The 52,648-nt window shown below is 40.7% G+C and overlaps 2 long non-coding RNA genes across 2 annotated transcripts; one reads left to right on the top strand and one right to left on the bottom strand.

Moving 5' to 3' along the window:
- The first annotated feature begins 17,753 nt into the window (after positions 1-17,753).
- LOC119775842 lies at positions 17,754-18,126 on the top strand. Its single transcript, XR_005279707.1, has 2 exons — positions 17,754-17,930; positions 18,005-18,126. It is a non-coding gene; the product is annotated as an uncharacterized LOC119775842 (long non-coding RNA).
- A 12,202-nt stretch (positions 18,127-30,328) lies between these two features.
- LOC119775844 lies at positions 30,329-31,446 on the bottom strand. The gene is made up of 3 exons (XR_005279709.1): positions 31,356-31,446; positions 30,604-30,731; positions 30,329-30,528 (listed from the first exon to the last, which is right to left on the bottom strand). It is a non-coding gene; the product is annotated as an uncharacterized LOC119775844 (long non-coding RNA).
- Positions 31,447-52,648: the final 21,202 nt, after the last annotated feature.

Below are 52,648 nucleotides of genomic sequence, written 5' to 3'. Positions count from 1 at the left end.
ATATACAGTGGGTACGGAAAGTATTCAGACCCCTTTAAATTTTTCACTCTTTGTTTCATTGCAGCCATTTGCTAAAATCATTTTATTTCTCATTAAAGTTCAAACGGAAAAAAAAACTTAGTTTCTAATTTGATAGTATGTACAAAATTAAATACATCAAAAATGAAAAAAACTTCCAGCATTTTCTTGTTTGTAGTATTAAATAATTCACTAAGATAGCAGACAATGCTAAATTTCTCATTCGGTCACGTGACCCACTGATGGATGCCGTGACGTCAGTTTAGTCAGGAAGAACTAATTTTATATAGCTAGTCAATATTTATTCCCCTTTGTGATGGAGTTTGTATCCTTTAACGAGCACAGAAATGATCAGAGTCTTAGTGGTTCTAATAATGCTCACTGGTTTAATCATAAATGTTCTTTGATCTTATGCAGAGCTGGTGGAAGTTCATTATCTTTCAGAACATTTTCCAGATGGTTCTGTGTTAAACCAGATTCTAACCTTTTGTTTGAAGAGGAGATAAGGTTGGTTTCGGTTAGCAGCATGCTGCTGCAGCCGGGTTTGAAGGCAGGCGGTTAGTGTTGGAGCCCTGTGCGGCATAGCAGGCTGTTCTCTGCTGTGCCTGGATGGAGAAAGAGGTCCGTCATTAATCCGATCGCTGTCCGGGTAGGAAACATTGACCTTCGGATGTTGTTTTTACCCGGTTTGGTTCATGGCTCCGGGCGGGTGGGGTTCGAGCTGTGGGTCTCCTCCTGCGGTAACTCACTGTTATCCATCACGGTTCTTGTTGTTCTGGAGCTCAGACCATAATGGTATTGAAATCCATCTGTAGCTGCCGCTATACCAAACTGTGCTACTAGCTAAGGTTTGCTGTTTTATGAAATAAAATAAAATAAAATATTTCATAAAAAATAAACTTTGAATCAGCTTTATTGTATTGATTTATTAAAGCTATACAACAGAGAAAACAAGCCATTGCATCTTTGGTATATTGAATCCAACTGATGCTGTAAGAGCAGGGTCGATGATAAAAGAATCTGCCGTGAAGTGATCCGAACATAGTTTGCTGTATCGGCTTGGACGCCACAGATTGTCCAGTTGCTTTTTTTCCTAATCTATTTACTTTCCGGATCGAAATTTGACTCAAAAAAGTTTTTTTTTGGATCAGTAAACATTCCTTTTCCATTGTAATGATGTTTTAATGTTCCTTTAAGAGTGCTTATCAATGCGTTAGATAGTGTTTCCTTACACCAGCCCAAGGACGTTTGAGTACACTGACGTCACAGCATACTGTAAAATTCTCTCGATTTTATTACTTGGAGCATTTTTAGTGTGATTTGGATCAGCCACATAGAGAAAAGAAAGGATAATCTACCATCACACATGATAAAACTGCTCTAGACGCACTCCTTTCTATTTGACCTTTAATGTACACTCAGTACCCCATCTTGACATACAAAAACCAAAAATGTTATTAAAAAAGAGAATCTGAAATATCAAATGGTCATAAGTATTCAGAGCCTTTGCTGTGACACTCATATTGAATTCACATGCTGTCTATTTCTTCTGATCCTCCTTGTGATGGTGCTGCTCCTTTATTGGAATCCAGTTGTGTTTAATTAAACTGATTGGACTTGATTAGGGGTCATCAAGTGGTTTTCCTTAGATAGAAAACTTTGAATCAATTTGACTGTATGAGCTGGTTAAACTATAAAGTGCCTTGGGATGACTTGTGTTGTGTATTGGCGCTATATAAATAAACTGAATTGAATTGAAATTAGGAAACGCACACCTGTCTACATAAGACCTTACAGCTCACAGTGCATGTCAGAGCAAACAAGAATCATGAGGTCGAAATAACTGCCCAAGGAGCTCAGAGACAGAATTGTGGCAAGTCACATATCTTGCCAAGGTTACAAAAGAAATGCTGCAGCACTCAAGGTTCGTAAGAGCTAGTGATGGTGAGATGAAGCCTCATGAGGTATTGAACCGTTTGGCCAAATTGCTTCAATGATCCCCACAGTTCCTGAGGCCTCATGTGAACATGTCACCACCTACAGGTGGAGTGCAGGATTACAGTAAGTAATAAAATCTGAGATTTTTTTGCAATTATTTTTCTTGTTTTTTTTTTTTTCCCATTTAAGTTCCTTTGAAATAGTTAATGATTTTGTAAGTTTTTTTGTGTAAAATGTCTTAGAAGAGAACAATTATTTAATGTAAACAGTTTTTCTACAATTTTGATGAAATAAGCTCAAGCAGACAGTAAATGCGCTTGTGCAAATTGGGCAATGACGACCAAAATGAAAGGGGTTAGTCATTTCTTTTCAAACGCAATAGTTTTTCCACTGTTTTTGGTTTTAATCAGGTTGGAAGTTATACACTATATTGCCAAAAGTATTTGCTCACCTGCCTTGACTCACATATGAGCTTAAGTGACATCCCGTTCCTAATCCATAGGGTTCAATATGACGTCGGTCCACCCTTTGCAGCTAGAACAGCTTCAACTCTTCTGGGAAGGCTGTCCACAAGGTTTAGGAGTGTGTTTATGGGAATTTTTGACCATTCTTCCAGAAGCGCATTTGTGAGGTCGCACTATGATGTTGGACGAGAAGGCCTGGCTCTCAGTCTCCGCTCTAATTCATCCCAAAGGTGTTCTATCGGGTTGAGGTCAGGACTCTGTGCAGGCCAGTCAAGTTCATCCACACCAGACTCTGTCATCCATGTCTTTATGGACCTTGCTTTGTGCACTGGTGCACAGTCATGTTGGAAGAGGAAGGGGCCAGCTCCAAACTGTTCCCACAAAGTTGGGAGCATGGAATTGTCCAAAATGTCTTGGTATGCTGAAGCATTCAGAGTTCCTTTCACTGGAACTAAGGGGCCAAGCCCAGCTCCTGAAAAACAACCCCACACCATAATCCCCCCTCCACCAAACTTTACACTTGGCACAATGCAGTCAGACAAGTACCGTTCTCCTGGCAACCGCCAAACCCAGACCCGTCCATCAGATTGCCAGATGGAGAAGCGCGATTCGTCACTCCAGAGAACGCGTCTCCACTGCTCTAGAGTCCAGTGGCGGCGTGCTTTACACCACCGCATCCGACGCTTTGCATTGCACTTGGTGATGTATGGCTTGGATGCAGCTGCTCGACCATGGAAACCCATTCCATGAAGCTCTCTGCGCACTGTTCTTGAGCTAATCTGAAGGCCACATGAAGTTTGGAGGTCTGTAGTGATTGACTCTGCAGAAAGTTGGCGACCTCTTCGCACTATGCGCGTCAGCATCCGCTGACCCCGCTCCGTCAGTTTACGTGGCCTACCACTTCGTGGCTGAGTTGCTGTCGTTCCCAAACACTTCCATTTTCTTATAATACAGCTGACAGTTGACTGTGGAATATTTAGGAGCGAGGAAATTTCACGACTGGATTTGTTGCACAGGTGGCATCCTATCACAGTTCCACGCTGGAATTCACTGAGCTCCTGAGAGCGACCCATTCTTTCACAAATGTTTGTAAAAACAGTCTGCATGCCTAGGTGCTTGAATTTATACACCTGTGGCCATGGAAGTGATTGGAACACCTGATTCCAATAATTTGGATGGGTGAGCAAATACTTTTGGCAATATAGTGTATGTTTAACCAATCTTTTGGCTAAACCAGCAGTGTTTTTACCCAATCTATATTTTTACTAGGGCAAACCAATACAAATCAGTCACATTAGGCGAAATACTTAAGTATAATTGCAATTTTCAAAAGTCTAGGGTAGGTCTTGAACCATCAAACTCAGGAGTGAAACACAATGTCTTACAGCTGATGCCACCAACAGTGGTAACTGTTGGCAACAGACAGCAATAGTACTTAACATTAAAGTTACACCTGTGTCCAGTGGCTTGCTCAGATCATTACATTGTTTGATCTAACTACAATAGTTTGAACCAACTAGATTGCTTGTTTCTCCAACCAACCTATTCTTAGAATATATCCAAACTCTATCCAACTGACAGCAACTCCTACAAACTCCTACATCTTAACTGAGTAGTGAGGCTGTTTAACCCCAGGCTCACACCGACTCCGGTCTTACCGTTGCGGTGCGGTGGGTGCGGCGCCGCAGTGATTCCAAGTCATTAAAAAGACATAAACCTCTCTCACCGGCTGCTGAGCTGTCCGGCTGCGGTTACCGAGACACTCCGACGCTGCAGAAAATTCCGCAAGAAAGCTATCCTTGCGGCGTGCCGGAGCCCTCCGCAACAAGCTCTCGCAAAAATTCTTTATTTGGGCTGTGTTATCGCGTGAAGTTACGTGAACTCAAGTGAACTTCTGTTAATCTCCGGACCTGTTGCCGGAGCCGCAGAGCCGCACCGCACCGTAGGCAAAAGGGCGGTGTGAGAGGGGGTGTGCGGGAGTTGCGGTCTCCGTCGGCTCGGTAACTGCACCGGAGCCAGTGTGAGCAAGGGGTAAATGCCTGTCAAAGTTCTTGCGCTTTCTGAACCACTTCCCGAAGGGGTCATGTGGTATCAAGGTAGCGAGGCTTTGGCCGTCATCAATTTTGGCCCCTCCCCTAAATGAATCACACCTCGAAACGCTCTTCGGTGAAATGCCCCCTCCATTACTCGACACACGCGTCGAAGCCTTGGCTCACCTCATGACATCACTACTAAGAGCACAGTGGCCTCCATAATCCTTAAACTCTTAGGGAAGTTATATTTAAATGTCAAATCATTCTGGCTTAAACATGTATATAAATGTACTCTTTATCAGGCGATATTGTCACAAAATTTAGAAAATTTCTATTAAAAAAAAAATCCTGTCTTAAAATCTGTGTTGTTTTTTTTTCCTGTTATCTTATGCAGGCCAGTTAATTATACGTCAGCTTGTACACCTAAATTCAGCCAATCAAATATCAACGGTCATCTGTCAATCAAATTTTTTCGGTCATGGCATCTTGATTCATATGTCACAGCTAATATACGCAACAATGAAATAAGAAATAAGAATCATTTACTTTACCATTGAGGTACGTCCCAGTGTTCACGGGGATGGACGTCTGTGTCTTCGGCAGGCGTAGAGCTAACAGAACTGGCAGCGTTGTGAGGCAAGGGGTCAAACATGTACGGCTGTAAGCCTTCTACACCACACAAGGCTTCTGCCATCCTGGCGTCTTCTTCCACAACATCTTCGTCCCCACTTTCCTCCTCTAAATAAAAAAATGTATGACAGAGGAAACTCATCCAGGCCCTCCGATACAAAACTCTCCTCCTCTGGCATGCTTCTGCTGTCTATAGCGTATAAATATAATTTTCCATTGGGAAACTACTAGCACTAAGTTGCTAACTGGTTAGCAAGATGCTTCCGTAAAACCGGCCACAACCAAACTTGCTTGCAAACCTTTTGCCACAACAATCCTGCCCCCTTGATAAACGACCAAATTCAATCAAATTTACTTTATGGACTTGTGTAAAGTCAGACACCACTCGGTAGAATATGGAAATGCAACGGTTGGAACAGCTGTTTCCCTACGACTTTAAATGGAAGAAGTTTGAGATAACCAGAATTCCTAGACCTGGCCATCCAGCCAAACTAAGCAATCCTGGGAGAAGAGCCTCGTTGAGAGAGGTAAAGAAGAACCCAAAGATCACTATGACTGAGCTCCAGAGATGCAGTAGGGAGATGGGAGAAAGTTCCACAAATTAACAATCACTGCAGATGTCAGGGCTTTAGGGCAGAGTGGCCCAACAGAAGCCCCTCCTCAGTGCAAGACATGAAAGCCTGCATAGGGTTTGCCAAAACAAAACACATGAAGGACTCCCAGACCATGGCAAGGAAGAATCTCTGGTCTGATGAAACCAAGATGTAACATTTTGGCATCAATTCTAAACAGTATGTGTGGAGAAAACCAGTCACTGCTCATCACCTGCCAATATAATACCGTAGTTAAACATGGTGATGGCAATATCATGCAATTTGGGTGCTTTTCAGCTGCAGGGACAGGGTGACTGGTTGTAATTGAAGGAAAGATGAAAGTACAGAGATATCCTGGAAGAAAAGCTCTTCCAGAGTGCTCAGGACTTCAGACTGGGCCAAAGGTTCACCTTCCAACAAGACAATGACCCTAAGCACACAGCTAAAATTACAAAGGAGTGGCTTGGGAACAACTATGTGACCATTCTTTACTGGCCCAGCCAGAGCCCTGGCCTAAACCCAGTTGAGCATTTCTGGAGAGACCTGAAAATGGCTATTCACCAACGCTCACCATCCAACCTGACAGAACTGAATAGGATTTGCAAGGAAGAATGCCAGAGGATCCCAAATTCCAGGAGTGAAAAACTTGGGTGCTTCCACTCATTATTGAGCAAAGGGTCTGAATACTTATGACATTGTTACATTTCACTATTTCTTTTTTAATAAATTTGCAAAAATTTCTACATTTTGTTTTTTCTGTCAAGATAGGGTGCTGAGTGTACATTAATTTATTGATTTTAGCTAATGGCTGCAATGAAACAAAGAGTGAAAAATTTAAAGGGGTCTTAATATTTTCCATATCCACTGTACACAATCAATAAATATTATAATTACGCAAATTTTGAAAGATAAGTATGGTAAACTAATAAATATGAGTAAACCTTTATTTTAAAGAAAAAAGTGCCATTTTGCATCTAAAACTGAACATTTTGAATGTTCTGTAGAGCAAAATAACACCAGAAAACACAATAAATACATTCATCTTGAACTTTTTTGATGCACTGATGTGAAGAATTTGATCTATTTTGGATTAAAGTGAATTTTCAGCAATGCGTTTGACTATTAAAAATGTATCAATACATATGGACAATATAGATGTAACTTGAGTGTATTATAACCCTGCATAATTATACAACAAAAAATGTAATATTTCTCACGCTAAAATGATAGAAAATAACTAAACAATAAAATCAGAAAGGGGATTTTTGTCTCTTTATGCTTGTTAATGAAGCCCCAGCATGTCACTGATTACAGTCTCTGTAGGTAAGTGGGCCTAGATTGCAGTCTCTGTGAGGAGCCTTAGGCAATATCTCCGCTGATGAGCAAAATATGTCCAAGTATGAATCCAATCTGATTTACATACTGAATAATGAAATAATATGCATTTGAAGGTACTAAAACAAAGAAATATCTGATGTAAGTATAGTGTTATGAATATAAACTGGCTATATAAGCTATGACTTTTAGGATCTACCTGGATGTAACCAACTAGAATGAAATATAGTTAGTATACGTATAACATCCTTTGATGTTATATGACCCTTATGCCAACTGTATTCCTATATTAAAGTTTAATCTAATCTAATCTAATCTAATCTAATATTCGTTATCAAATCAAGATGCTATACTACACTACACCATATTATATTATACTGTCTTAACATACATGTAACTAAATTGACTGCTTAAAACAAGCATCAGCCATGTTCAAATGCCTGTACTACCATTAATACCTTTATGTATTTAGAACATCTCTTGAGGACAGTTCTGATAGCTGATATAATTGCTCACTTCACTCACCTACCTCTCCACTCACTAATTATCATTCATCTTTTCCACCTGCTCCTTCTGCTTTATATACTGCTCAGCCCAGCTATTGGGGCCAGATCATTATGTAAGTTGGTTTCATTCGTTTGGGTTTTTAGCTTTAGTTGGAGATCATGGCTGATTTCCTGGATTCCTGTTCCTGTTCTCGGAGGCCAGTGGTTAAATAGGGTTATTTGTCGTATCTTGGTGTTTCCTGATGGTTTCCTTTGCTCTTCTCCCCTGAGCACACACTGTTCCTGTTTTGGCTCAGCAGGGGGGAGCTAGTTTAAAACTTTGTAGTCCTGTCTCTTATTCCCTGAGCACGCCCTGATCCTGTTTTGGATCAATGGAGGGAGGGAGTTTAAAGTTTTGTGGTTAATAATAATAATAATGAATTTTATTTGTAACGCACTTTACATTTGAATTCAAATCTCAAGTGCTACAGTTCAAAAAGGGAAAATTAAAACAAAGGTTAAAAGACCATACCATTAAAAACAGAGTAAAAGACAATCATTAAAATCAATACATTTGAAAGCATACGTAGCCTATTAAAAAAAAAATCTCTGGTTTTCCTCATGTTTTGTCTTGTTTTGTCCCTCAACTGCTGAGCCTGCCTGTCTCCATCTGAGCGTGTCTGTCTGAGCCTGCTGCTGGCCTCATGGAACTCTGATTCTGCCTGAATGCTCTGTGGATTACTGGAACCCTAGATCTGCCTGTTTCTGTTCTGATCGGAACCGCTAACCGGGTTTCGGACTCCTGGATCTCAGAACCATCCTTGTTCTGTCTGTATCACAGAGGCTGCTGCATTGGGGACACTCTGGGAGGCTCCATGCCACATCTCTTTGGAGTCCATTGGCTAGATCCTGCCTCATCCGTGAGGATTGACTGAACTGTAGGACCAGGCAATTGACTTACATTGATTATCATCTTCCATCTAATTGTCGGGGTCACTTACCTGAGTTTCTTCCAAATCAGAGTGCTGGTGATGGTTTGTGCCCCGCCTTCCCCCGCAGTTGCTGCAGATCCGCATTTCCCCAGCTCTGCGTTCTGTACTGTGCTGTTTTGTTTTCAAACAACCCTTTGAACTTCCCATTGTTGTTCTCGCCTTAATACTGGGTCATACATTCTGGGTTTGTTGACAGTAAAATAAAAAATACAAAGCAAAATAGAGCTGTTGAGCTGATCTTTTTACGGATCAGTATTTTTGTACTAAAGGGTAGAACTGTTCGATAAAAGTGTGTATTTGTCGATTTATTAACTGTTTTTCATGACATTTAATTATTTCAGGAAGGACTTTTTTTGACCACTTCTCTTTTTCAGATGGCAGATTTTTCAGAAATAAATGGCTCAAAAAACAATATCTCATTCAGAATACTGTCACACTCTACAGGCACAGATGGACAAACAGAGCAGTTGGCACAGTTAGGAGGTTTATTTTACTCTTGGTCAGACAGGCAAGGGTCAGATCCGTGAAACCAGTCAGAGTTTGGGGGCAATCCTTGAATCTGTGGTCGGGCAGGCAGGAGGTCGTCACCAGGGAGTCCAAGATAACAAGCGAGGATGAGGGTCCAGATTATCAGACGAGACACTGGGGGAAGAAAACAGGCAGGTTTAGGAGAGGGAACAAACTTGGCTTAGTCAAAACTTAGACTTGAGCAGACAGATGGCCTGAGAGTGTTTACCACTAGGGGTTAGACAACAATCTGACGGCGAGCAGGTGGAGGCTCCGTCCTTATATTGGGTCCACTGCTGATCAGGGAATGACCTGCAGGTGTGAGGGTCACAGCAGCTGATGTGACAGGTCCTCTCCTCCAAGGCGCCCGGTGGCGTCTTGTCCTCTTGTGGAAGTCCCGGATGAGCTGAGGATCTAAGATGGCAGAACGTGGTTCCCAGCTGCCTTCCTCCGGGCCGTAACCCTCCCAGTCTACCAAGTATTGGAAACCACGTCCTCGGCGGCGAACATCCAGCAGCCGTCGCACTGTGTATGCAGGGGCATCATCAACGATCCTGGGGGGTGGGGGTTGCGGAACAGGAGGAGACAAGGGACTGGACAGGACAGGTTTCACTTGGGAAACATGAAAGGATGGGTGGATCCTCATTGTCCTGGGGAGGTTAAGGCGAACAGTAACAGGGTTTATGATTCGGTCAATAGTGAAGGGTCCAACAAACCTGGGTGAGAGTTTCTTGGAAGTGTCTTTCAGTGGCAAGTTCCTGGTGGACAACCAGACCTCCTGTCCAGGTTGATAGTTGGGGGCTGGGTGTCTGTGACGGTCGGCGAGATGGCGGTTTCTTTCTGCAGTTCTGGAGAGTGCTGCTCGAGTTCTTCGCCAAACCCTGTGACACCTTCGAAGGTGATGCTGAACTGAAGGGACAGCGAGTTCCCGCTCCTGAGAGGGAAAAAGAGGGGGCTGATAACCCAGTGAAGCTTCAAACGGGGACATACCTGTAGCTGAGCTGGTAAGTGAATTGTGGGCATATTCTACCCAAGGTAAGTATTGGGACCAGGAAGTTGGTTTGTCCAAGATGATACAACGGAGGGCAGCTTCAAGGTCTTGGTTCACCCTTTCCGTCTGACCATTGGTTTGAGGATGGAAACCAGAAGACAGGCTAACTGTGGCTCCTAGAGCCTGGCAGAAGGCTCGCCACACCCTGGAGGTGAACTGCGGTCCTCGGTCCGAAACTACGTCTAGAGGGATGCCATGGAGCCGGACCACATGGAGAACAAGGAGGTCGGCAGTCTCTGCAGCAGTGGGCAGCTTGGGAAGGGGGACAAAATGTGCAGCCTTAGAGAAGCGATCTACTATGGTTAGAATGACTGCATTACCTTGGGAGAGAGGGAGACCAGTAACAAAGTCCAATGAGATGTGGGACCAGGGTCTGCTTGGGGTTGGAAGCGGCTGAAGGTAACCGGAGGGTGGCTGGTTGCTGGACTTCCCACGATTACAGACTGTACAGGAAGAGACAAATTTACTGGTGTCCTGAACCATTGACGGCCACCAAAAGTGCCTCTTTAAGAGGGAGATGGTTCTTTGTACCCCAGGGGGGCAGGCAAACTTGGAGGAGTGGGACCATTACAAAACCTCAGACCTAACCCCTTCGGGAACAAACAGGCGGTCAGTGGGACAGTTGCTGGGAGTGGGCTGTTCTTGTTGGGCCTGCCTCACTAACTGTTCGATCTCCCAGGAGAGGTTAGCCACTACAATAGAGGTTGGCAGAATGGTCTCAGGTTCCTCTTTGGGTAAATTGGGGTCGAACTGACGAGACAATGCATCAGGTTTGGCGTTTTTGGAGCCTGGTCTGTAGGTTAGAATAAAGTTGAAGCGGGAGAAAAACAAGGACCAACGGGCATGACGGGGTGTTAACCTTTTAGCAGTCTGTATATAAGACAGATTCTTGTGGTCTGTCCAGACTAAAAAGGGTTGGGAGGAACCCTCCAGCCAATGGCGCCATTCCTCCAGGGCCAGTTTAACCGCTAACAGCTCACGGTCTCCCACACTGTAATTTTGTTCGGCCTCTGTTAATCGCCTTGAAAAGAAAGCACAGGGCAACAACTGTTTTGCAGGATTGCCATACTGGGACAGAACTGCTCCCACCCCAGTCTCAGAAGCATCCACCTCCACTACAAACTGTTTACAAGGATCTGGTTGGATAAGAACTGGTGGGGAGGCGAACAACTGTTTCAATGCATTGAAAGCAGCAGCTGCTTCTGGTGACCACACAAATGGTTGATTGGTGGATGTGAGTTTGGTCAGTGGTTGGACCACTAGACTGTAGTCCTTGATAAACTTGCGGTAAAAATTGGCAAAACCCAGGAAACGCTGGAGATGTTTACGGGTCTTGGGTTCTGGCCACTCCACCACTGCTTTTGTCTTAGCTGGGTCTGAGCTAATCTGTCCCTCTCCAATAATAAAACCCAGGAAATGCACGGTTGAACAATGAAAGTCACATTTCTCTGCCTTGACAAATAGTTTGTTCTCCAGCAGTCGTTGGAGAACTTGCCTAACATGACTGACATGCTCCTCCTTGGTCTTGGAGAAGATTAATATGTCGTCTAGGTAGACAAACACAAAATGGTTCAGGAAGTCCCTGAGGACATCATTCACTAGAGCCTGGAAAACTGCTGGGGCATTAGTTAGACCAAACGGCATCACCAAATACTCAAAATGGCCTACAGGAGTATTAAAGGCAGTTTTCCATTCATCCCCATCACGGATGCGCACCAAATAATATGCATTACGCAAATCTAGTTTAGAAAAGATAGTTGCACCGTGAAGCAGTTCAAATGCTGAAGACATGAGGGGTAACGGATACTTGTTTTTAATGGTAATGTTATTCAGGGCCCGATAATCAATACAAGGACGTAAGGTACCATCCTTTTTGCCAACAAAGAAGAACCCTGCCCCTAAAGGGGATGAAGAGCGGCGAATAAGACCAGCCGCCAGGGAATCATTTATGTAACTCTCCAGAGCCCCTAGTTCCTGTTTAGAAAGATGGTACAGGCGACTGGAAGGGAGTGGGGCATCTGGGAGAAGGTCAATGGAGCAATCATATGGTCTATGTGGGGGCAGTGTCTGGGCTTGGGTCTTGCTAAAAACATCTGCTAGATTGTGATATTCAGAAGGAACCTGTGACAAATCCGGGGTTTCTACAAACTCGTCTTTGGTGTCAGATTTGGGTAGGGCAGAGCGAAGGCAATTGCCTGAACAAAACGAACTCCAACTAACTATCCTCCCCATAGACCAATCTATGTGAGGGTTATGGAGAACCAGCCAGGGGTGTCCCAACACAATACTAAAACTGGAGTTGGGAATAATCTTAAATTGGATTAACTCCCTGTGATTACCCGAGGTTACTGTCAAAACTGGGACTGTTTGGTGGGAAACACAAAACAATAGTTTGCCATTTAAACCTTTTGCTGACAATGGCGGACTAACAGGTTCAATGGGAATATTCAGCCGCTTTGCCAATTCAGCATCAATAAAACTGTCTTCTGCCCCAGAGTCTATCAAGGCAGCTAGAGAATGGGAAGAGGAGTCAAGACACAGTTTAACTTTTACCTGAAGACGATTAGAAGATTGGGGGAACTCATTATTGCTCATTAGACTCCCCACTTCTAATGAGCGCTGTCTTTTGGCCGCTGAGGACAGCTGGTTACTCTGTGGCCAGGCTTGCCACAATAGAAACAGTCTCCAGATTGGAGTCGCCTCAGTCTTTCTGCAGCTGACAGACGTGTGCCTCCAATCTGCATCGGTTCTCCACCAGAAGGCTCAGGGGTAGGCGGCAGTTCTGGGGAAGTGACAGAGGGGGCGCTGTGGGCCCCAATGACTGGTTGGACAGACCGAGAAACAGGAAGTCGCCCGCTCCGCTCTCTGCGTCGCTCACGCTGCCTGTTGTCTAGTCGGATTGACAGGGTGATTAGAGAGTTAAGATCGGCTGCTTCTTCCTTGAGGGAGAGTTCATCCTTTAAGGCTTCATTTGGGGCGTTATAATATACTCCTCTGAGAGATCTGTCGTTCCATCCGGACTCGGCTGCCACGGTGCGGAAATCCACAGAAAACTCTGCAGCACTTCGGGGACCTTGGCGGAGCTTTAATAGGCGCCTTGACGCATCTCCAGCATGGTCAGGATGATCAAACACTCGGCTTAATTCGGAGGAGAACTGAGCAAAGGTGAGAGATGTTAGAGGGTTGGTGGAAGAGAAAGCAAGCGCCCATGCTAGAGCCTGTTCCCGCAGCAAACCCATAACATAATATATTCTTGAAAGGTCAGAAGCAAAAGCCGAGGGTTGCTGGCTGAAGACCATTTGGCACTGTAGCAGGAAGCCTCGGCATTTGGAGAGCTCACCAGAAAATGGAGGTGGATCAGGAACATACGCTCCTCTGTGGTTCACAGATGGGGCTGCGGCTTGGGAAAAAACCGAAGGAGAAGCCGGTTGTGGCTGAGGAACCTCGGGTGCTGGAGCCTGGGGGACTAGAGGCGGTTGTGGAGCTGCAACAGAGGTAAGCAAAGATGTGAGGTGTGCTACCTGTGCCGTCAACTGTGCGAGCTCCATGTGAATGGTCTGGCTTGCTGTCTCCAGTCCAGTAAGCCTGTGCTCGCTCTGTCCCAAAGCTCTCCCTTGCCGTGTTATGAGATCCCTCAGGGATTGGACTTCTGAGGCGGGGGCAGGCAGCTGCTCAGCCGGGTCCATGTTGTCTGGTCAGATTGTACTGTCACACTCTACAGGCACAGATGGACAAACAGAGCAGTTGGCACAGTTAGGAGGTTTATTTTACTCTTGGTCAGACAGGCAAGGGTCAGATCCGTGAAACCAGTCAGAGTTTGGGGGCAATCCTTGAATCTGTGGTCGGGCAGGCAGGAGGTCGTCACCAGGGAGTCCAAGATAACAAGCGAAGATGAGGGTCCAGATTATCAGACGAGACACTGGGGGAAGAAAACAGGCAGGTTTAGGAGAGGGAACAAACTTGGCTTAGTCAAAACTTAGACTTGAGCAGACAGATGGCCTGAGAGTGTTTACCACTAGGGGTTAGACAACAATCTGACGGCGAGCAGGTGGAGGCTCCGTCCTTATATTGGGTCCACTGCTGATCAGGGAATGACCTGCAGGTGTGAGGGTCACAGCAGCTGATGTGACAAATACACTTGGATATTTTTTTGTCATCTTCGAAACCTTAAGGGTGCATTTTTTGAGCAGGTGGATTGGCTGGTTTATTTTGGATAATTTTCTCAGTGCATAACTAATAGACGGCCAGGTATTATCCATCAGGATTCTTATTTAACCAGTGAAGGTAATGGTTTCATTAATATCAAAAAGTTGTGTAAATCCTGAAGGAATAAAATTGCACAAGAACAGGATACTACCATTGATGTCAGAAAGATGTTCTGATTCTTTTCCTCCTGTGTCAGCTTAATGACAATATACTGAACAACCTCTAAATAGTTCCACTCTGGTCTCATAAATCAACAGCATGATTTCCTCAAGTCTTTAGATTGCCAAGAAGTTTGTTTCACAAAAATTAGACTCAAATGGATTTATATATATTTAAGGTTATTAGGGTTTTCATCTTGAAAGAGTCATGCTGTCTTTTTTTTCCATTGTTAAATCCCAAACTGTCCCATTAGCTGAGGCATGGGAAGTCAGTTTGGCTTTAGTGGAGTATCAGATAACATAATATTTCAGAGGAATATTTCAGATGATGATATATGCAACACATATTGCACATACATAAGGCGCTGATATTGCATTCACATTTCTCTTTTGAAAAAGCATCTGGAACAGTGGAATTTCACGATTGCTGCCTATGATAAAGATGGCCACCATATCCAATACAAATAAATTATTTTGGAATAAATCTCTACAAACTTGCCAAAAATCTAGTGATGCATTTCTGTCCATGCCAAATTGTTACTTCTGGCTTAGATAAAAAAACAATCTACTTCAGCAAGCATGCCCGTTTGCATGGACTGTAGTAATACGGTTTGGGATGAAGGCTGCAGAAGCAGGAAGAGGGTGGCCCCCTCCCTACCAAACCAGTGTTAATGATTATTAAATTAATAATTTGTGGTTAGTTGTTGACGTGATCCAAAGTCAACTCAAGTAGCTACATTTATGCTTGTTCCTGTCATGAAATGTCATCATTTCACTCACCTGCTAGTTTTGCCCAGCTCCTAATCATCACTCATCTCATCCACCTGCCGGACTGTACATTCGAATTTTCTGTTTTTTTAGACGCCGCCATTTGTCCCTTTCCTACTTGTGTCCATTTCTCCCCTCCTTCTCTGTTTCCATGATCTGCTGTCTCAGCCCTTTCCTTTGTTTTGTATGACTGTATTTCTCTCCCCCCCCCACCCATTTCTCTCTCATTTGTCTCTGCAATCAGTTTTCTGTTTTCTTCGCTGTCTGGAGGACAGACAGTGGTAATACGTGGTATAGACAACTTAGCATGAATTGGTCGGTTTCCTTAGATGTGTGACCACTACTGAAAGGGCTATAAAAGCAGTGCCGGTAAACCAGACAGATACTGTTTTGGTATCAGTTTCGGGTCCACGTGAGGCATCACTTTGGTCCGGATCCAGACTGCGATCCTCCTATTAGTGACCCTTACTTTAAAGGGCTCCTGAAAAAAACTCTTAGGCTTTTGAAACCATGCTTAAAAATATCTAAGTGGCACCTTCCATTTCAATTTGATTTATTATTTAATTTATTAACAAGGACTAAACAAGCCCTTGGGTTAAAACTTACATGAGATGAATCATGATTTGCTCTCTGGAATGAGTACATGCAAACAAGAGCAAACTAATGTTGTCATAAAATTACCGGAACCAGAACACTGACTAAGACTGAATTCATACATGAAGCTTTTCCCCCTTTTCATTTGATGAGGTGAGCAAAAATAGGCTTCGACATAAGTGTACAAAGTAAAGAAATAAAGAAATTTCAGCTCAACATAAGCAACATTTAGTCACCAGTTTTGCGCCTGAATTGCACCTGATTCTGAAAACACCTTCCTGCAGCTGGCAAATGAAGGACGGGTACAAAATCCAATGCAGTTAAATAGGGGTTAATTAGACTGATAATGCTGCTCGGCAACCATTCTGTGGAGTCTGAATAGATGCACATACAAAAGACACATTTAAGCTAAGGAGCTGAATTGAGTCATTGAGCTGCCTTAAAGCTAAGACCATGCAGCAAACAGAAAAAGATTATTGTAAATAAGCTTAAAACAACAACACTATAAATTACTTGATGTGCAAGAAAACCAATCTACACTTCTATGTGAATATGATGCACTTATGATGTGGAAAGATGGAAAGGTTTAGCTTGGGACCTGCTTTATCTCACTTAAATTGAGATACTAGAGTGAATGTTAATATGAGCAAGCAGGATAAAATAGGTGCTTTGAATTTTTTTCTTTCTTCTTTTAGATTTGGGGGTCAAATCTATGTTACAGAAAAGAGATTTGGAGGTTGTGTGGATGAACAGAAGCCTTACAGGCTCTTTTGATAATTTACGTCTATAAACATGCCACAAAAGTTAAGTTGAGTCATTTGGTTTTTTTTTTGAAACAATGTGTATTACTATAGGGTATGCTGGCCTGACGAGCTATGCTGAGCTGACACTTATAATGTCAAACTAGCATACGCATTTCCAAATGTGTATGTAAATCTCACGTTGTGCACATGCGTATAATTATGGGTATGCTGGCCTGACACGGTATGCGTGCTGACAGAACACCGGCAGGTTGCCAACGTGGCCACATAGACAGTCCCAGACCCTGATGTTTCGGTGGTAAGAGGACAGGCAGGAGATTACAGCCGAGTAGGCAAATGTAGGCAGGATGCTCCAGAGGGCAAAGCCAAAGCTGATGTTGATGACGGGTTGGCTTTCAGAGCCAGGAGGTCAGAGATCAGGTGTGGTACCAAAGGAGAATCCAGGACGGAGTCGGGTCACAGTTCCAGGTTTGGCACACAAGCAGGCAGAGATCAGGTAGGAGTCAGAAGACAGGTCAGGAAAAATTATCAGATGGAAAAAGGCAGGCACAGAGGTCAAGAGGGAGAGCAGGTCAGGATCAGGTAGTCAAATAGAGTAACGCTAGAATAAGCCTCACCAACTGCTTGAAATAATCTGGCACTGATGACTGGTCTGAAGGCTGGTTATACAGTGACTGATGCAGTTGGATCAGATGAGGGGGTAATGAGAACCTGCTTCAAAAGACCAATCACATACAAGAAGGGCCCCGACAGTCCAGAAGAACTAGGGACAGCTAGTTGATTTGCCTCTGACTTGGAATTTGTGCAGGAGGATGGACCTCTATGCTTAAATACATCAGCGCTCCAACTAGAGATTGCTCTGGTACGAGCCAACAGAATTGACAAAGACTCCTAGAAATGTGTAGAAATGTCTTTAAAAAAAACTGAGCAAAATTCTGGTTGCCTTTCAATTGACATGATCTCAGCCCTGGTAGCTTATCTGATTACTCACTTTATTCACCTGCTGTACCCTCCCTGCTCTTTAATTATCATTTATCTTATTCTGCTGCTTCCTCTGCTATATATACGGTTGAGCCCAGCTATCGGGGCCAGATCATTATTTGTGTTTTCTTAGTTAATTCATGTCAGTTATTCATGTTTGTTCCATGAGTTTTAGTTAAGTTTCTGGTTCATGCCCTGACTCTGGATTGAGAGGGTTTAATGTTTATGTCCAGTCTCCTGGTTGTGTCCCGGCTCTTCTCCGCTGAGCGCTCAGGGTTTTGGCTCGGCGTGTGTGGGCAGCGCAGGTTCTGGTCCTTCTCCGCAGAGCCCTCAGGGTTTTGGCTTGGAACACGGGGGAGGTCAGCTCAGCTGGATTGCACCTCTTTAAAGGAAGATGGACTGAACTGTTAAACCAGGTAAGTGTATTACTCGGATAATCATCTCCTGTCAGATGACCGTGGTCACTTACCTGTGTTTCCCTCACATCCAGAATGCTAGTGATGGGTTGCGCTCCACCCCCCTGCAGCTGCTGCGGTCCGATTATCCTCAGCAGCCCGTGTTTTTGTAATGTTTTATTTTCTGTCATTAAACATTTTGGATCTTCCCACTGTCTGACTCGCCCTGAATACTGGGTCTGTCTGTCCAGTTTATGACACCAATTTAAGCCTGTTTGTCGTGACTTAGAATTTACACAGCTGAGTTATTGATTACCAACCAAAGGAAACTCTCTCTGTTTCTTCAAGAGTTAACCAAAAAGGGGGTGATCGGGCTCTGAGTTATAAATTGTTCACTGTTATAAATAGTCACAGACAACCACAGTAAAACTATTAGTATCTTTATTCCCTAATAAACCTTATTGCAAACTGATTGTCTCTAATAACTATGCAAACACTAAACACTACTGAAAATAAGCAGAAGGTAAATGAAACGCTAATAAAACAGGGATCTGAGAGGCCTTTGAAAGGGTCTCTATGGAATATTCATGTTTTAAGGCTTGATGTAGTAATGCATTAAGGGGTGTCTTTTAAAATAGCAGCAGATGAATGTAGATAACAACTGATGCAGATAACTTAAAGGAAATAAAAACAGTGAAACTCCATTAGGAGACATGAGGATATGTGATCCTATACAAGCCAAAGACCAGAATCTGCAAACCGATCAAAGGCTAAATGTGAGCTTGTTACGTCTCAGAACTAGCGGTGATTGATATATAGAATATACCCGGTGTATCTCAGATTTCCTCACGAACAATAGTTAACATGACTATTGCAACCATCAAGTACAAATTCACTTGACGACATTAAGCCGTCTTCATCTATTTCACTGAGAGTGTTATTTTTCCCAAACACTTTGAATGCATCATAAAAATCTCCTCTAAACAGAATCATTTTTTGCACTGTGCGAGCACAACAGCAACCGGAAAACATACTATGGCGACAGCAAGTTGTTTCGGTTGAGCAATATATGGCAGGGGTTTGGATTTCACGCCAAGGACATCAAACAAAAGGCGATAATTTCTAAGACATGCAGCAAAACCATTCCTGCAAAAGGTAGCAGGTGTCAGGTCTGGCAAAGAAGCAGCCTAAGTAACAAAAACAAACTTTAGTTCACTAAAAGTTTAAACACTGATATAACATTAATATTTATATCTACTCATATGCCCATCACATTTTATTACCAAAATGACCAAAGAGTCCCTACTAAAGGTTATGGATTTCTGATTAAGCAAAGCGAGTCCCTACTAAAGGTTATGGATTTCTGATTGAGCAAAGCATTTGATAATATATTATTCTACCAAAAGATTTCTTTCTTTACCTCTAGAATTTGCATTGTGAATTTGTTTGAAAACATTACGGTTACTCTAGATAAGTGAAAAACTTAAAATTTTCAATTTAAACGTTGCTTCTTAAACATGGTGAAATGTAATATCATAGCAAGATTTTATTAATTATGGTTTTTCAATCATTATTAATAATTTGTTCTTTATGTGTACATCGCAGCTTAGCTTTTATTGAGTTCCACTAGTTTAGTTAAGAGTTTTTTTTTTAAATAGAAATCAATTTGACTTGGAGTTGAATGTAAAAAAAAAAAATGATAATTATCTTTTGAATGGCAGTTGTAGTAAGTTTATGTATATGATGTCTTAACACACAGCTAATTGGGCATGTGTTCACTGAACAATATATGACATTCTGAATATTTTTTGATTATATTACATATTTGCTGCTCCCTCTGGGGTGGGCAATGAATGTCTTATCACTGCACAGCAAGGGGCTACTTCATTTCACATGGATACAGATTGTTGTCAAAACCCCAAAAAATTCTAAACAATTCTTAAATATTAAAACTCTAATGTCATCAAATAAAATAAATTAAATAAAAGCTCTCATTCTCTCTGACACCTACTGTGTTGAGCTTTAAATTCACAGCACCTTTGTGTGTCTAAACCTCTTTCATTAAGTCTACTATTTTATAAAAAAAATAAAAATATGATCCCTTAGTAATGTTCCTGACAAGATTTGTGACTTTGAAAGGTTTGCACAAAGGAACCTCAATGCTGTCATGTATTAATTTGTCAATTTGTGAAATGAATAGTAATCATTGAAAAGTGAAATATAAATAGAGCTGCAAATTCATTATTTATGTAGATTGTAAAAAAAATATCTGGCAATTATGCAAAAAACATTTTTTTTTAATTGATATTATTTGTGAGAATTTAATTGAATTAAAACAACTGGATCTTGAATAAATCTGCATATGGTTTCTGGAAGAACAAACAGACTAATTATGCCTCAAAGTCATTGAATCAGATCACCGACAAGCTGTTATTGGTTTTAGTAGAAATGGTCTGGTTGATTTTATGTTTAAATTTAGCCTTGAAAAAAGAAAATTAAAGTTTGCAATTCAAACCTTTTTTTTTCCGTTATTAATTATTTACAGATTAATAAGTAACAATCAAGGCTGGTGCCAGGGTATTAGAATTAGCACATTTCTTTCAAGGGTGTCTTACACTATTTTTATCATTCCCACAATAAAAAAGTCTCTGCATGTGAATGTCATATACATCCAGCAAAAAATTATCAAAAAAAAAAAAAAAAGAAATTGCTTCTCATTCTTTTGGCTCTGAGCTTAATATTCGTGAGGCAGGATCTGCAGCATGAGTCAACACTCAGAGCAGGAGAGAATGCGATTCTTCTGTCTCAAGCCATCTACTCACTCCTCCACTTGTTTTTGTTCACTAAATCTTTCACTCAGTTTGGGTTTGGAAGAAAATAAGGATCAGTGCCATACTAAATTATGGTTATACGCTAAAATCTTCCATCAGACCCAGAGAGAAAAGGTGGTAGTGATCAATAACTAATTACCAGCAGGATAATCAATAAACCAGACTTTGTGAATGAAGAGGAGGCACTCATGCTGCTACAGCTTGTAAATAAGCTCCTCACTTCTAAAATAAACTGTTCCAAAATGTCAGAGAGGTGTCTCACATTTTCGAGTTTCTAAATGTTTACAGTAATAAAATGCTTTTTATTCGAATCATACATATATATGTCAGTGAATAAATATCCTAGATGTAAATCAATGTGTGAGCAGAAGAGCTTTCATGGAGTTTCACCGTGTAACATTTTACAGGGAAGGAAGCTCATGAAATAGAAAAGCACAAAACAGAAGGAGCATTTCAGGCAAAAGATCAAGGGGCAAGTGGAATAACAAAACAATGCAGGCTTACAAGTAAACTTTAGACCAAAACAAAAATATTAAATACACTTTTAAATATCATCCGCACTGTTTTGCAAAGTTGATATAGCTCCAAAAGTTGATATAGCAAAAAAGGTTTTTTTCAAGTGCCCTAGGCTGCAGCTTACTCAAAACCCAGTGTCTGGCAGCCTATCCTTTCATGGCTGAGAACAGTGACTATAATTTCTGCTATACTGATCTCTGTGCCTTACTTATTGAGCTGATAAAGCTAAACTAAAATGCTGCAGTAGCTGACAAGTGCATTCATTCCCCTCTGAACTTATTTTGCTGTTTTGCAATAAAAGACTACCATGTGTTGAATTTGAAATGTGACAGATAAATAAGCACAAACCTCATAAGTGGACTTAAACATTTTAAAATCCTCCTGTCTATCTGTTGCAGGATTAAAAAAAATGTTTTAAATAAACATTAAATGTGTGCTATACATATTCATTCTACCTATCTGAACTTAAAAAAAATAAATAAATAAATAAAGCCAAGATTCTTTGGTATGCCTTTAATGGGTTTGCACATATGGAGCATTTAAATCGGTTCTTTGCACAGGATTTTAAATAATTAACAACTTTTGATCTGAAGCATGCAATCAAAGCACAAAGATGTATATTTAGGATAGCTGTCCAATTGAAAGTGAACTTCTGCCCAAATTTTAAGTCATTTGCAGCTTCTAACATCTCCTCTGCCAGGATTGTCCTACATTTTGTTCAATTATATTTTAATCTCTGAACAGCTTCTCATTTCTGCAGAAAGAATGATCCCCTCACAATGATACTGCAAGGACCTTAAAGTATTAATGATGTGTTCTGGTTTATGTGCAGAGCCAGGATTATTACTTAAAAGAGTATTTGATATGGACAAACCCCTCTTCTTGTTTATGTTTATTGCATCTTCTATATGGCGTGTGGCAAACTGAGGCAAACTGCAAACACCACATTTTTAGACACTTTTCTCTTAAGGCAATATATGTGAAGAGCACGACTGGTACTTGTCCTTTAGAAGAAATCTCCTATCTAAGCTGTGGATCACTGTCGCTCCGCCAGAGTTACTATCACTGCAAAACCGAGCCCCTTGACAGAATTATCTGAATGAAGTATTGTCTCAGGTGTGCCATAGTCTTCAGTTTTTAACAACACTTTGTTTAATCCATCAACTTAAAGTCAAAGACATTGAATTTAACCTAACTCACCTATCAAGTTCCCTTTAAATCTTATTCTCAATTTACTAAGTAACATCTATAAGTTTTTAATTGCACTGGTTTCATTGACAGGTTATCATATTAACTTTATTTGTAAAGATCTAAGGTAATCATAGTGCTTTTATCATAATTATATATAAATTTTTGCCATAAGACATCCAATCCCAATACACATTTGTTTGTAGTTGTTAAAGGACAAATGGTGAAACAGGTGAAGTAGTATAAAATGTACTGTAAGCAACAAGTGAGAAGCAACCCTTACAGCCAGGTAAGCAAAAACGTCGCCACTCCATCTGCGGTAAAAAAAAACGTGTTATTCACAAACGTGTTTCCTGTTGAGCCATCATGTAGTACAAGCTTTGTTCTGCTCTGTCATAGTAACACTTCATACTTCACATGCTGTGGCGTTCTGCTCACCCTCTTTCTATCTAAAACTCTCCCAATGGATGGAGCAGCTTTTATACCTTCTCAAATTTAAACACTTAAAATTTTTGGCACACCACTCTCTGCCTGATTGAACTTTAAAGGAATTTAATCAGTTAATCAAACATTTAATTAATATTTTGTCTTTCATCTGCTGGGTATATAGTCAGGGGGTCTTGTTCGAAAGACTGAAGAATGTCTTGTCACACCTTAAGGTCCTTTTTACAATTTAACTGTTACTGTTTGCCTCATTTGGAGGGAAAGAGAAATAGAGGATGGAAAAAACAGAGAAATTTACAATGACATGCAGCCGATGATGTGGTGTAGGGGGAGTGACACTAAATGGGTCCTCCTACCAACCCAATTGTATTCCTGAAAACTCCCCCATCCCAATTCCTCACAAAAAACCACGCAAACGTAAAATACGTTCCACCAACCATCATGGGCGGCGTGTACCGTGACGTCACACTGCAGTTCTTCTCGCACCCCACTGGATGACACTGGCAAGTCACCACTTACTCACGGCGAGCAGTCACTCTTCAATGGCGAATCTAGCAACGTGCACTCCCCCCTGCGTTAGTGTGATTTGGGTGGGGTTTGTGCTGGATGGGTGTGATTTTTAGTTTTTTTTTGAGGAATATGGGTTTTCTCTGAGAGGGGTGGAAAAGCTGGAGATGCTTTAGTTGGCAGGGGGTGTGGGGTGGATGAAAAAAAATTGCAAATGAGAGGAAATTGTTTTGAGTCAGAGCAGATTTGGCGGAGAGAGATAAGGGCTGATGACAACGGTTGTGGTGTGATTAGGATTAGGGGAGTAGAGGGTTGTGGGGATGAAGGGGGGCAGGGATGGGATGTGTCTGTGTGCACAGGGGAAGCTTTTCTTTTTTTTGTGTGGTGGTGGGTTTATCTTTCTCCCTCAGATACAAAATTCTTTCTGACTACTAGAGAAGGGAATGGAGGAAAAAGATAAGGTGATAGCATGTTTAGACAGTGGCCGGAGAATGAGCACACAGCGAGATGCCACACAGAAAGATGGACTGAGTTGGAGCAAGAAAAGAAAGAATGGATGGTACAAAGTAACTGAAGATTTAAGGCTACCGAGAAGAGAAAGGAGGTGGTAGGCATTAGAGAATACCCAACTAAAAGAGCAGCAGAGTAATTTTTGTCGTCCTCTTCCCAACACCTTCCCCACCCATTAGGTTGGTGATAGTAGCCTTGCCGGTGAGAGTTTTAGAGGTTTCGGAATGAACAATGACGCAGAGAGACCTGTCGTGCCTGCTCCAGCTGATAGCGACAACGATGATGATGCCCCCGGAAAGATAACATAAAAAAATCCCCCCAAAATCTGCCTCTCGCAGAGTGCTAAAACCAGACGGCACGTGAAAAGGAACGTCACAGGCCGTCACGCACGGCACGCGCCGGATACATACTCTATCTCAAGTCGGCAGTGTGCGTGTGTGTGTGTCTGTGAGGGGTTGTTAGAGCAAGCCGGCAAGACACAAAGAGAAGATAGAGGTGGGTACATGGAGGTAAAAAAAGACAGCATAAAATTCAGCTGCATATACTTGACATTCGCGTGTCTATGACCTGAGAGTGAAAAACAAAATCAGAGCATTTAAAGCTGCGCCTCTTGTATGAGGGGCAATCTTGTGTAATTTTCTTTTGTCATACAGAAAAAAAAAATCTAAGGCAGCCACTAACAAGAACCCTACTGAGAGTCATTATTTTGAAAAGTGGTAAAAAAAAAGCCTCAGTTAAGTAGTGGGAGGCGTATGTAGGGGGAGGGGTCTGTCTGCCTAACATATTTTGTGACGATATTTTCTATTTCAATCGACACAAAGTGTCAAGCATTTCACTTGACTCTTGGACTTTGTCAAAGAACCCAGTAATTGAAGCATGGACATGTCTTCAAAAAATAAGTGACAGCCTTGATGAAAACTAATTCAACCATGACTAAAGCAGGCGAGAATTTGCTCTTTTCATGGTGTGATTTATGAGTGGTGAGTCTGGTGAGTCATATAGAAATTATCTGAAACAGTAGCAGCAATGCTGAAAATTGTAAAAAGTAGAGGCTATAAATACATGCCTTATAATTTAGGAATGTTCGTAATCTTTTATGAAGAAAAACAAAACAAAAAAAACAAACACAAAAAACAATATGCTGTCACGACATGTGACGGTGAAGGAGCCTCTCTCTATAATTAGGTTGGACGATGCCTTAATCAATTTCGTGTCTGACCTGCTAAAGCGGGCACTACAAGAACACATTATTATTGCACTGTTGATTTAACAGCGCTGTCCTAATGCCATGGATGAGCCCTCTCTCAAATGCCACCAGCCCTTATTTGTCTCCAGTGAGTCATCCAGTGTCCAAAACAGTGCGACACCGTGCTGCTCAGTTCCTCATGACACACTGTCCTTTCCGTAACACCTCTGACGATGCACAGAGTCGGTTTCCCGGCAGTAAACACAAACAGACAGCGCCAATGGAGACTACCCGCTGTGGGAAGATAAAGGCAACAAAGGCTAAAATGGAAAATAAATTCTAAAATCGGAAGCAAACAGGTTTTTGTGGACATCTTGAATAACTCGGTGAAAAGCATTTTATTAAGCTCTTTAATGTGTGTTTTTGTTTGTTGAGGGTTCAGTGGGGTTGGTGAGGAGGGGTGTAAGGGGTTTGATGACAAATTCATGGTTGGAAGTCACTCCATGCTTTGTTGGCTCACAGGCTGAAGAGGCTCATTGAATGTGGCAGCTGGTTGACCTTGGAGGCAAGACAGATCTCTTTCTCTCACTTTCAGCTTCACCCTCCGGAGCTTTATTTTATCTGAAAAAAATCTCATGTGTGGATGGGAAGTGGAAGCTATCGACTCTGACATGACAGCAGTGAGAAGAGAGCAGGCGACTGGACGTCACATTCTCAAACATCAGTACATTTAAATGACCAAAGAAGCTCTCAGCCTTTTGAATCAATCCACTGACTCTATGATGTGTGGTGAAAGCACACTATGTCTTGCTTTGTAAACAGATTAAAAGCAAAAACAAATTGTGATAGTAATTTGCATAATCTGCAACTCAGCTTAGTTCCTTTGGTTTTTGAGTAAATACAATTACATTTAAAAAAACCTGTACATAGAATTGATCACTTGGAGCATGCATGTGCGCAAACTGAGTTAGAAAAAGCAACTTTCTACATTAAACTTTTAAAATCTGTTAACTTTAGGTACATTATGTCTTTATAGCATTTCTTTCGTTTTAAGTAGGATTCAAAAGAGAAAAGGTCCATAATTTAAATAACTGAAGCTTTAGGATTTAAAAACAATACATCCATATTTTCATGTAATGAATCAATACCTTATGTGGCAAAGTTGACCTTGAGCTCTTCCATCAAAGGAAATCTATCTATCTATCTATCTATCTATCTATCTATCTATCTATCTATCTATCTATCTATCTATCTATCTATCTATCTATCTATCTATCTATCTATCTATCTATCTATCTATCTATCTATCTATCTATCTATCTATCTATCTATCTATCTATCTATCTATCTATCTATCTATCTATCTATCTATCTATCTATCTATCTATCTATCTATCTATCTATCTATCTATCTATCTATCTATCTATCTATCTATCTATCTATCTATCTATCTATCTATCTATCTCTGAGAATAGTCTTAAATGTGGGCCAAACAGAGGAAAACTTTGAGGTATGTCAAATCATTTAGTATCATAGAATAACAAGCGCTGTTGATCTTCACAAAGAATAAAATCTAAAAAAGAATACAAAAACTTGTAAAGTCTAGTGGATCTATCCCATGAAATATACCTGAAAATGTCCTTAAAGCAATTTAGCGAACAGTACTAAAACAGGCTCAACAGAAATGGTCCAGTGATTTGTTCCATTGTGGATGTTTGCTTGAGTCTCCCACATGGTGCTCAACTGCTGAAGGTTGCCATCAGAAAGTGTAAAAACCTCATAGAAGCAGCTCATGTGGTGATGACAAAGACATCTATGCAGGAACATTCTCAACCAGTCTCCCGTTGCTTTCTTAACAATGCAAAGTTTCAAACCCAGTAAGTGGCAGGGAAATATTAATAATCAGAATGTCTGTCAATGACATTGTTGCCCTGGCTACACAGTTGAAAAAGGCTAATTGCTTCTCTGCAGTCTCTCTCACCTGAATGTTCCTAGTCTCCTGAAACTTGCATAAATAACTTAACTAACATTTCCCTAAATGAAATGCTTCATAAGATGCAGCTGTGATTGCATTCACACAGGAGGGAGCGAGGGAGGCAGCAGGCAATAGCAACACAAGAGCGTTTCCCACTCAAATTATTTTTCCTGCTGCTGTTAGAGACGCAGCGCAAGCAACTATTAATACAAATAGGCTGAATTAGTCTCTATTCTCATTCAGGAATCTGGAAATGGGTGGATGGGGAGGGAGTGGGGCGGTGTGGGGGGGGGGGGGGGGGGGCGTGGGGGGGGGGGGGGGGGTTTGGGGGGGTTAGTGATGAGGCATGAAAAGAGCGAGATGAAGGGTGGGGTAGGTAGAGGGGTAGAAAGAGGTGGTAGTTAAATGCAGGGAGAGTTCAGATAAGTAATGTTTAATGTCTTGCTGTTTTGTATCTGTTAAACAAAGACAACCTGAGACATTAATGCAAAATATATACATATAAAATGAATAACCGTATCTCTTAAACCCTTCTATTCTTTAGTTTCAATGTATATTGTTAGTTTTTTCCTTGCTTTTTCCCCCCACCAAAACGTACGCTTAGGAGCTTAAAATGGTAGCTACAAACCAGGCGATGACATCAAGCAGCTAATAATGTAAGAGATCTTCTCCAAGTCACAGGGTAGGCTTTCATTTGAGCAGCATCTTGCTGCTGCCTGTGTAGCGTATGGTGTTGGGGTAAGAATATGAGCGATTTAATCCATGTCTATTGTTAAGGATTAAATTAAGCAACTCTTGTGTCACTCTGTTAAATTAAAGGCTGCTGGAAAGACTGACAATTTGGAAACACTGAGAAAGTTTTTATATTTTAAATCATGCTTGTGCCAGCACTCCTAAATTGTGTCCTAAATTGAAAACAGAAAAGGTGATAGTTTGGGAGATGAGATACAAGTTTTTACAGAGAAAATGCAGAAACATCTTGCTCCTACCAATCATAAAGTTCAGTTTGCCATCTGAGGAAACAAGAGCAATACTTTACAGCATCTTCTGAGCCTGGACGACATTTAATCCCACATTTGTATTTTAAAATGTCTTTACTGAATTGAATAATTATAATTTTACACTGAGCACACATATCGTGATTTGTGAAAGCTGTATTATAGTTGTGACAATAAAAACATTTTCCTTAGCCAGTTCTTAAAGAGTCTCTTTTTTGTGAACTCAATAGTGTGCATTATCTTTTCCCATGAAATAGATGAATAAATTGACACCTTGTATTTTATGTTTAATCCGGATGAATTAAAGATTTATTGCGATTTGTTTCGGCTACTGAAAAGAAATGAATGTCCTCATTTTATTGTTACTCATTTATAAACTAAAGGACATTAAGTAAATCAAGCTAATAATCAGCTGTACTTCGAAAACTTTTTTCAGGATTAGATCTGTGGTCTGTGTACTTTTTCTGAAAACCAAATGGAAATATGGAAATTTTTTTCAGCCATCTAAAATTATTGCAACGGGCTAAACATTCAAAATGCTGACTACTGATATCAGAAGAGATATTAAAAACAAATTGCTCCATTGCTCTACGGTATGTGTAAAAGTACATATAGAAAATAGAGCTTCACCAACTTTGTGGATTATTTAAGGCTAACTTAAAGATCAGTAAAATTGTGGCTATAAATATATATATATATATATATATATATATATATATATATATATATATATATATATATATATATATATATATATATATATATATATATATATATATATATATATATATATATATATATTGCTTTATCTCATCTCATTAACTAGATGCACTGTTAAAAGGAACCAGAGCAATTGGTGTTCAGATATAATGGAAATATATGAATAAACAATGTATTCACTGTAATATACCTTATTTTCTCATTTTAAATTCTCCTTTAACTCTTCAAAGCATTGCTTTAAATGAATAGAATAGAATTAAACTTTATTGTCATTTCACTTTCACAACTACAACGCAACTAAGTGTAGTTTGCATCTATCCAGAAGTGCTATAGAGGATATAAATATTCATTTAGATGTGCACAGAAACTATTTATGTGCTTACTATGAATGGTATGTATAAACAGAGAGTAATTGTAATATGAAAACTATATACAGATTATACTGGAAAATTACGATAAATATATATATATTTATCGTAAAAATAATGACAGATAAATAATGACAGATAATTGCAGATTTTCAGATTATATACTGTACAGCTATAGTTGAGAAGTACGTGTAAGTGGTATTGGATCTGTGTTCTGTTCATTATTAAAACCACAACTCATGAACTAGTGAACCTTGGATTCACCACTTTTATATAGATCTCGTGTTATTATGCCGTCATTATGTGTTTAAGGCAAGTATCCATTCAATGACATTTAAGTCTCTAACCCGGAGGTCTTCAACAGGGGGTCCACGACCCCTAGGAGGTCCACGGAAGTGCTGCAATGGGGTCGCAAAAGCTTTGGTTGATTAGACTTTTTTTTATATTCCCCCCTGCAATTTTTTCCAATAATAAATGGAGATAAATGGAGGCAGAAGGTGTCTTTCAGTTATCAACAAACACATTCAGCAACACACAGGAGCTCTTTCAAGCTGGGCACCGTTTCTTTCACAACACCTGTCCATTCAACAAGGAATCTGAATCAGAAATACTTTAATAATCCCAGGGTGAAATTACTCCATCTGTAATAGAGTGACTATAGGACCAGTTTGATATAACAAAATTTCATACAACATATATAATTAGGGGGTCCCCGCTACATCTCGCCATCAGTTTGGGGGTTCTTCGCCTGGAAAACTTTGAAGACCCCTGTTCTACCCTATAAGAAGAACAATAGAAAGGATGGAGAGGAAAGTTAGTACACATAATGCAATAACTGATTTCACCCACACATTTTGCTTGTACTAAATGCTATGGGAGTAAATCACACAAATACAGATGTTTGGCTCTTTCATTAACGTTTTGTTTATAAGTTAATGATCTGGAAAACATCTCTGTTTTTATAGTGAGACTGTTAAAGGTCAAATCATCAGATAATCTTTTTTTTATTTCATCCGTTTTCTCCAATATCTGTTTCTGTTTGAGTGTGCTGCTCTTTCTGTGGATACAGTCCATGAGACAATGTTGCATTATAGCTACACAGCTGTGGCAGCTCTTTTGAGGGATTGTGTGGGTGCATATAAATTTGTGTGGGTGTGTGTGTTGCCTACAGGTGACTCATCGCACTGCAGATGACCACAATGTTTTTCTGCTGCCGCTCTTCCTACTTCTGCTTCACCGATGATTCCCTCTCTCTGCTTCTATTTTTCCCAGTTCTAAACCTCTCGCTATCCATTAGTGCTCTTCTGTAGGTGTGATGAGGATGCAGCTACAGAATACATGACGACTCGCTACATGTAAGTGTCCCTGGACACAGCTGAGACAAAAAGCAGACAAATGAAATGAAATGAAATATTTGAATCCTATTTTTATAACTTAAAATGATTATTACCTCTTTGACACAAAGTGAGGGGCTGTCCATGAGCTGCAAATGCTTCTGTCCAGGTGTAATGAGCCATAATGTCATTGCACGATCTGATTGGTGTGGTGAGCAGGACACAAAAGGGGTGGAACACAAGGCTGGTTACACAGAGAAAAAAAGAAAGAGAGAGCTAAACAATTATGATGATGAGGTGTGATGATGAGGATCACAAGTCGAAACAAAGGCAGTGAGGAGAATAAAAACGGGGGTGAGAATGCTAAGCCATTATCTACCTTCACTCTGCCTATAACTGCCATCACCCTTCTATTTAACCAATTCATCTCTCTCAGTTGCTCCCTCCCTTCCCATGTGTATTCTGTCCAGACTGATTCGGATATTAAATGTACTTTTTTTTTTTTTTTTTGAAAGACACGTTCCTGTGGGAGAACAAAAGCTGGTAAAGAACTTAAAAGGAGTTGATATAATCGAAGGGGATTCCTTACTTTGCTTAAAAAAATAAGCTTTTTCTTTATCAAAGTTTTTAATAAAAATATAGCATTTTTAAATGTATCCAGATGCCCATGAAGAAGCATTACTGTGCTGCTTTTCTGTTTAAGTTACTGAAATAAATGAACAATGATTTAAAAGACATCAAAACCTTCCTGCACTGAAAGGACAATAGTAGATTAGCTTAATCTTGGGAACTGCAAATCCATGCTGGATAAACCACCCACCCCCCCTACACACACCAACACACACACCCACACACACAGAGAATTTACATTGTAATTACCCTGGAGGCTCTCTTCGTGTCCCAGTGGGACATCAGGCTGAAGACAGCCTCTGAAGAGTCCCAGTTGTCCCATCGAGGAGATCATTAGCCTGGTTAGGGTAATCTGTAACATGCTGCATGGCTGGGTCAGTGTGTGTGCACATGCACCTGTGCTCGTGTGCCACTTGTGTGCTCATGCATTAAGTGGCTGTTAAATGGACTCCCCGGCCTTTGGCGTCTGCGGACATTAGCTACATTGGTGTGATCTGAAAAGTTATTTAGTGACAGCTGGGATTTCCCTCCCTCGGGATGTGGCCACTGACTACTCATGATAACGGACATAAATGAGAGGGGAAATAGGCGTTAAATTGAAAGACCTTGAAAACTGCTGGGGAACTCACCCCCCCCCCCCCGAAATTATTTTAAAACAACACATACAAATAAGAATAAGAAGAATAAGAATAATAAGAATATTACTGAAGATAACATATACATGACTCCCACTACATAAACATTTTCATATTCTACAGACTTTCAATGTTTTCTTAAATTAATATAATATTTTATGTTCGTAAAATATCAGTAAAAAGACAATAGAAAAAAATAGAAACAAATATGAGTTTATATAAATCTGCTAAACTACTTTAGAGTTTTATTTATCTTTTTTTTTTTTTCAAATGTATTTTCCACAATTAATTTCCCAAATACCAAAAATATAAATGGGGCCTCTTTGCAAAATTACCATCAAAGTAGATGCTTCATCACTCATTTTTGCACCTTAGGAGATTCTATATGAGGGGTTTACAGAGGAGCATTAATTTGGATTTAATGCTGAATTGTCAGTTCTGCCTTTAGATTCTATGAACTGGCCACTGTGACTCCTTCTCTCTCTCTCTCCCTCTTTATCTCTTTCTGCCTCTTCTTTCCTCTGCCAGTCTCCCCCACTCTCCAATGCTGTTGTTTGGAAAATTATCCACCCAGCACTCTGGGCTGGAAAATAGAGTGTAGTAAAAGGGCATGCAAGGCTGGGGGGAGCGCCAGAGAGGGCAACTGATTGGTTCTATTGTTTAAGAGTGACGCTTGGTACCTCTTAGGGTGTAATTGGTGCACATGGTGCGTAAATGTGTCTGGACATGAGAGGTGGGAAAACTAAGCGGAAGGTGGGCCTTTTGTCTGAATCATTCCAATGTATATATCCAAAGGTGGATGTGCAAAAAGAAATCACTTAAATATGTCTTCAGGTTTTTGTGTTTAGAAGAGCTTTATTTGCTGTTGCTAAAAAGGGAATATGCACTAAAGATAGCTAAAAGTTAAATAAAAAACAATACAAATGTATTTATATATTGCCTTTTTTAAATTGAAATTAATAAAAATTATCAAAAAAGTCATATCATCTTTTTAATTTATTTATCACTAAAGAAATCCTTTGATTTAAATAATTTGATCATTTTAAACAAATTTTTACTCTTAAAATCACTAATAGAGAATACATAAATATATATATACTAAACTGAATATAAAAATGAAACAGATGCTTCTATAAGGATCTTAATCTAAACTGAGTTTTATTAGCTTCAAATTAAGGATTGAAACAGCTTCTTTGAAATAACACTATAAGATATCAAATTATTTTAAAGACCCTGCATAGGATTTACAATAAACTTGTCCAGTTGTGATAAATTTCAGTTAGCCCTAATGAAAAAAGAACAGCAAAAAGGCCCTCAAGCATTGTTTCGAGTTTTGAGGTAGAAACAGATGATAATACCTAACAAGATTCATATTTTGAATTCAAAAGTTTAATATCTTCCTAAAGTATTCAAAAAATGAAAATAAAATAAAAAAGAAAATTAGATTTTGGAAAATGATAAAACTTAGAAATGGGAATTGTGTAAGAACCCTACATTAAATGTCTGTATAAATGTGATTTTCTGTTTTATTAACATACTTCGATTAAAATTGTAAGATTTTTTTTACAGTAGATTATATTAAAATGCTAAACTCTATCAGATTAACTCTGTTATTTTAAGCTCTGATGAACAGTATTGCTGACTGTTCTGGTGCTGCTACCTAATCTTTACTAATTAAACTTGGGGTGTTTTGGGATTCATATTGTATACTGTATAAATAGAATTTGGTATTTGCAAATTTTATAGTGTTATTTTATATATGTAGATGCTTCCAATCAATTTTCTATCAGCAATAACAAACTATGACATTTTAGATGCTTTTAATGTCTTACCTGTTTTTATCTGTATTGGAGATATTACAAACTTTGGTAAAAAAAAAAAAAAAAGACTGCAGTCACATTTTACAAGGTAAATGCTTTTTGATTTAACTGTTTAGGAATGTTAAAAAAAGAAAACTAAAAAAAGGTTTAAATTTTATCCATTAAAATAAAAATAAAAACTTTGGAAATTGGAAAAAAGAAGGATCTACAAGCTTACAGAAGACATTTTGCTAAAATAGATGTCTTCTCAACAGAAATCTCTGAAGTTTTAAATAAAAAAAGAAAAGAATACCACATTTAAATATAGGCAACACTGGTATTTCAAGGACCCTAAAACCATTTATCCATTTTCATTTTTGGGCTGTGCTATCTATTTTGTATTCAAGAAGCTTTTATTCCACTTCTTGCTCTTGTTTTTATCTGCATAAACACATTGCTTTTAAAAAAATTCAACTGACAGCAGATACTTAAGGTCCATTTAAAAGTATACAGAGGACATTTCAGTTCCACAGTGCATAAAAAAAAAATCTAGAATAAGGATTTTAACAATTCCTTAAAACAAAAGTAACCCCTCCTCGCTCGGATGTTGCATGTCTTTGTAGAAGCTATACAAGTGTGAATAATCAGATCAAACTAATGACAGGCGATGCAGAAATCCTGCTCCTTCCAGGATGACCTTTAACCAGCAGGATGACTTGTACGTCATGCCACGTAGGCTGGATTGTGAAAATTCTCCTGTTATAATCTGTGGAGAAGAGTTTGCCACACTGCGTCATCAAAGCGAGTCTTCCACGTCTCCCTTGTACGTCTCTGACTCTATTTCATATTCCAGTCACAAGCAATGTGGTGCAGCTGCTCATAGGATGCAATTTGGTATTATGGATTTTTTTTAACGTTTGGATGATAAGTTTTCGCCTCAAGGTCTGTCTGGGAAAAGGGGTAACTGAACCATAAAAATTAGCTTGAAACCAAAGGAATGCAAGGCAAAAAATATGAATATCATTTCGTTGCAGGTATTCCGAATATGCGCCAGAGATCTGTGAGTGCTCATCCGTCTATATGTGCCAATTAGTGAACTTGCAACACAATTCTTTGTGATATTATTCGATGCAAGTGTGTGTAGGTAGGTGTGTGTGTAAAGTGTGTCTAAATTGGAAGGCTGTAATTAAATGCGTAGACCTCTCCACTATCTCCTCCTCAAGCCAGCGCCAGTGACGCACAAACCGCAGCACAGCCATGAGTCATCAGGCCCCCAGGATCACCACCCCTCCTTCTATCTCTCTATCCCTTCCTCCATCCATCTCTACATAGCTCTCTATAACCCTCTCTGCCTCTCGCTACACATTCCCATGTCCCACTCTTTCAGAATCACCCATGAACACCACCACCCTCCCTCAGGAACATGCACGTTACAAGGAGTATGCTTTTTCTACCCCCCTCTTCCAGTACGCTCCTCGAGAATCGTGCTCAATTTCCACCTCAATTCGACACACTCCTGTTTATCTCCACACATCTGGCTATTGCTCTCCCACTTCACACGATCTGCTTTTACCCTCTTTATCTGCCCCCTGTTAACCTCTCCCTGCCCACCTATGAAGTGATGAGTTAGTATGTTTGGGGCACACTCTTGGCCAGTGTTGGAGACAGGAGCGAGTTTTTAGTTTTTATTTAAAGGGGACAAATTGAGGGAAGAGATAAAAAAATTGGGAATGATGAGATGATGTGGCAAGCAAAAAGAGAAGAAGTGATGGTGCGAAGACTATAGAGGAGGTTGTGAACAAGTGAGAGGAAATGAGAGGGAGAGAGAGCATGGTTTTAGGCATTTGCCACCTGGTGTCCTGAATCACTATCTGACTCATGCTAATCTCTTGTCTTCCCAACCAGACGCATACAAAAAGACACGTTGACATAAAAAAATAAAAAATAAAAAACATCAAGAAAAGTTAGATCATTAAACTCAGTTGTCAGAAAAAGAAGAATTTGCTCAAAATGGAGAGCTGATGATCCCTTAACTATCTTGCCAAATCTGTAATGTGGATTAAGAGGGGAAAAGGAGAATGCTTCAGTTCTTTTCCTTTGAGTGTTTATGATATGACAAGGAATGGAAGGCACATTAGATTTATGACTCATAAATGTGTGCTCCACCAACGCCCTGCAGAGAGGGCATCCATCCACCGCAACTACAGGGGGATAAAAAAAAAAAAAAAAAGTCAATTTCGTGCTTTAGTTGGTGTGGTTATCCAATTAGTTACACAAAACATGTGGCTAAGCGGATGTATGCTAGTATGCTTCTGTTCCCGATAGATGTTTTATTCCCAATGGAACCTTTTTTATATATATGTGTAGCAAAGCTGTCTGATGAAATACTATATTCAGAGTGCAATAGTTTTTGTATTGGGCATTAGTGACAGACGAGATCAGGCGCAATTATCCTCTGATCGAGGACTTCTGCACACGAATGGCATCAGCTGTTTGTTCATTAATAAAGCCACAATGCTTCTTTATACATGGGTAACCCAAATTTGGAGTGTTGTTTTTATCTGGTTCCAACATACACTCAACAACAGCACATCCTGAACAATTCTTGTAAAACGATCATAAGTCTCAGGTTAAGATTATACTGTATATAGATACAACACAGAACAGATTATGACCAGCTGATACCTCCAAATTGGAGCTTTAACTTTTGAAATTATTAAGAAAATTCATTTAATTTTCTTTTATCGTTCAGGTTTTAGGTATCACAAACAGAGCTTTGGAAAAATATTTATCTAATTTAAACATGGAAATTAAAGTAAAAATGTATGGTTTTCTTAAATTTCATTAAATAAGAATCTAAGTGTGGTGTGTTTAGCCTTTTTTACTCCAATGCAAAACACTGACTTCAGGAGCAATACTGCTAAAAAATAAATAAATTGCCTACCTCACCCCATGACCCTCATGTTAGATAGTATGGAGCAACGATCCCATTGCAACTTCTCTTCTTGTCTGTTTAACACACGATGCTGGACCTTGATTTTCACAGTTCTGTAAGTAATGTGGGGAGCTGAACAACAGTATCCCTGGCAACACTGTGTCGCCAGATCTATAGTTTTGATAGTACCACCACATGCACCAGAAGAATTGGAATTTGGTATCATTTGACAAAAAATACAGAATTTTACTGCCTTAGCATTGCCATCATCAGCTGGACAATAGAAATCGCTATGGTTGTCTTCCACCACTGAACAAAATAACAATGAATGAAAATAAATCAATGAAATAATAGGTTTTAACCAAAACATCTTGAAAAAGTATGAATGTAGTTTTTGATGTCCTAGATAAATATCAAATACTTAATGAGATTTCATGGATTTGGTGTCCTTAATGGATCTTTTCTGAAAGAAAATGCATTTACATATTTGTGAGGAGTGAAAATCTGTGTTTATTGATCCTCGTTCTTTGGATAGCTTCTCTCTCCTCCTCACCAACAAACCGCTATGGATATCATCTACACTTTTGCCACAATAGCAACTGCCACATCCTTCTTAAAGGCTGTGGGTGATGGGGTCAGATAAAGAGCAGTTTAAAAAGGCTGAACCAAGTCCTGTGATGTATTCTGATAAGGCAGGAACCTGGATCTCAGTCTGGAGCCAGATGTGGTCTTGGGGGTTCATTGGGGAAGGTGACTAGCTCCAAAGTGCAACCTAAGCTCATACTCCAATAGGACTCATTGTTCCACCACCTACAGGTGGAACAATGAGGGAGGGGTGGACTGGATGCCACTCAGAGGGAGAGGCCCCTGCAAGCTTATTCACAGACACTTACACCTGCTCAGGAGACAAACAATGTTTCATGGTTAGGATGAAAGGACCCTGAGCTTGTGCAAGAGTTTAAATGATACCTGCTAAAAATTACTCAGGCTCAACCGAGAGAAAACATAGGCTAGGTTTTGGAACCCAGCTCTTTGAGAGCGGCTGGACTCTACTGTGGAGTGGCCTGCAGGGAACGGCTAGGCTCTGGGGTGGGTCTGCTTGTCTTCCCCCAGCTCAGCCGTCTGTTGCTGGAGTTCACCTTGGTGGATGAAACCGTCACATCCCCTCACCTTTAGGTGGGTGGTGTCTGACTGTTATGACAGCAAATGGGCCAAACCAAGTATCAGGTCCTCTTAGCATCCTTGGGGGGAGGACAATAGATAGTCTGCCTGGCATATGCCAGATTGATGCATGTAGTTCAATCTGAATTCTACACAGTAAATCACGAAGTAAAAGCTGTGATGTATCAAATTCTTGATTTGCTTCACGACTAGCAGAGTTGGCTGATAAATCAAACCGGGTTGTGATGAGGAAAAAATCTTTTTCATCCACAAAGGCAAAAATTGCTTGCTATTGCAGAAAAGAAATGTGTGGTATTCAAGCTAAAACAGACTGAATAGGCGAGTCTGGATGTCCACCAACACAGCTATGTTTGTTTCGCTTCACTTTCCCGCTTCTGGTTGACATCATGTATGTCCCTGCTTTTCATTGGTGGAAAATATTTCTGTATTCAAGGCTAATACATCTGCTGGCCTCTGGAAGGATTATTTTCGAGAGTTTGTGAATTCCCAGATCTTTCGACAATTTTAGTTTGCTTGCAAGGTAAGTGTAAAGTTCCCCTCTTGGGGAATCCTTAGTTCTGCTGGGGGACTTCATGTTGGAAATAACAGTGACACCTGGAGGGATGTGAACAGGAGTATCCAACCCACAGTTTTGAACAGCAGTGATTAACTATTGCACTTTTGTGCAAGTCATTGATTGTTCGTAATGAACACAATGTTGAAGCATAAGACTGTCAATTGCTGCACAACGCACATGACACTCTATGCTAGAGGTCCTATCAAGGACTTAGTAATTGTATCTTTTGGACACTTGGGTAAAAATGGTTGGTGAATCTTTCCACTGATCAATATCTGTCATGATGTTACAACGTTCTGACCCAAAAATGCAGAAAACCGAACAGAGAGACCAGGGGAAAGGTTTAACGGGTTTTATTGAAGAAGTAAAACAAGGGGAGAAGTGTTGCTCTGAACACTGCTCAACCGGAACTGCAAAATGAGGGGAAGACACAGCAGTTAGTTCAGGCTCAGTGGGGAATCTGACTCTTGAAACTTGGAGAAGAGGTTTTGGTTGCCGACTCACGTTTCCAGTGAAGTTGTTGTATCCTTGACTCCTGTCTGTGTGCTGTGGTTCCAGTGTTTGTCTGATTCGGCGGAGGGCGGAACAGGTTTTACCCAGAATGCGGTTGATAGTTGGAGAACGGAGATACTGACTGCCAGTCAGATTTCCTGCGGTATTTGAACGGGTAGTAGTGGAGAATAATCCCTTTTTCAGTGGAAAGCTCAAACAATCTCTTGGGGAAAGTGGATCCTAACCTCCTGTTTAAACCCCAGCTCAGTTTGAAGCTCAGTTGATCCTTCCAGGGTGTGAAGGTCAGAGAGATCCAGTTAGCAGGACAACTTCCTGCCAAGAGGCAAAGACAAAACGAAGTTAAACTCAGGTTGACAAAAACTCAGCTTGACTCAGCAAACTCAGCTTGGCTAGAGTACCCAAAACTGGCAAACACACTGGCGTCAAAGTAGTGGCAGTCAGCAGCTTAAGAACACTCCGTTTAACAAGGAAACCCTCAGCAGGTGTGTGAGGAGGCGGACCAGAACCAGGCGCCTCCTGGTGGATGAAGGGAGACAAACACATAAACACAGACACAAAACAGGAGTCCTGACAATATCAATATCTTCTGGTGAGTAGCATGCCCTGGAAGTGGAAGAGAAAGATGCCTAACAAACTCAGCATGAAAACAGCCCTAAAGCAACTGTATGGTGCTTTAGGAGGGTGAAACACTGCTTTGCTAACGTTGGGCCTCATGCAACTACATGTTCGTACACTTGTTGTAAATTTCTCTTACATTTTCTCCTACTATCGGCTTTTATGAATGCCTCCCAACAGATTCAACATATATTTTTTAAATTAAATGTAAATGATGATTAATGATCCTTACAAACGTGATGCAGTCCACCTGTGCATAAGTGAGCACATGTTCCAGAGAAATGTTACTCGGCATGTTTATTGACTCAATAATGCCTTTTAAGGCTACAACTTATCATGCTTTCAGAGGGTATTCATTCACAGAAATGGCATTGAAGACGAAGAATAAAAACTGTAGGTTCTGCTGACTGAAAGTTTGACAGCAGAATTAAAGGACCAGCTAAAGCCATGCAGTGGGAAATTAATTGCAAGAACTGTTAATGCCGTAATTGCACAGAAGTAAAAATTAAATAATAATAAAAAAAAATAATAATGAAAATTAAAATGTCAATAAAAAATGCTGCTGCAGTCCAGATGTGAAGTCAGATGTGCTTGGAACAGCTCCCAAGGGAGGTGTCCAGGGGCCTCCGAAAGAGATGTCCAATCCACCTCAGTTGACTCCTCTTGATGTGGAGGAGAAGTCACTCTACTCTCCCAAATGTCAGAGCTCTTGAATTGATTGCCCAGCCACCCTGCGAGGAGAAAGCTAATTTCAGCTGCTTTTATCTGGGGGTCTCTTTGTTTTGGTCATGATGGGGTTTTTATGACCATAGGTGAGTGTATGTAGACCGACTGGTAAATCAATAGCTTTGCCTTTTTTCTCAGCTCTCTCGTCACCACAACAAACCAGTGCACTGTCTGCATTTTAGCAGATGCTAAACTGATCCATCTATCGCTTGCCCGCTCCACTCCGCCCCAACTCATGAAGTCATTTGGTTGAGTGCCTTCTCCAGGTCGACAAAACACATGTGGACCGGTTAGGCAACCTTCCAAGTACCCTCAAACAACCTGCAAAAAGTGTCGAGTTGGTCCACTGTTCCACAGCCAGGACGAAAAACCACACTGCTCCTCCTGAAGCTGTTGTTCAACATGCAGTTGAACTCAACTTTCTGGCAACCTGGCAAAGGCCATCCCAGGGAAGCTGACAAATGTGATCCCCCTGTAGTTGGAACACACCCACCGGTACCCCTTCTTATGCAGGGAAACCACCACCCAAGTCTGCCAATCCAGGAGCACTGTCCCTGGCCTCCACATGATGTTGAAGAGGTATGTCAGCCCCGAAAGCACAACAATATCCAGAGCTCTAGGACACTCAGAGCGGATCTCGTCCACACCCAAAGCCTGGTAGCCTTTTGACCACCTCAGTGACTTCAGCCTGGGTTCTAAATGCATCAGGCCCCGAGTACCATGAAAGGTATGTCAGCCGAATTTAGGAGATCCTAAAAGTATTCCTTCCAAGACACCCTTCCATGTCCAAGAGCGTCCCCTTTCATGGTAAACAGGGTTCTAGAGCCAGTTTTTAGCCAATATCGGTTCAACCCCTGCGTAAGCTCAGGCTCTTTCCCACCCAGCGTGGTAACATTACACATCCCCAAAGCTAGTTTTAAGCATCCATGTATTGGGTCTTACTGGGCTCTGCCTCTGACTGTTGCAATCCTCTCTGCATTGGTTTGTAATGGTTCCCCCCCGGGAAATGGTGGGCCCACTTAGAGATGGCCTTGTGTCTGACTAGATTAAGCTGGGGAAGGAGTGAGGAAGATCCCGACCAGAAGTACTCACAGAAAAATCCCAATAAGAACCCCAGGACCCCTTTTTTGGCTCAGTTGTGGGGCCAGTGCCTATCTATGGCAGTCTATGGGCAAGAGGCGGGGCTCTGTCCAGGTTGCCAGTCTAGAGAGATGCCAATTAACAGTAATGTTTTTGGACTATGGGAGGAAGACGGAGTACATGGAGAGAACAAACTCAGTGCATAAAGACTGCATCCTTAAATACAATCACAAACATTGACTTTGAGTTATGAGCCATTAAAGTATACCCTTGGACCAATAAAAGATTCTGAGATTGTAAGACATTTAGGTAAATATAGCAGTTTCAGAAAAAAAAAATTATTTGATCTAACTGGTTAATTTTTAAAGAAATTATTTTTTAAGAGATAAAATAAGTTTTTATTCAGGTAAAGAAGTAGTCTTTGCATAGTGCTATTACGCTAACTGGTAATTACAAAACACTTAATGTAATAATTACACAACAAGTTTTATTCCAGGGGTAAGGCAAGGCAAGCCAGGGCAAGGCAAATTTATTTGTATAGCACAATTCAATACAAAGACAATGCAAAGTGCTTTACATGATTAAAATATAGGAAATTAAAACAGAATCAAAGCAAGTAGGAAAAAATAAAACAATTAAAAATCAAAGGGGTGCGAAAAAAGAAAATCATCAACCAGTAAAGGTCTGGAGCACTGTTAATTATAATCTGTTACTTTAAACAAAGTTAAACACTGAAATAAATGAGGTGTTTATGCATCCATGTTATACATGTAATTTTTAAATAAAAATACATTTTCAAATGTAAAGTGTTTTTTGAAGTAGAGAACAATAATCGTTCAGTTTGGTATACAATTTCACTGATTTACATATAAAACACCTTAACTGACTGTTATTTTTTCTTTCTTTTTTATGCCTTAATAAGAGAAGTGGGCTTTATGCTGCCCGGCTTTAAACCTGGGTTTGAATGGAGACAAAGCCATTCTGAAGCACAAATCAAGGTGCTCATTTGTGAGCCTGGATCGATATTTATTTTTGATTATGGTCATGGTGGAGATTCCTACTTCACAGCAGTAGGTTGAGCCAAACATACTCAAAATGTGTAGGGTCATCTTTGGGCACACCATTTCTTTATATCATTTATAGAAGTTCGTGATCGGCCCATTTCTCAGTGTAGTCTTGCTTCTCTTACAGTGACTGGCTGGATGTGCTCTCTTCGTCCTCTAGCATGGGAGTGGCTCAGAGCTCATCTGCTTGGCTGCGTGTTTCCTGGATGGGCCGCCTTTTATAATTGCACATTTTAGATGTACTTTTAAATTGCTCATTGCTAAGAAAATAATCTAAACATTTCATAGAGCCACAGTATTGGGCCTGTGTATATGAGGATTCATTACATTAATTGCTGCAATCTGTTTTACTGCTCCTGTTATAATCTCCATGGTGCTACTCCAATAATTGGAATTTACGTGCCCGAGGTCCAAATGAAAGCCATGATAGACAAAAATGCCTGAAAATTTCTTTGTAACATAATTTTAAAAGGCTCTCATGGCCTTCCAAATGTTTAGAAAATCAAACCCAGCACATCACCACCTCTGGTGTCCATTTTACCATGGTATTGCAACTGTATTTTCACTTTTGTGTGTACATGTTTGTAATTTCCTTCGCTAAAGTTTTACGCACACATTGACTTATATACTGCTGGAACGTGTGCAGTGATCTAACTATACTACTCAGTGATGATAATGGCAGTCTATAAAGGGACTCCTTTATGTTGTACTTTATGTTGAAAATAAAATTCCACAATGTAATTGTGTGGTGTTGTTTTTTTTTTTCTTTGCATTTTGTGTTCAGTTAAATTTGTCATGTTTGGCTTAAGGTTCCTAACCCACCTGCAGAACACACTGAGGCTGGAGAAAAGCTCAAAGGTTTATTGAAATAATTCTGTACAAAGAATAAACAGATCCAGGGGTTAATCAGATCCAGGACTGGTCACGAGTGGGTTCACTGCAGAGGGGGACAGAGGAGTTAGTGGATGTCCAGGTAATTTGCAGGATGTGAGTGAGCAGGACAGTACCTTCAGGAGTTTGAGCTGAGCGGCAGAGGGGGGGAACCTAGAGGGTCCAGAGGCTGTCGGCAGGCTGAGGGCTTGGCGGAGGCAGAGCTTGGTTTGAGTGTTTGCAGATCACAGATTTGAGACTCCCTTCCAGATTCTTCAGAGAGCGGGCAGGTCTTTGACAGGAATAATTCTCAAGGGTTCTTCAGAGATCAGACAGGCAGATTTCCAACAGAAAACTCTTCAGGGTTTCTGATTTCAGGCAGGTTCAATCGTAACTGGCAAACACTCTGGCACTGGAGAGACGTCCTCTGCCTCCTTAAATACTGATCTCCTGATGAGCAGACGAGTGACAGGTGGTGCAATCAGCTCCGGCTCCAGGAGATCTAGTACGCCCTCTAGTGGAGAAAGTGGACAGACCTCCAGATCCCAACAAAATTCCTAAATACCTTCACATAAATTAAGCTTTGAAAACAGCTACCAAAAAAAGGGGGAATAAAACTTTTTTTTAATTGAATATACGGTGTTGCTTGAAAGTTTACCTACCCTCACAATGAAAATGATAAATTCACACTATTAATACAAAAAAGGCAAATCTGAAAAAAGAATACAAATTTGTTAAATTACAGTTCAGTTAAATGAAATATTGATTTTGGATTTTCTATTTTAAAAATTACAATAAAACTGTCCCAGACAATTTAAAGTACCTTGCTCATGAACACTGAACGGACATACCTTTTAACAGTTGCAGAATTCTTACTGAAGATTTCCTGAACATTACAGAAAACACCTAGATCGTTGCATCTTTAATTTGCTGTTATTCTGATGTTATTTTTCTGCTATTTATAGTTAAATTTCTGTAAAGCACTTTGAATTGCTGTTGTACTGAACTGTGCAATACAAATAAACTTGCCTTGCCTTGACATTTTAGATTAGAAAAAAAACCATCTTGATGCCATTTTGCGGATTAACTACTAACTTTGAGAGTGCAGTAACTGAGTTATGAAGTCAAACTTAATTCTCCTAAACTTTTTGTTCTTCCTATGTATGCCGATGTTCTTTGTGAATTTTCTTCTATTGTTTTCTCATCTAAATAGTTATAATACCAGCTATAAGAAATGTAATATTTATGTTTACATGCTGAAGTACAATAGTCAGGGAAACCATTGCAAAGACTGGAAGAAACAGAAACCAAGCAATCATAACCGAGAGGATGATGGAATGAAATGATAGAGAAAGAAAGGGTTTATGATATTCAGATTCAGACAGCTTTGTTTCAGGGAGATCACTGTCTGGATTAGTAGAAGTGGCAGATAAAGAAATGGGAAATTTCATTCTCTGTCCATGCTACCTAGAAAATGGATTCTGTGAATACTCAGCTTTATTCAGCCTTTTATTGCTGGGATCCTTCTATATTTTCAAGCTCCGGATTTACAATCTGACAATATTTGACAAAAAAACCTGACAAAAGCCAGACAAGGTAGATAAAAACTCAAGTCCTCTCTGTTGAGTTCATCTTAAAATATTTACACACGACATTTTTGAGAGGTTTTGCTTTTTTATATTAAGCTAAATGTAGCATTACATTGAATTAATACACCTAATAGTATGATTAAATATATTCTAAAATATGTTCTAAAATATAATTTACATATTGATTCAGTAAATTATATTTTATAAAGATTTATCCACACTTACTCCTGGCAAAGGCACTTAACTCTTTACAACACACTGGCATGATATACGACATTAACCATAATGTTGAATACCAGTTTAAATGCTGGCCCTGTGCGTCCTTCTGTGCAGATCGCATTGCTTTGAAATTTTTTTAATTCTCTGGTCTGGGAGGAGACTCTGACAGCAGCTATGCTGCATTTGGAGGCATTATAGGGTGTGTAGCTGTGGGATAAATAGATGAGAATAGTATGATCAGGACCACTGTTCATCAGGGCAGTGGTAGTGGCCTGAAAGGTAGATGTGTCAACAATAGGGGTGAGGTTGCTTAAGGAACCAAATGCAGAGATGAGTGAAGCAGAGATGAGTTCTTGCTGATTTCATAAAAAAACTGAGGCAGACATCCAAAAATGCAAAATACAAAGACCCAAAAGACCAGAAAACATTTGGGAAAACCAGAGATGAGGAAGCAACAAACAACAAGGAACCAGCACTTAGTAACTGCAGAGGTGGTGTATATAAGGGGAACAGAACAAAGGATGGGCTAATCAGCTGAATGTGGAGCAGGTGTGAGTGGAACTAACTAGAAGGAAGCCAAGGGGAAAAGAAACAAGCACAAGAGGGCAACGGAGAGTAACTAAAGACTGCTTGAATAAAGTGAAAAAGATTAAAAAGACAGAATAACTAATACCTGAAAACTAATAACTCAGAGACCAAAAAGGAGAGAACCATAACAAGATGATCCTCTGTAATTTATGCTTTAAGATGTTTTCTTTTGTCTTTTTACACCTTATGAGAAACATTCCCTCTTGGATGAAAGCCGAAAGATCACAATATCATTTTAGCTGGCAGGTGCCACAATAATTCATTAATCCATTATTGGTTCCTGTTCCTGTTTCCAAAGTTTAGATGGAATTTCTAAATGTTGAAAATGAGAATATATATATATATATGTATAATTTTTTTTCTTTGTTACTGTATCACTGTTTAAATATAGCAAATCTGATATCAGAGCTTAGGAGTGCTGTTTGTAGACGTCACGGTCCACATTTTACAACTTAATAACTTTATCTTTAATCACAGTAAGTTCAAGGTAACAGGCAAGGATAATCCATTTACACTTCAAAGAAACCCAAAAAATAGCTAGAACTGAGAGGCAAAGAAGCACCAGAGAAATGCACAATGTGTCTCATTACAACTGTTGTAAGATGTACACAAATTCTGTTCAAAATTTTGTTTTATATGCATTCTGTGTATACAAAATGACAATAAAGTTTGTCTAACTCTAAAAGAAAATAAAAATAAAAAAGCAACTATTTTTCAAACAAATGTAAAGTTGCAGCTCTGAATAATTTCATAATTCTGACAAGTTTGCTTGTTACATGTGTTCATAGCTTTGGGAGGCACTCAGCTCTGTATAATCCATTAATTTCACCCTTTAATTCAGTTTCTTGGAAATCACAGTTTTGCATCTGTAGATTAAAGCTCCTGTGTTAAATGTGATTATAACTTTAAGATAAAAATGAGTACACCAGTAAATAAACAATTTCCACCCACCTATTTTTACCTACCTTGCCAAATTGAGGATATTAAGGTCTTTATTTTTTTTTCTACACCAACAATACTTTTTTAAGCTGATATTTTAAGCATGATTTCTGAGGCAAAACATCAAATAAAAGTATTTACCAGTTTGTTATAAAACACGTGGAATCTCTAAAGCTGTTTATCGTTTTATAATTCAAGGTGCACCAATCTTTACAATTATTTGAACCTCTGGTAAAGATATGTAAAGAGCCTTGAACTGAATTAATCTTCTTTTCAAAATAGCATAATCTCACAGTGAAGAAAGTTAGTAAATTCATTCAGTTTATAAACAAAACCAAGCTAAACCCATATTTTACATCAGGGCTTCAAAGATGTTAAAAATGTTATGCTCAGGGGAAAATTGTTATTTTATCAAAATCTTGAAATCTGTTATCTTATCTTTTATCTTTTAATGGGTTTCCTATATAATAATAAGATGCTATAAATATAAATATTCATACATAGAAGATGTTTAAAATCAGAAAGTGAAGAGGCCCGTGTAATGGCCAAGGGAAGGTCATTCCACAGCTTAGGGGCTACAACAGAAAAAGCACAGTCCCCTCTGAGCTTGCGTTTTGTCTTTAGCACCCTCAGTAACAACTGGTAAGCTGATCTAAGGAAGTAAGAGGTTGTGTAGGGATGAAGCAGCTCAGACAGGTAGGGGGGAGTGGTGGCCTAGTGGTTAGGGCATAGGGCTTGGAATCCTGAGGTTCTGAGATTGAACCCCACTCCCACAGACTGCCACTCTGGCTCTGGGAGCAAGACCATTAAGCCCTGATTGCTCCCTGGGGCGGCCCACGATGGCAGTCCACTGCTCCCCAAGGTGATGGGTTAAATACAGCGGTAAATTTCTCCAATTAAGATCAATTATAAAAGACCATTAAAAGCTTTAAAAGGATTTTAACATCAATCTTTTATTAGTATTATTTTTTTTTACACTGTCCGGTCTGGCAACGTGGCAATAAGAATAATTTTCTTGATGCCAAAAAAGGGGCCCAACAGATTTTTCTTTCACAAGTGGAGCAGTAAGGCTATTGCCATAGTATTCCGCTTGATTTATGCATATAAACAGCTTTATTATGATTATGCAGGGAGTATTACAGATTATATGGACATTGCAATGCAAGGGGTACAGGAACAGAAAAACAGGAAAAAGGAAAAAATATAAAAAAAAAAGGGGAGATGAAAGGGAGACAATGATAAAACGTCTTCAGTCTGCTTCATCACCAGGAGAGATGTTAAAAGAACAGCACAACCAACGGATATAGTATAAGAGACACGATAAAGTAGCCATTGATACTATCGCTGAAGCTAAGTAGCATTATTTAATCTGACATGTATAATGTGGTAGCTGAAGATACGAATATGTATGGAAGTGATTCTCTAACTACCTGGAATCAAGCACCTGTAGCTGTTTGTGAGAGTGCACTTGTGCAAGTGAAGTTTATCCAAAAGGAAAATGCTCAATAGTGGTTGTGAAGCGCCAAAGACCCGCCCCCCCAGAGCACCGAGGCAAGAGCCGGAGGATCCAAAACCTGAGAGGCCCAAAGGAATCCCCAGAGAAAATGCGTCCAGGATGGGCCAATGCAGGAAATCCCCCCCCACACCAAGGAAAGGGGAGAGACAGCCCTGAGGAAATCTCCCAGCCGCCACAATGCTGAAGCCCCCAGGAGACGTGGGGACGAGCCCGCGGCCGGGCTCCAACGAACGGGCCCTGGGGGGCCAGGCCCTGCAAAGCAGCCACCAGGGATAAGCCAGCACCCGCCCGGGTATCCACCCCCAAACACTGAGGACCATCAATGCACAGGCAGGCCAATGCACCAGCCAGCAGAGGGGGGACAGGGGGAATGGGCTCCACACTTAAGGCTGATAATACTTTGAAACTAGGTTGTCAGTGTAGGTGTCGCGGTGAACAGAGAGACGTCCCCGCACCTCCAGAGACGCTCTGCTGCACTTCTACCAAATTGTAGATGACTGCAGACAGTGCATATCTCCTGTTTGGCACGTTACCGGCTTGTTTTGTCTGTAAGACAGTGATTGCGGAAAATTACTTGTGAAGTTGGACCAGCTAGAAGAGCGAGTTGCGTGAGAACGCTGGAACACAAACCTGAAAAGTAAAAAAAAAAAATAGTCTCAATCATCACCCTAGTGCCCCAACTCGCAACACACAGACTCTTCAAAAAACAAAAAAAAGATGGCGTATGTACATTCACGCATAACATTTACGTTGAATAATCCCAGGACCGAGGACCCGGCAGCACCGGTGCCTGGTCCCGGGATTACCAGAGGACCCAGTAGGTGCACCCTGAAATCCAGATAGGGGGAGTGGAGCGGTGTCAACGCCACACTAACCCATCTAGCTCCTGCTTCAGACCCGACCCATCCATCCTACACCCGGACGGGGGTTTTGTGCCCCAACAGAAGCTCACTCGGCACCCCCCTTTGGTATCAATCTGAAAATTTATTGGCAGCTGATGTAATGAGGCTAAAATAGGGGAGTATGACCAAATTTAATTGTACTTTTTAAAAGACATGCAGCGGCATTCTGCATCCTCTGAAGCTGGGAAACACATGAATCACTGATACCCTTTTACAGTGTAAAATTTTCATTTGTTTTCTATCCAAGTTTGCTACAACTCCAGACAAATATGCTGATTAGAATGCTAATGCCACTCCGGACCATTTAAAAAGCGGCAGAGGGTTTCAGACCAATATATACAACAAAAGGAGCAGTCCGTGCTGTGCGAGGCAGCGCAAGACGGGCTGCAGAGGCGGGCTAACAGCGAAGCTCACCTCAGAGCTCCTTAACCATCAATCCTGCTTTCTAACGTCTACTCACTGGACAACAAAATGGATGATTTCCAACTCCAACTCTTTTCAAAAAAGAGTGTAGTAACAGCTGGGCCATCATCCTGACTGAATCATGGCTTCATTCATCGATACAGGACAATGCTATTACCTGCTATGCCTGCAGGGGAGAGCAGGTATACCAAGAGCTCAGTGGTAAGAATAAAGGAGCGGGGCTGTGTGTGTATGTAAACAACAGTTGGTCTAAACATGCTAGATTGGTTGCCAGCTTCTGCCCTCCAGACATCGAGTTTCTGACTGTTAACTGCAGACTGTTCTATTTGCCCAAAGAGTTCAGTGTGGTTTGCATTATTGATATATATATATATATATATATATATATATATATATATATATATATATATATATATATATATATATATATATATATATATATATATATATAAACAACTGTTTTCTCACCCCTCGTGGGGTGGTATCTTAGCTGTTCCTAGGACTGCGCTCTTCTGGACAGAGACCTCTGATGTTTTACCTGGAATCTGCTGTAGCCACTCTCCCAGTTTGGGGGTCACAGCCCCCAGTGCTCCAATTACCACTGGCACCACTGCTGCTCTCACTTTCCACATCTTTTCTAGCTCCTCCTTCAGTCCTTGGTATTTCTCAAGCTTCTCGTGTTCTTTCTTCTTGATGTTGCTGTCGCTTGGGATTGCCATATCTATCACTACTGCCTTCTTCTGCTGTTTGTCCATCAACACGATGTCTGGTTGGTTAGCCATCACCTGTTTGTCAGTCTGGATCTTGAAGTCCCACAGGATCTTAGCTCGGTCATTCTCAACTACCTTAGGAGGTGTCTTCCATTTTGACCTTGGGACTTCCAGCCCATACTCATGGCAGATGTTCCTGTACACTATGACAGCTACCTGGTTGTGGCGTTCCATGTATGCACTTCCTGCCTGCATTTTACACCCTGCTGTTATGTGCTGTATTGTTTCAGAGGCATCTTTGCACAGTCTGCATCGGGGGTCCTGCCTGGTGTGGTAGACCCTGGCCTCTATTGATCTTGTACTGAGTGCCTGTTCTTGTGCTGCCATGATTAGTGCCTCTGTGCTGTCCTTCAGTCCAGCCTTTTCCAGCCACTGGTAGGATTTTTTGATATCAGCCACTTCTTCTATTTGTCTGTGGTATACGCCGTGCAGCGGCTTGTCCCTCCATGATGGTTCTCCTTCCTCTTTCTTGTCCTCACTTTCGGTTTTCTCCTGCCCGAGGTACTCACTGAGCCATTTGTCTTTGGGGGCCATCTTTCTGATGTACTCCTGGATCTTAGTTGTTTCATCCTGGACAGTGGTCTTGACACTCACTAGCCCTCGGCCTCCCTCGCTACGCTTGGTGTACAGTCTCAGAGTGCTGGATTTGGGGTGGAACCCTCCATGCATTGTGAGGAGTGTTAGAGTGATAACTATCCTGTGTTTCAACCAGAAGGGTCATAAACTTTTATGACCTCCTGTAGGTCATGAGGCAGAATCACACGGATGTGTGACTTCCATCCAGCCAGTTGGTCAATTCACACTATCTTGTTACCTGCATCCTCCCAGACAATGATTACTGGCTCTTCTGTTTTAGGCCCGCCTGTTTGATGTTGTAAACTGTTAATAAAAGGCTTTGCCATGAAGGGATCTGTGGGAGAAGGTGATGGCTTTCCAAGCCAGGATCTTCTCTCCACCCGGCACACGCTGACGTCACAAAACCCGGTCTCTGTGTTGATCATTTCCTTTTAATCTTTTAAACTCACATTTCTCTGGATTAAAAACCCAACATTTTTGGTGCTGAAACTCCGGGAGTCAAGATCCAATTGTCCAGGACCGTGCGGGACCAAGGCCAAGAAACTATCGACAGCCGTCCACCCTTTGCCGGACAGAGCCAATAGGTTGGTCCAGCCCTGCCCTGGACATCCTGGTGACGACTCAAGCTGAGGACTGATCTGCACAGAAACGGTACGCCTAAAGTTTTTTATCAACAGTTGGTCTGGGACCACATGAAAGCTATAACTAGTTGTAGTCGCTAGAATATTTGACAAACAGGGTTTGTTGTGATAGATCTGGGATCGGTATTCTATGCGTTTGGGTCTGGGACCCTCTGTGTGAAAGCTATAACTAGTTGTAGTCGCTAGAATATTTGACAAACAGGGGTTTGTTGTGATAGATCTGGGATCGGTATTCTGTGCGTTTGGGTCTGGGACCCTCTGTGTGAAAGCTATAACTAGTTGTAGTCGCTAGAATATTTGACAAACAGGGTTTGTTGTGATAGATCTGGGATCGGTATTCTATGCGTTTGGGTCTGGGACCCTCTGTGTGAAAGCTATAACTAGTTGTAGTCGCTAGAATATTTGACAAACAGGGTTTGTTGTGATAGATCTGGGATCGGTATTCTGTGCATTCGAGTCTGGGACTCTATGTTGGTTAAAAAATAAAAAATATTAGGTCTTAGGTGTGTGTGACTGTGTGAAAGTGTGTGAGAAAACAATCGAACCACTGTGTACTGGACTAAATTCTTTAAAAATGGGACAAGGCAGTAGTAAGAAGGAAATGCCAGATGATGTTAGATGGATGGTGGCATGTTGTGGTGGTGACCCAGAGTTTGCCAGAAAGTGGATTGAGAAGGAGGGCTGGGATGGAAAGTTGAGAGTTGAGCCGCTGACAAAGATTCAGCAGAAGGTGGAGATGAAGTTGGTGTATAAATCAAAAAGAAAACAAGCTAAATACAGAAAAGAATTAGAAGAGTTAAATAAGTGGATTATGCAAGCAAAAAATAGGGAAAGCCAAATACAACAGAAGAAGGATAGTAAGACAGCTACAATTGCTGCTGTAAAAGTTAAAGCTGATGAAGAAACTGTTGTATCCCGTATGCTTCCTCAATATCCTGACCCTAATCAAATTCAAGGGGGCGATGGGGTTCAAGCAGTGGCATCAGCTGCGCAGGAAGGTGGAGATAAACCCCATCACGGTGAATATGAACACAGCCATGCCACTGTTCCTCCTCCAGGAGCCCCACCATCGTGTGGTGATATTGGAGGAGCAGGAGCAGGCCCCCTGTCCGTGTCGTCCTCTGTGGATGGTATGGAACTCAGTGCCTCTGACCCTTGTGGGCATGAGTTGGGAGGATCAGGGGGGGATGTGAAGCTTGATTCGAAGTGTTACAGGGATGATTATCAAGTGGAGGCTTGTGGAAGGGGCCCATCTGCCCCTATTTATCCAAGATTGGCTGAATTAAAAAAACAAGAACAGGACCAAGATCCTGGGGGGGGGGGGGGCATGTGCTTTTCCGGTGTTGGAGGTGGCCAACCCTCATTGTGGTCAATGCACGGGACCCCAAGATGG

This window comes from Cyprinodon tularosa, unplaced genomic scaffold (assembly GCF_016077235.1).
Source record: "Cyprinodon tularosa strain WSP-4 unplaced genomic scaffold, ASM1607723v1 ctg9, whole genome shotgun sequence".
In the NCBI taxonomy this organism is placed as follows: domain Eukaryota; kingdom Metazoa; phylum Chordata; class Actinopteri; order Cyprinodontiformes; family Cyprinodontidae; genus Cyprinodon; species Cyprinodon tularosa.
Note: the sequence above shows the minus strand (reverse complement) of the source record. Positions and strands in the feature narration are given on the sequence as shown.